Source organism: Aegilops tauschii, chromosome 7 (genome assembly GCF_002575655.3).
Source record: "Aegilops tauschii subsp. strangulata cultivar AL8/78 chromosome 7, Aet v6.0, whole genome shotgun sequence".
NCBI classification, from domain to species: domain Eukaryota; kingdom Viridiplantae; phylum Streptophyta; class Magnoliopsida; order Poales; family Poaceae; genus Aegilops; species Aegilops tauschii.
In genome coordinates this window covers 132,046,049-132,118,137 of record NC_053041.3, presented here as the reverse complement: position 1 = coordinate 132,118,137, position 72,089 = coordinate 132,046,049, and the positions used below count along the sequence as shown (strand labels likewise).

Genomic DNA, 72,089 nt, shown 5'->3' with positions numbered 1-72,089 from the left:
GGGTAGAACCCTCCGTAGGCCGGCGCGGGAGCAGCCCCGAAGGCCGGAGCAGCAGCGGCGCCGTAGGAGGGCGCGGACCCGTAGGCGGGCGCCAGCGGGGGCGCGGTACCATAGCCGCTGTAGGGAGCGGCGTTCGGCGCGGCGAAGAGGGCCTGGTGACCCGCCGGGCGGGGCCCAAGGATGCCCGGAGCCGGAGCCCGAGGGACCGGCATGGAGTAGGCGTGGACGATGCCGGTCCACGGGTTGGTGTCGTACATCCATGGGGGAGTCACCTGCTGCGGCTGACGCCCCCCCCCCCCCCCCCGGCGCCTGTTGCTGCTTGCGGCCGCCCCCGCGGCGGTTGCCGCGGCGCCCGCCACCCGGCTGCTGGGGGGCAGCGGGAAGGGCGGGAGGCGCTGGCGGGAGGGGGAAGTACCCCGGAGGCGCTGGTGGCGGCGGCTGCTGGCGCGGCGCGGGTGGGGCGGTCGGTGGAGGGGCGCCGCGGGAGGTGCCGGCAGCGAGGGCGTGGTGCTGCACACGCTTCTTGACCCCCTTCATCCGGCGCTCCTCCAGCCTCAAGTACGCCACAAACTTGGGGAAGGAGGGCTCCGGCATCAAGGTGAGGTTAGAGGCGGCGTTGCCGAAGTCCTCGTTGAGGCCGGCGGTGAGCGTGCTGAGGAGGAGGTCGTCGTCCACCTTGGCTCCAATGTCACGGAGCTCGTCCGCCAACGTCTTCAGGCGGCGGCAGTAGTCATCAATGGACTGTTCATCCTGGTGACAGTCAAAAAATTCCTGCTGAAAAAAACGCGGCGCTGAAGCTGGTTGTCGGTGAAGAGGCCATTCAGCTTGACCCACAGGGCGCGGGCGTCGTCGCCGGCACTCACGACCGTGTGGAACAAGTCCTTGGAGATGGTGTGAAGAACCACCGGATGATCGTGGCATCGATCGCGGTCCACTCGGCGTCGGCCACCATGGTGCAGGAGTCCACGGTGCCATCCACGTGATCTACGAGATTGTTCTCGCGGAAGAGCAGCGTGAAGTACGTCTTCCACGCGAAGTAGTGGTGTTGGAGGCGTCGAGGGTCACGGGGACGCGTGCATGGACGTTGATGTCGCGGATCTCGGCAGGGTCGACGGCGAAGGGGTTGGAGTAGGTGGAGGCGTTGGAAGACATGGTGATGAGATCGTGGGGAGGGAGGCGGCGGCGCGGCGGGAAAGGGCGGCGCGGCGTGGAGGCGCGCGGTGGGGAGGTGGCACGCGCGGGAAGGAGGGGTGGTGGCGGCGGCGGCGGCTAGGGTTAGCGGAAGCTGGAGGATCGACTTGCGATAGATACCATGTAGAGAATGATTTGGTGCATCGATAATTAATTGATCGTGCACTAGGCACATATATATAGGTACAAGGGTGCGACCGGTATCTTGTCTCCTAAGATGCACGTACATACAAAGGAAGACAGATACTACAGGTATTGCATACAAAACCCAGACCTACGTACATGTACACATGTTCAACAGTAATGATAAGGCGTGCATCACGGGGATGATTAGAGTAACTGGCGCCTCCCACAGGAAAGCAGTCAAGCTAATGACAGTCAGCAACTTAATTTGTTGCTTAGCGCATCACGGGAACCACACGCATTCTCTCTCCACGTCCGAGCGCAAAACAAAGAATAAACAAACGGGTTTGTCTAGGTCTCAGTCGACTTAGACTTTCGACTGACCTCATCTCCAACCTAGTCGCACTTAATTTCCGTTCGCTTGGCTGGAGTTCGCGTTCCCTGTTGGCCCACGTTGGCCTATGTTGCCTCACCACGTGCGCTGTTGTTGGGCTGTATTGTTTTTTCCTTTTTTTATTTTGTGCTTTTTACTGGATCGCTAGAACATTGTCCCATTAGGTGTATTGCTATACAACACGATGTAGTTCGTATTTTTTTTTATGCTAGCGTTGCTAATGCTCCGTTCCTTCTTTTCTTTTCATCATGTTATTTTTTTCCTTTATTTATCATTTTAAAAAATATTATTTTTATTTTTAAATGATAAAGAAATCTTTAATGTAACAAAGAAAATAAATAGGAAAACAAATAAAATGAAAAGAAGAAGACAATTTAGTTGCCTGTGGTCGACAGATAAGCAACTATATGCGTCCGACTAATGTGCACATGTGTATCATTTTGTTCTTTTTTTGCGTGTTGTCTAGCTTTCCGTTCTATGTCCTGGGTTTTCTGATTTAATTTTTCTTGTTGTTTGTTCAATGTTTTTTATTTAATTCATTTTTAGTTACATGTTCATCAAAAAAAGGAAGCACATTTTTGCATTCGTCGTTATACTTCAGAAAAAGTGTTTGTACATTTCAAAAATGTCCATCGTGTATTGATAAAATAGTTGTGTAATTATAAAAATATTTAAAAATATTCACCATATATTTTAAAATATAAAAAATGTATTTTTAAAATATTCAATGTGTATTTGAAAAGATATTGAAGATGTAGGGAGCGGCTAGTTGCTGGTACTTGTATCCCTTGTTGTGGGTCATGTTACACCATGTAGTTACAGTTGAGATATGGCGTGCAATAATTTTTTCATAAAAAATTGGATGAACGCCACTAAGTTGCAGTCGTGTTGAAAGAATGCAGTTGCAACCTGGATCCACACTTGAAGTTGCATTCCTAATGCCGGACATGCAATTGGCCTGCCCCCTCTCCCGCTGCCCCCTCCGACAAAACAAAGGTCCAGTTGCAACCAATGTTAGGGGACATGCAGTTGCGGTCCGGTGCGGCCTTTGTAGTTGCGGGGCTGTTGTCGGGCTTGCAGCTGGCCCGCCCCCTCGACAGAACAAAAAAGTCCAGTTGCGGTCGGGTTACAAGACATGTAGTTGCGCTCGGGTGTGACGCTTGCAGTTGCATGCCTAGTGTCAGACATGCAACTGGCCTGCCCCCTCTCCCGCCGCCCCCTCCGACAAAACAAAGGTCCAGTTGCAACCATGTTGGGGGACATGCAGTTGCGGTCGGTTGCAGCACTTGTAGTTGCGGGGATGTTGTCGGGCTTGCAACTGGCCCGCCCCCTCCAGCGGCGCCCCCTCCGACGGAATAAAAAAGTCCAATTGTGGTCGGGTTACAAGACATGCAGTTGCGGTCGGGTGCGACACTTGTAGTTGCATTCCTAGTGTCGGACATGCAACTGGCCCGCCCTCTCTCCCGCCGACACCTTCGACAAAACAAAGGTCCAGTTGCAACCATGTTGGGGGACATGCAGTTGCGGTCGGGTGTGGCGCTTGCAGTTGCGGGGATGTTGTCGGGCTTGCAACTGGCCCGCCCCCTCTACCGGCACCCCCTTCGACCGAACAAAAAATTTCAGTGGCGGTAGGGCTAGAAGACATGCAGTTGCGGTCGGTGCGACACTTGGAGTTGCATGCCTAGTGTCGGACATGCAACTGGCCCGCCCCCTCCCCCCCCCCCCCGCGACAAAATAAAGGCCCAGTTGCAACCATGTTGGGGACATTGCAGTTGCGGTCGGGTGCGGCACTTGCAGTTGCGTGGCTGTTGTCGGGCTTGCAACTGGCCCGCCCCCTCTAGCGGCGCCCCCTCCGACAAAACAAAAAAGTCCAGTTGTGGTCGGGTTACAAGACATGCAGTCGCGGTCGGGTGCGACACGTGCTGTGGCATTCCTAGTGTTGGACATGCAACTGGCCCGCCCCCTTCGACAAAACAAAGGTCCAGTTGCAACCATGTTGGGGGACATGCAATTGCAGTCAAACGCGACACTTGCAGTTGCATGCCTAGTCTCAGATATGCAACTGCCCCCTCTCCCGTCGCTAATCTAAAACAAATGTTAGTTGCAGTCATTTGAGTAGACATGCAATTGCACTCGGAGACGACACTTGCAGTTGCATGCCTAGTGTTAGACATGCAACTGCGTGTCTCTCTAGCCGTTCTCCGATAAAACAAAGTTAGTTGCAGTCGAGGGCAACACTTGTAGTTGCATGCCTAGTATCAGACAGACAACTTGAAAGAACATGCGGTGCCCCCATGTTTGGTTTTGGTAATTGATGACAATCTCTATGGACTAATGGTTGCCTTGAGTTATATTTGAAGGATTTGTCCATAGGCTTTTTTTGAAGTCCATGTGTTGGTTTCAAGGAGTTTATGTGGTGACCAAGGTGTTATTAAGGAATTATCCAAAGATTGGTCATGTGAGAGTAGAGCTTATTGCAAGCATGTCTTGAAGAAGAAGATTGTGTGATCATTCATGTTTACCTTCAAGACATCATCCAAATGAAGAGAGTTGGAAAGAGTCAAGGTTGATCAAGACTAAGTCAAGAGTGAATCAAGTTGATCAACACACAAAGCGCACAAAGATTGGTCATGTGAGAGTAGAGCTTATTGCAAGCATGTCTTGAAGAAGAAGATTGTGTGATCATTCATGTTTACCTTCAAGACATCATCCAAATGAAGAGAGTTGGAAAGAGTCAAGGTTGATCAAGACTAAGTCAAGAGTGAATCAAGTTGATCAACACACAAAGCGCACAAAGATTGGTCATGTGAGAGTAGAGCTTATTGCAAGCATGTCTTGAAGAAGAAGATTGTGTGATCATTCATGTTTACCTTCAAGACATCATCCAAATGAAGAGAGTTGGAAAGAGTCAAGGTTGATCAAGACTAAGTCAAGAGTGAATCAAGTTGATCAACACACAAAGCGCACAAAGATTGGTCATGTGAGAGTAGAGCTTATTGCAAGCATGTCTTGAAGAAGAAGATTGTGTGATCATTCATGTTTACCTTCAAGACACCATCCAAATGAAGAGAGTTGGAAAGAGTCAAGGTTGATCAAGACTAAGTCAAGAGTGAATCAAGTTGATCAACACACAAAGCGCACAAGATGTACCGAGAGGGATCAAGCGATCCCATGGTGTGGTAAGCATTGTCAATTACGCTTTGTGTACTAACTCATGATCTTCGTGAGAGTTCTTTGTGGGGTTAGGTTGCGGTGTGCAAGTTCAAGTGAAGCATCATGAAGAGATCAAATGCTTGAAGCTTGCCGTCCATTGTGGCGACAATGGACTTGTGAAGATGTTGTGGTGTGCAAGTTCAAGTGAAGCATCATGACGAGATCAAATGCTTGAAGCTTGCCGTCCATTGTGGTGACAATGGACTGGTGAAGATGTGCGGAAGAGTGGCTCACCCATAGTGGAGTATGGGGGAGCAATCAACTAGTCTTCATCGAGCCAACACAACCAAGAAAGGTGGTCCAACTTGAGGGAGTCAAGATCGTCATCATCTAGCTCAAGTGGACCATGTGCAAGGCAAAGGTTTGCTCTTGATAGGTTTTCTATTTTACCGGTCTCATGATGGTAGTTGGGAGACCGGGTTATAGGATCGATTGCCGTACTATCAAGGGGGGCTCTCGATGAGTAGCTTGATCGTATCGTTCATAGAGAGCTCAAACCATTGCATCCTTGCATCATCTTTGTTGGTTCTTGTTTGGTTCTTCTCTTTGTGAGTTTTGGAGCTTATGGTCATCTTGATGACAAGCTCGAGTTCATCGAAAACGGAGTTCACTCGCATCTTCTATGATGTTTTCGATGTTGGAGGTTATGTCGGTTCTTCTCGGTTGGAGGTTTCACTCCTCTATTTGTTGGCATACCTCCCCTGCCTCTTCTTACTATAACCAGCCGCCGTTTTGATGCTACTCATCGTCTTGTATCCAACAAGCTTGAGTTTGCTCAATTCGGAGCTCATATGAAGAAGTTATGGCAGTTCTGGTTTTCTCCCTGCGGTAGTACCGCGGCCAGAGCGGCAGTACCGCTTATCGCCCCAACCGGTAGTACCGCTGTCCAAAGCGGTAGTACCGCCTATGGCCATAAGCGGTAGTACGGCTACGGGTCCGCGCTGGTACCGCCTCGATTTTGGGTCTTGCATTTTTCGTGTCGAGTTTTGCAGTAGTTGCACGGCAGTAAGGCACGGCAGTTCCGCCTATAAGCGGTAGTACCGCCCCGATGGGCGGTAGTACCGCCTGTAAGCGGTAGTACCGCTCCGGTCGGGCGGTAGTACCGCTACTGCATTTTTGGTCCCGTGTTCTGCTCCTCCAGCGGTATTACCGCTGGGGTGCGCGGTAGTACCGCCAAGGTTCATGTTTGGTTGCTCCTTTTCCCTGCTTCTTCCGCCAGAGCGGTAGTACCGCTTGTGGAGCGGTAGTACCGCTCGTGTGCGGGCTGAGCACATAACGGTTGGATTTTTCCCCTTCTATAAAAAGGGGTCTTCTTCCCCAATGAACCTTATCCTTTGAGCTCGTGTTCTTCTCCCATTGTTGACCTTCTTCGAGCTTGCTAACTCTCAATCCCTCCATGGATTCTTGCTATTTTTGAGGGAAAAGAGAGAGGAGATCTAGATCCACATTTCCACCAATCACTTTCTCCTCTTTGCGAGGGGAACCCCTTGGATCTAAATCTTGGAGTTCTTGGTGTTCTCCTTCTTGTTCTTCTTCTCATTTTCCTCCCTAGCATTAGTTGCTTCGGTGGGATTTGAGAGAGAAGGACTTGGACACTCCGTGTGCCCTTGCCATTGCATTTGGTGCATCGGTTTGAGTTCTCCACGGTGATACGTGGAAGTTACAAGTTGAGAAGCTTATTACTCTTGGGTGCTTGGTGCCCTTGAGCTTGTTCCTCTTGGGTGCTTGGTGCCCTTGAGCTTGTTCCTCTTGGGTGCTTGGGCGCCCTAGACGGTTGGTGGTGTTCGGAGCTCAATCATTGTGGTGTAAAGCTCCGGGCAAGCGTCAGGGTCTCCAATTAGGTTGTGGAGATCGCCCCGAGCAATTTGACGGGTACCCGTCCCCAAGGGTTGCCAAAGTGTACGGGTTCGGTGACCGTCCCCAAGGGTTGCCATTTGTACGGGTTCGGTGACCGCCCTCAAGGGTCCCTTAGTGGAATCACGGCATCTCGCATTGTGCGAGGGCGTGAGGAGATTACGGTGGCCCTAGTGGCTTCTTGGGGAGCATTGTGCCTCCACACCGCTCCAAACGGAGATTAGCATCCGCAAGGGTGTGAACTTCGGGATACATCGTCGTCTCCGCGTGTCTCGGTTATCTCTTACCCGAACCCTTTACTTATGCACTTTACTTTGTGATAGCCATATTGTTTCTTGTCATATATCTTGCTATCACTTAGTTGTTTATCTTGCTTAGCATAAGTTGTTGGTGCACATAGGTGAGCCTAGTTGTTGTAGGTTTTGTGCTTGTCAAATTAACCGCTAGGTTTATTCCGCATTTGTTCAAGTCTAAACCGTAATTATTTTAAAGCGCCTATTCACCCCCCCCCCCTCTAGGCGACATCCACGATCTTTCACAACTTCACCATCTCTCACCGCCCACCACCGAAGAACACCAGGTGAACCTTCCACAGATTGTTGTCTGCAACAAAGCTTCTCCACCATCTTCCATGTGTTGCACTTTGTTGAGGACCCTCACTTTGCACTATATGATCATGAACTGGCCTCAAAATGTGAGATTCTCTGATGTTACCGTTGTTGGAACGACCACTTTCGTTACATTTTACAACCTATTTTGTTGAAGACACACAAAAAAGTAAAAAAAATATCATGACAAATAACTTAAAATAAAATAAAAAGATAAAACATGGAAATTAAAAAATAGATTGGCTGAGTTAGCACTGCATTTTTAAACTCCCATACATAGATGCCAAAACCGTTACACTTACTCTTACGGTTGCAACGGTTCAAGCATATTTCATACGCCATCTCTTGAGCGCATAAATTAACAAAAAAATAGGGATATTGACAGACATGCAACTACCCCATCCCCGACGAGACATTACATAGTTGCATGCCTGGTGGTAGACATGCAATTGCGTACCAACTACCCCCTCCCCTGATGAAACACCATATAGTTACAGTCGGATTGAAGACGTACAGTTGTAATCGATGCGGCTTGTCATTGCATGTTTAGTGATAGACATGAAACTATGCCCTCACCCCTGACAAAACACCACTGAGTTGCAGTCACATTGGAGACATGCAATTGCAGTAGGGTGCAATTGAGCAACCACAATTTCAAAATAAAAACTATTTTTAATAAAAATATATTTAAAACAAAATTACAAAAATGTTTAATTTTTTAATAAAATAAAAAAATAAAAATAAAATGAAAATACAGTTGAGAGAAATAATCAACGCGACAAGGAACAAGGGCAAAAAAATAAACAAATAATCAATGCAGTCACATGTGGATGGATGTACATGTAGCTGATAGCACGATTTTAAAAATGACAAAAAATAAATGTGAACAATTAAGAATTAGTGAAATATAAAAAAAATAAAAATGAAAAAAAACACAAACATACTTCAAAGAAAGAATTATGAGAGAAAAGAGAACAAGAAAAAATTAGAAGAATGGAAATAAGTAATAATTTCAAAAGAAGCAACAAAAATAAAATTCAAAAGAAAAACTATCCTTGAAATCCAAAATGAATTGGCTCAAGCCATTTTGAAAAAAATATAAACAATATTGCGACCAGAAAAAGGAAATGCAACACAAATTTGCACCAATCTTGGCGCATAGATTAAACAGTTTATCATATAACCAAATCTTATATGAGCAAACCTTGACATACATCATGGAGGAAAATAAAAAAAACATGAAGAAAAATTAAGAGTGTGCATTGATCATGACATGCTAAAAAATATAGGGAAAGACACTGAGCGTGGAGGACACACATACTAGTCTAGTAGAAAAAATGAGAAAAAACAAGACAACACGCTTCCTCTTTGCACTTTGCACGGTCTATTTTTAACCACAGCCCAACAAATAAACAAAAAGAAACAGGTTGGACGCATCATCCTAACAGGCCGATTTAAACCTGACAAGCAGCTAGCATAAAAAATATTCAATGGAGGCGTCGACTGAGACTTGGATAGAAATCAGTCGACTGACTTTTAGTCCCTCCGTAAACAAAACAACCCTGTCCGTCCAGCCTGGCGGAATGGTCTCCAACACTCGTCCGCCCGTTGACCTGTTCAAGGGTCCACGCACGGCACAGCGCCTGTTCGATCGGCACAATGCATGCATGCATGCATGCTCATCACCCCGCCCGGACACGAGTGCTGCCACGCGCACCGATCTCGGAGGACATGCTATCTGTACTCCGTATGAAAGATCCACGCAGATGAAGCCCCAGGAATGACCAGTCCCTCCGTCCGTCCGTCGTCCACAGATCGATCGTCCTACTATACTACGTATTACAGATAGAGATCGATTGTCCTACTGTTCAAGATGGATTCTTTCTTCACTTCTGCAGCACTTAATTCGTGCGTGCCTCTTTGCCCCGGCGGTCAACTTCCAAACACGAGTGCAGGAGTTCCAGTTCCACCTCGCCGGCCGGCCGGCCTCCCTGATCAACGCCCAGAAAACGGCGTCCATGTTGACGGAGGCCTCTCCGTCCGTCCGTCCGTCCGTCAATGAACCGGACGTTGCCCTTTTCCGGCCGGCACGACGAGCCGGCGCGAGCGAGTCGTACATCGCCGTCTTCCCCGCATCCGCCATGCATCCTTTTTTCTTCCTTCGTCATGGATTTCGGCGAGGCGAACCCATCGGCAGCCGAATGCTCGTCGCGCCTCACCTCTCTCCCCGGCAGTGGGCTTAATTCCGACGGCAGTTGGTTCCGTCGATCAAGACCGAAGCAGCGCGCGCTCGTGAATTTCTCCCATTCCGATCCAGCACCACCGCGGACCGACCCGAACCGCCCAAGCCGTCCATCCATTTGACGTTCGCCATCGTCCATGGACTGCCCCGGACAAGTCAAAAGATTGGATCTTTTTTCCCCTTAAAGAAAAAGATCGGATCTTGCTTCACGTACTCAACCAAACAAACAACACTCGCATGCATCAGCTACGTACGTGTATGTGCGTGCATGGTGTAGCAGCTTTGAGTCCATCGGCTCAGCTCTCATTGCTTGGTTTGGCTTCTCGCTGCTTCTTCAAATAGTACTCCCTTGGTTCCTAAATACTTGTCTTTCTAATATTTAATTACCACGGATGTATATAAACATATTTTAGAGCGTAGATTCACTCATTTTATTCCGTACCTAGCCACTTGTTGAAATTTGTAGAAAGACAAATATTTAGAAACGGAGGGAGTACATACTAAATGCATGAAAACCCCGGAGCACGTGTATACACGTATAAATATATGCATGTGTACATACCTATACTGATTTGGTACTCCCTCAAGTGATGCGGATTAGCTGCCGCCCCGCGCGACTGTTGTGTCCCCTTACCTAGCCACCGCGACGAGCCAAGCGACTAGGGAGGCGATCTTCTTCCACCGATCTCAACCGGCCAGGGCGCTGGCCCCCTCTCCCTCCGGCTGCTGCTTCGGCGGCAGGAGGGAGGGGAGACCCCGTTCCTCCACTCTGTAGTTAGTGTTTGGATTTGTAGATTGTGGTACGTCGTTGGGTGGTGGAAGCGACGCCCGGACGAATAAATCTGCCTCAGCTCCACTCCCACACCGGCGGTGTCTTTCGCCCTGTATGTCCCGACCGAAAGCTTCACACCCAATATCTTGGGTCATGTGTTCGCACGATATGTGCCGCCCAATGTTTCCTCGCCTGCTTTTCGCACCCAAAAGTTTCCTTCTCAGTTTCTCAGACCACTTGTTTCCTACCCAATATGAGCCACCTGGAAGAAGACTTTCTCGGTACGGGCATGGGGTTTCCCGCCCAACACGTGTCACCCAAAAGTTTCCCGCCCAATTTCTCAAGGGCCAACCCAGATGAGATGCACGGTCGAAAATTTGGTGGAGGGGAGGGCAACTGAGTGGGCTCACGTGGAAAAAGAAATTAGTGGTTGTAGTTAAACTAAAAGCAATTTCAACATCTTTTTGTGTCTTATTGCATCCGTCCGAAATTATTTGTGTTAGATTTTTCAACATCTTAATGTTAGATATATCCGTATCTTGGCAAATCCACGGCGACAAGTAAATCTGGACAGAGGGAGTATATTCTATGAAACTTGTTTCTTTAGTTTTAAATTCCCTCGGGTCCTTTTTACTCCGCGTATTAGATTTGTTTCAACTAAATATATATATTTTAAAAAGTCAACAACTACAATACCAAATATATTTTCCATGAAACTACATTTCGTAACAAATCTAACAATATTGATCTGGCATTGTGAATGTTGATACTTTTTGTTTATAAGTTTGGTCAAAGCAGAGACACGTTGACTTCGGACAAGATTTATATGCAAACTAAAAAGGACCGGAGGGAGTAATATAATCCATTAGGCCTCATTTGGTAGACGTGGGCCGGAGGGGTTTTCCGAGGATTAACCCCGCGAGGCCCAGAACCCTCGCAAAACCCCGTCGGCCCGTTTGGTAGGCGAGGTTACATGGGCCGAACCCCCTCTATTCCCCTTCCATCCACTTCCTCCCACGTGGTTCAGAACCCTCGAGCCCCCCCTCGAGGATTTGGCCGCCCGACTCGTCAAGACGCCGCCGCCCGAGACGCCGCCGCTGCCCGACGCCTCGACGCCGGCGATCTCGTCCGGCATACTGGACTTCTCCCCTGCGGTAAGTCCTCGCCTCGTCTCCCCTCTCCTCCCCTCGTCGTCTAGGGTTTTCTATCCGCCCGGCCATGGCTGCTACCTCGTCTCTCCCCGGCGACGCCGTCTCTGAGCTGCCGGTCCAAACTGCCCGTCACCAAGTTAGCCAAGTTCGCCCCCCTCCTGGTGACCACTGTTGATCACGCGGTTGATCAATTTCATGGTCTGATGTGGATGTTGGGAATCGTTGGATGGATGGATGATGATTAGTGCGTAGTCGTGGTTGGTTGTACGAGGATGTTTCTCTGGTGCTGCTTGATCTGTTAATGGAACAATATATGCTACTCTGAATTTGTGACGAATCATATTAAGCGTAGTTATATTTGATCTTTTGTATGTGTTGTGCTTGATGAATTTGGTCTGGTGGTGACAACTAAGTGAGCTGAATATATTTCTTTGTTTGCCACTGATCTTATAACAACTAAGTGAGCTGAACATATAATTGATCTTCTAATGTTGACAAACTGAATATAACAACTGAATTTCTTTCTTTGTCAGTATATCATTTCTGTTTAAAAGGCTTTGGTTATTTGACAAACTGAACTGCACGCCCCTGCTGTTTTATTAAATGTCATCTATGATCTTCCGGAGAGGCGAGGCGACTCATTTCATCGGAGGTCTAAGCAGCTAAGTAGTCAGGCCCCTGGCACACAACAATACCCTGTTCTGATCCTTTCATCCGTCCCTACGTATCCATTTCTTATGCTACTGATCGATTGCCCATTTCTATTGAGAAGAATGACACTGATTTGCTAGGTCCGTCATGTGCCACCGTTTGTCAAGGCTTGTACTGGGCAGGCTGTGGTATATATCATCTCATCTAGTCTCATTCCGAAAATACCTGCTGGGAGATGATAGGTGTGTAAGTCATGTGTCCTAATCCTTGTCATGTGCCTGCTGGTGGCACAAATTTATACCTTGTTTTGCTATGTCTACGATTGAGTATGGTGGCCTCATCCTTGTCATATGTCCAGCTTAAGCCCTGTATTCATCCTTGCTTGTTCTTGCAGTAGATGAAATTGGCTCTCGTAGCATTAATTACATGCCATTTCTGTGCTTGGGGAACTGCTGATGAATCTTTTGCTACCTATAATCATATTTCATTTATCACCTCTTTTGTCTTCAGGTTGAGACTGTTCCCTGTAACTTCAAGTCTTTTTTCCAAGCTTGAGCCTTCTCATTTTCGAATCTGTGCATACATATATATGGACCCTGGACTGGCGAAGCGTATGCATTCCTGATTCCATTGTTGGCAGAAAAGTTATATCTGACATCTAGTCTATATGGCTCTAGTTTAATTTATGGGAACATTGGTTCTCATTTATGGCAACATTGGTTCTCTACTCTAATTAAGCTGGTCATAGTGGGGAGTAACATATACTAGTGTCATGCATATGACACTGGTCTAAGTTACTACTTTCATAGTGCAAAGTAACATAGTAGTAGTGTCATAGATGGATTCATTTATTAGCTTGTAGACTCATCCTTTCTCGGGAAGCGCTATGTTACTCTAAACACCTGTTTCATCATTAACTACATGCCACATAAGCAAAGTTTTCTTGAAATGCGTTATGTTACTACCTAAGTTGCTCCCACTATGACCAGCCTTATATGTGTCGTCTAGTCTAGTCTGCTAGTACTATCTTCCATGCTCAGATTATATAATACAATATGAAAATTTGTTAAACATCTAAGCAATGTTTGTAGTTTCTCATTATTTAAGCAAGGAAATTACGGAGCTAGCTTCTTATGCATCCATTTGTTCATTGTTTTTCCGCATCTAACCCTTGGACCAATTCATCTGTTTTATTATAGGGACCTGATCTCGCGGAAGACGGGCGACCATGCTTTGCTGCCACAAGTCTCCTCCACTCTGTGCAGCCCGCAAACATGCTTGGAGCATTCGCCGATCAAACGTGTGTTTATGTTGTGATAAGCCGTTGACTTTCGTTGACCAAACATCTTGTATTTTTCATTTGGACCGTGGCATGTGGCATGTGTCATGTTTTTCATTTGGACCGTGGAATGTATGCATGTACCATTTTCATTAGAACCATCTTGTATTTACTTTTGCTTCCAGATCTGAAATAGGAGGTATACCCAACTGTTTTTGGGTATTCTATGAAGATGCATTTATCCGCTTTGGGTTCGAGCTTATCAGCCTGAAACTTTTTCACATAAGCATCGCAGCACCAAACTTTTAAGAAACGACAACTTAGGTTTCTCTAAACGGTGTCGTCTCAACGGAATTGCGTGGTGCCCCTTTTAAAGTGAATGCGGTTGTCTCTAATGCCTAACCCATAAACGATAGTGGTAATTCGATAAGAGACATCATGGTATGCACCATATCCAATAGGGTGCAGCTATGATGTCCGGACACACCATCACACTATGGTGTTTCCAGGCGGTATTAATTGTGAAACACTTTCCACAATGTCTTAATTGTGTGCCAAACTCGTAACTCAGATACTCATCTCTATGATCATATCACAGACATTTTATCCTCTTGTCACGACGATCTTCAACTTCACTCTGAAATCACTTGAACCTTTCAATAATTCAGACTTATGTTTCATTAAGTAAATACACTCAGCATCTACTCAAATCATCTGTGAAGTAAGAACATAACGATATCCACTGCATGCCTCAGCACTCATTGGACTGCATACATCAAAATGTATTACTTCCAATAAGTTGCTCTCTTGTTCCATTTTACTGAAAACGAGGCTTTTCAGTCATCTTGCCCACGTGGTATGATTTGCATGTCTCAAGTGATTCAAAATCAAGTGAGTCCAAACGATCCATCTGCATGGAGTTTCTTCATGCATATATACCAATAGACATGGTTCGCATGTCTCAATCTTTTCAAAAAACGATTGAGTCCAAAGATCCATCTACATGGAGCTTCTTCATGCGTTCTATACCAATATGACTCAAATTGCAGTGCCACAAGTATGTGGTACTATCATTACTATCTTATATCTTTTGGCACGAACATGTGTATCATGGCGATCGAGATTCATTTCAGGTGCAAGACCATTGAAGGTATTATTCAAATAAACAGAGTAACCATTATTCTCCTTAAATGAATAACCGTATTGCGATAAACATGATCCAATCATGCTCAATGCAAACACCAAATCTCGATGGTAGAGGGAGCATGCGATGCTTGATCATATCAACCTTGGAAACACTTCCAACACACATCGTCATCTCACTTTTAGCCAGTCTCCATTTATTCCGCAGCTTTTATTTCGAGTTACTAACACTTAGCAACCGAACCGGTATCTAATACCCTGGTGCTGCTAGGAGTACTAGTAAAGTACACATTCATATAATGTATATCCAATATACTTCTGTCGACCTTGCCTGCCTTCTCATCTACCAAGTATCTAGGGTAGTACTGCTTCAGTGACCGTTCCTCTCATTACAGGAGCACTTAGTCTCGGGTTTGGGTTCAACCTTGGGATTCTTCACTAGAGCAGCAAATGACTTGCTGTTTCATGAAGTATCCCTTTTACCCTTGCCCTTCTAGAAACTAGTGGTTTTACTAACCATCAACAATTGATGCTCCTTCTTGATTTCTACTCTCGTGGTGTCAAACATCGCGAATAGCTCAAGGATCATCATAACTATCCCTGATATGTTATAGTTCATCACGAAGCTCTACTAGCTTGGTGGCAGTGACTATGGAGAACTATCACTATCTCATCCGGGAGATTAACTCCCACTCGATTCAAGCGATTGTGGCACTCAGACAATCTGAGCACATGCTCAACGATCGAGCCTTTCTCCCTTAGTTTGCAGGTTTAAGAAACTTGTCAGAGGTCTCATACCTCTTGACGTGGGCACTAGTCTGAAATCCCAATTTCAGTCTTCGGAACATCTCACATGTTCTGCGACGTTTCAAAAACGTCTTTGGTGCCACAATTCTAAACCGCACTGAACTATCACGTAGTCATCAAAACGTGTATGTCAGATGTTTCGTAACATCTACAGACGGCGCTGAGGTTCAGCACACCGAGCGGTGCATTAAGGACATAAGCCTTTTGTGCAGCAATGAGGACAATCCTCAGTTTACGGACCCGGTCCGCATAATTGCTACTACCAACTTTCAACTAAATTTTCTCTAGGAACATATCTTAACCAGTAGAACTAAAGCGCAAACTATGACATAATTTGCAAATACCTTTTTGACTATGTTCATGATAATGAAGTTCATCTGATTATGAACTCCCACTCAGATAGACATCCCTCTAGTCATCTAAGTGATACATGATCCGAGTCAAACTAGGCCGTGTCCGATCATCACGTGAGACGGACTAGTCATCATCGGTGAACATCTCCATGTTGATCGTATCTACTATACGACTCATGTTCGACCTTTCGGTCTCTTGTGTTCCGAGGCCATGTCTGTACATGCTAGGCTCGTCAAGTCAACCTAAGTGTTTCGCTTGTGTTCCGAGGCCATGTCTGTACATGCTAGGCTCGTCAACACCCGTTGTATTCGAACGTTAGAATCTATCACACCCGATCATCACGTGGTGCTTCGAAACAACGAACCTTCGCAACGGTGCACAGTTAGGGTGAACACTTTCTTGAAATTATTATAAGGGATCATCTTACTTACTACTGTCGTTCTAAGCAAATAAGATGCAAAAACATGATAAACATCACATGCAATCAAATAGTGACATGATATGGCCAATATCATCATGCTCCTTTGATCTCCATCTTCGGGGCACCATGATCATCTTCGTCACCGGCATGACACCATGATCTCCATCATTGTGTCTTCATGAAGTCGTCACGCCAACGATTACTTCTACTTTTATGGCTAACGCGTTTATCAACAAAGTAAAGTAATTTACATGGCGTTATTCAATGACACGCAGGTCATACAAAATAATAAAGACAACTTCTATGGCTCCTGCCGGTTGTCATACTCATCGACATGCAAGTCGTGATTCCTATTACAAGAATATGATCAATCTCATACATCACATATATCATTCATCACATCTTCTGGCCATATCACATCACATAGCACTTGCTGCAAAAACAAGTTAGACGTCCTCTAATTGTTGTTGCAAGTTTTTACGTGGTTTGTAGGTTTCTAGCAAGAACGTTTTCTTACCTACGTATGACCACAACGTGATTTGCCAATTTCTATTTACCCTTCATAAGGACCCTTTTCATCGAATCCGTTCCGACTAAAGTAGGAGAGACAGACACCCGCTAGCCACCTTATGCATCTAGTGCATGTCAGTCGGTGGAACCTGTCTCACGTAAGCGTATGTGTAAGGTCGGTCCGGGCCGCTTCATCCTACAATGCCGCCGAAACAAGAAAAGACTAGTAGCGGCAAGAAGAATTGGCAAACTCAACGCCCACAACTGCTTTGTGTTCTACTTGTGCATAGTAACTACACATAGGCCTGGCTCATGATGCCACTGTTGGTAATCGTAGCATAATTTTAAAATTTTCCTACGCTCACCAAGATGCATCTATGGAGTATACTAGCAACGAGGGGAAGGGAGTGCATCTACATACCCTTGTAGATCGCGAGCGGAAGCGTTCCAATGAACGTGGATGACGGAGTCGTACTCGCCGTGATCCAAATCACCGATGACCGAGTGCCGAACGGACGGCACCTCCGCGTTCAACACACGTACGGTGCAGCGACGTCTCCTCCTTCTTGATCCAGCAAGGGGGAAGGAGAGGTTGATGGAGATCCAGCAGCACGACGGCGTGGTGGTGGATGTAGCGGGTCTCCGGCAGGGCTTCGCCAAGCTTCTGCGAGAGAGAGAGAGGTGTTGCAGGGGAGGAGGGAGGCGCCCAAGGCTGTAGGTTGCTGCCCTCCCCCCCTTTATATAGGACACTTGGGAGGGGGGGTGGCCAAAACCCATCTAGGGTTGGGGGGCGGCGGCCAAGGGGTGGAAGGGGTTGCCTTGCCCCCCAAGGCAAGGGGGAAGTCCCCCCACCCTAGGGTTCCCAACCCTAGGCGCATGGGGGGAGGCCCATGGGGGGGCGCCCAGCCCACTAGGGGCTGGTTCCCTTCCACTTTCAGCCCATGGGGCCCTCCGGGATAGGTGGCCCCACTCGGTGGACCCCCGGGACCCTTCCGGTGGTCCCGGTACAATACCGGTAACCCCCGAAACTTTCCCGGTGGCCGAAACTGGACTTCCTATATATAATTCTTCACCTCCGGACCATTCCGGAACCTCTCGTGACGTCCGAGATCTCATCCGGGACTCCGAACAACTTTCGGGTTTCCGCATACATATATCTCTACAACCCTAGCGTCACCGAACCTTAAGTGTGTAGACCCTACGGGTTCGGGAGACATGCAGACATGACCGAGACGCCTCTCCGGTCAATAACCAACAGCGGGATCTGGATACCCATGTTGGCTCCCACATGCTCCACGATGATCTCATTGGATGAACCACGGTGTCGAGGATTCAATCAATCCCGTATGCAATTCCCTTTGTCAATCGGTATGTTACTTGCCCGAGATTCGATCGTCGGTATCCCAATACCTTGTTCAATCTCGTTACCGGCAAGTCTCTTTACTCGTACCACAATGCATGATCCCGTGACTAACGCCTTAGTCACATTGAGCTCATTATGATGATGCATTACTGAGTGGGCCCAGAGATACCTCTCCGTCACACGGAGTGACAAATCCCAGTCTCGATCCGTGCCAACCCAACAGACACTTTCGGAGATACCCGTAGTGCACCTTTATAGTCACCCAGTTACGTTGTGACGTTTGGCACACCCAAAGCACTCCTATGGTATCCGGGAGTTGCACGATCTCATGGTCTAAGGAAAAGATACTTGACATTGGAAAAGCTCTAGCAAACGAAACTACACGATCTTTTATGCTATGCTTAGGATTGGGTCTTGTCCATCACATCATTCTCCTAATGATGTGATCCCGTTATCAATGACATCCAATGTCCATAGTCAGGAAACCATGACTATCTGTTGATCAACGAGCTAGTCAACTAGAGGCTTACTAGGGACACGTTGTGGTCTATGTATTCACACATGTATTACGATTTCCGGACAATACAATTATAGCATGAACAATAGACGATTATCATGAACAAAGAAATATAATAATAACCATTTATTATTGCCTCTAGGGCATATTTCCAACAGGCTGTAGTTGTGGTGAGAAATCTAAAAAAAGGTTTCTTGTCATCTCGCAAAATTAGGTGTCATGTGCTTCGGATCACTGCGAGGGTTAAACAGCGACAACTGAGTTGGGCTAGTCATTGGGGGCACATGCACGAACAGTGACTACTCGGCTGCCATCTAGGTCAAGCCGGCTATGTTAATTAGGATATCTATCGACGGACCCCTTTTCTACGAGTTTATCTTTAATTTGAGCTTTGTTCCTCGTCTAGTTTGTCCGTCGGGATTCATGTTGTCTCCTTTGGGCAGTGAGGTTATGATTTCTTGTCATGTGGCATTTTTTCGTGTTATATGTTATAATCCCGTGCTTCAGATCAAAATGACGACAACTGCGCCTCCGGGCCACGTGCATGAAGACTTCTCGACACTCATTGACGAGGTCAAGCCGGCTCCGGTAGACAAAAGAAAACTAGTACTACTCCACTATATAGGCAGGAGCCTCTGCGCTTGCTTGCTAGTGTTGCTCTCTTGACACTGTCTCGGCCTCTCCAGATCTAAACACGACAACGGTGGCTACACTCTCTCTCTCTCTCTCTCTGCTCACCGCTGGTCACAGATCCAGCCGGATCCTCTCCGCCGGGGAAGGTGAGAAGGTGCAACGTTCACGCGGTCGTCCTTCGCGACGGCTCTTACCCACTGCTCGGAGCGTCCCGATCAGCCTTGCCGTTCTCTCCCAAGCACCGCTGGCGAGGGAGGGCCTCCGACCCCTTCTTCCTCGCTGCCGTAGTGTGGGCAGATCCGGCCTCCCGCCGCCCACCTAGCGACATCCCGGCGACCATCAGGTATAACTTCTTTTGAAACCGGCCTTGCTCTACTTCCCGAGCTCCTGACGTCGCTGCATTTGTATCTTTTACTATTTCTCAGGCCCCCTCGTAGATAGGATCGATCGGCTATTCGAAAACCACCTAATTTTTTTACGTTTAAGAGGTAAAACTAGTTCATGCACTCGAATCTAGTACTACTTGGTTCAAACAAGGAAGAAAGGGGGTGGGGGTGGGGGAGGATTTGTTACCTGAATCTAGGACTTGGTCGAAAGAGGAAATAATGGGGGCGAAAAGTAGCAGAGACTGGCTATCCAACTGGTCTCTAGGTCTAATAGGGAAATAAAGGGAAACACAGTACAAACTCAATATAAACCCGATCTATTGGTTGAAAAAGGAAAGAAAGTGGGGACTGGGGGACAAGTCAACAGAGTAAGTCCAGCACTAGATTTGCTAGCCTCACACAGTATAAGGTGGCTATACAGAACAAAAATGGGACCAACCCAGATATCCTGTTCTGATGTTTGTTGCCCCGAGCCACTCTTATGTAATGCCACTGGTAAAATGTAGCAGTCGCACTGTTAAAAGTAAGGACACGTTAAACCAATGTTGTTTTCAATGTAATGCCTCCAGTAATATGAATCAATGGCACTTCTTTACATGTCCTGCTAAAATTTCCCATTAAGATAAGTTGGTTCTTTTCGTTAGAAATGCAACTGTCCTGGTCTGCCTACTCTCCCGTGCCCAAAGTAATGTCGTATTTAACGGTTGTCATAGTTAATCCTAATGCCCACACTAATATCTAGCAATGCCAGTGCTTTAGAAATTGCTACTATCCTTGTAGGATTGCCATTCAGATAAGGAACATGCTTCTTTTCATTTGATGCATGTTTCATCACTTGTTAGTCACCCTCCTTTCCACCTTTTTTGTGCAAACAGAGATATACATTTCACGCTCGATCTTAGTTGAACTGCACAAATGATATCCAAATTATATTTGAGCATTCCAGGAGCTTCACAACCAACCTTGATGTTGCTCAATTTTATTGCAACTAATGAAGAAGAAGCTCTGTGGGTTTCGTTTTTTGATGGAAATGGAACCGGGGCTGGAGCCCTTTTCTTAAAAAATTTGAAGAAGAAGCTGCTAGCTCACGGGACATTGCTTCATTTTAGGTGAACTGCACCAAAAGGTCCCATGAATTGAATCATCCATGTTCGTGACTGAAAGAGCCAGCTTCAGCATCCCAGTCTAAGCACCCCCGGCCTCCATCCTTGCGACGCACGGTACACCTCGTTTGCCACTTGCTCGACCCTAGTGTCACTGATAAAATGAAGTAATAATACCGTTAAAATAGAGCGAGTGTCATCTCTATCATTTCATTTCCAATGTAGATAAAGAAAGTGCTTCTCTTTGTTAATGTATGTTTCATCAACTAGTCCCATTATGTTTAAGCGTTTCTGCAAACTGGGGTGCTTAATTTTAGTTGATATGTACAAAAATAGAGATTTGAATGTCTCAAGGCGCCTCCTTGTACTACCGCTGTACACTGATGTTCATCACTGGCAGAAGGTGTATCTGGGAGACTTGGGACGATGTCCAGTATGAGGCGTACCGTATGAGGCGTCGCAGGGCCCATCTCGCCCTCGCAGCATGGCATACTATGATACTACCGCAATATTTTCTTCTATTTATTTTGTGTGTTTCATCAACTAGTGCCACTATAATGTAATCACGCTTTTTCATTATCTGTGCAAACAGGGTTATTCAACTGCATTTTGGTGGAACTGCACAAATGTACATATGGAACCGACATATATGCAGAGTGCGAGGTGTGCCAAGTAAAAATTACCGATACCAACCATGCTGCATGCACGCATTGGCATCCACCACCACCAGTGGGATGTGTGCCGCTCTCTGTGGACGGATCTTTCTCGGCAGCAAATCATCTAACCAAATACTAGTAGCTTATATTGGCAGTTTTCTAGGGAGTACTCTTTTCTGAAAGAAGCACCAATCTATTTTTCTTTATTTGTACACTGTGTCACAACTTTGACCCAAAGGTCCAGAGCTATTTTAGGGTGATTGGCGTAGTACTTGAAGACTGATTGTAAGCATGATTTTCATTAGCTGTCACACTGATTGTAAGCATGAGCAGGTGGAAGATTAGGTTAGTGCGAAGCTTACCTTAAACCCTACCGCCGCTGTTGAAACGAGGCGAGCGTCAAGGGAACCGTGGAGAACGGCGGGGAAGCGACGTCGCGCCATCCGGTCTCCTCTTGCGGTGGGAGAACAAATACTCCTGTGGCTCCGGCTGGCTCTGCACCCTCACGAACGGCACACCATACTCGATCGATTCGTTATCCTATGTGTCGTGGAATTGTCACGGCAGATGTCCTTGAGCTCGGACTTAGTCGTGCAGCCATCGCAGCTAGGAAGCTTGAAGGGGTTAAGCGGGACAAGGAACACGAGGGTTTATACTGGTTCGGCCCCTTACGGTGAAGGTAAAAGCCTACGTCCAGTTGAGGTGGTATTGATTAGGGTTTCGATGACCAGGGAGCTAAACTGCTATGCCTGGCTCTCGATGAGATCTTGCTTGTCCCTAAACCGCTGCCGGGTCGTCCCTTTATATAGGGAGGCTGACGCCCAGCAGCTCTCAGAGTCCCGGCCGGCTCATAAAAGTATTCGGCTCGGACTCTCAACTATTCTTGCCTTGCACTACAAGTTCTACCATAATGATGATTGTGACTACGGGCCTTAAGCCATATCCGGGTCTTAAGCCCATCTTTGGCCCACCATCTTCTTGCTTGGCGCCGGGTTTCTGGCAGTGACCATATGAGTAACCCGGCCCCTCCTGGCGGGTGACTCTAAGGTCTATATCCTCAGCATTAGGCCCCAGATTGATTTGAGCCGGCTCATGTCAATCTTCAATTCTTTCGACAGAAAAAATCTCCGGCTTACCATTTGTGTGAAGGCCATAACCCGGCGTGACGTCATTCTCTGGACTCCGGGTAATCCGCCGTGACGTCATCTTCCATTAAGCCCGTTTTTTACTCCACCAGATCCGCAACGGATCTTATCTTTACTGCCATCCCGAAAATCAAGGCGTTTCATGGGGAGATAACCACACCGTGGTCTCCTTGATTCTTGCGCCCACTTATGAGCTCGCCCTTATAAATAGGCCGGCTCGACGGGCCTTCAGCCACTCCTCTCTTCTCTGTCGTCTCCTTCCTCTCACTGTTCCCATGCTGCTCGAGCTCCGCCGCCGTCGCCGCCGCGGGTCTTCTCGTCGTCACCAGCTCAGGCCGCTGCATCACCCTGATTTGACCAGAGAAACGCGACGACCTCCGCGACTCTCCAGCACCGGTGAGTACTTGCCACTCCACAGGGCAAATCCGTACTAGGGCTCCGTAGTTCTTCCTCTGTTCTTCGTAGTTCATCGCGGCCTTCAGTAGATTTGATTTTTACTGCCTCCTTTTGATCTTAGTACAATATAGAACTAGTGCAGCGGCTGTTTAGTATTCATTCCAAATGCAAGTAGGTCTCTTTTCACTGCATAAAGGCCTCGTTCGAGCTCAAGAACTCCCCTGCGTCTGTTTTTAGGTCTAGAAACCTTTCTTTTGCCCGACCATTTTGATCCAAAATATTTACCGCAATGTGTGAAATCTGTTTTCACCACACTTACTAAAAAACTGCACTAATGGAGTCATGACGGGTTACATTTCCGGTTTAAAGAAACCACGCGTCGTAGAATCTTCCGACTCAAAGGAGACCATGCGCCATAGAATTTTTCCGGCTCATCTGTGATAAGGCCGTAGATAATCGAGTTACTCTCAATACCTCGGGCGGCTTAATAACTTGGTGCACTTAGATATATGTCATTAGTCCCCTCCGTAAGCCGCCACTTAACACTGAATTACAACTTTCCTCTGGCTTATACTTAAACCGGACGTTTCCTTTTATCATAGGCTGCCGACTTTCACCATGCCTCCCAAAGCTCCTAAAGCCTCTATCACTTGCAATTGGATGAGGTCCAATGTCACCAACGAGACGCTAGCAGAGTTTGTCAAGTCAGGCCACCTGCCAAAGAAGGATGTCATGTCCTACCGTGCCCCTGACCCGTCAGAAGAGAGACCACAACCAAAGGACGGGGAGGTGATCATTTTTGCGGATCACATGAGCCGGGGCTTCGCACCGCCCGGCTCAAAGTTTTTTAGAGACGTTCTGAATTTCTTCGATCCGCGGCCTCAGAACATAGGACCCAACTCAGTGTCCAATATCTGCAACTTCCAAGTGTTCTGCGAGGTTTACCTTGGAGAGGAACCTAGTTTGCTGCTCTTCAGAGAACTTTTTTACTTGAATCGCCAGAACGAGTGCGCCAACGGGCCAAGTCTGGAGCTAGGTGGCATCTCCATTCAGAGACGGAGAGACTGTCTTTTCCCTTATGCCGAGCCGCCGAGTCACCCAAAGGACTGGAATATGACTTGGTTCTATTGCCAAGACACGTCACCGACTGATGAAAGTCCGCTACCCGGCTTTCGCCCATCGCGTCTGGAGTCAACACACCCACTGTCAGACAAGCTGACTCAAGCGGAGCGCCAGCCTCTGCTCCCCACCATAAACAAGATCAAGGCTCTCCTGGGCAATGGTCTCAACAGAATAGATCTGGTCCGGGTCTGGATCTCCTAGCGGGTGATCCCATTGAGCCGCCGTCCCGGCTTAATGTGCGAGTACACGGGCCGAAAGGATGACCCTCAGAGACACAGCCGCAACGATCTTCCTGAAGATGTTGCAGAGGAGATGACCAAGGCTCTTTTAAACGAGAGCCTGGCAGACTGCGGAAGGACCGGGTTAGCCCCCTTCCGCAAGACCAACCCAGCCCCAGCGGTAAGCCGCCAATCTGAACATCTTATCTTCTTCTGTATATAACTTTCATCTGAATCCTTTTAAGAAAATCATCATTGTATTTTTTAGGCTGACGACAAGTTCTGGCGGGTCAAATATGACCATGAGGCGGCCAAGAAGGCCAGAAAGGCGAAGAAAGCCGCCAAGAAAGCCGCTCCCCGTAAGAAGGGAAGTAGGCCAACTGCTTCGGAGCTGATGCAACTAAGCGACAGCTCCGAGTCAGAGGTAACCCCTGGACCTGTAAGCTTTTTGTTATGTTTTATTGTTTATTTCTGTCCGCCTTACCAACACTTGTTCATCAACAGGATGACACCGGAGCTAGTAACCCGGTGGTTGAAGAGGTAATGTCACTTTCCTCCGACTCGGAGCCCTTGCCAAGGCTGAAAGTCCGAAGGGTAACCCGGAAAGTAAGCTTTTCACATCCTTTAGCTTATCAAGATCCTCAATTTATTTTGAAGCGACAGGTTCATGAGAGCCGACGTCACACCCGGACCAACAAGGACACCGACCTCTCCTCCGGGTTACCTGACGCATCGAGGAAGCGCCGAACTAAGGTTATTTCCCACTTGTACCCTTTTCATCCGTTGGCGGGTGTTATACGTCAGCCACTCAATTCTTCTGACTCAAATTATCAGGAGACCTCCCCCTCTTCGGGCGACTCTATGCAGTCGAGTCTTCCGGCTTTCAAGACCGCGCCCGGGTAATGATAACCATCTCATGTTATACTTGTCTTTACTTACCCTTTTGTGCTTAACGTTTCTGTCCTTTCAGTGCCCAAGCCAAGCTCACCAAGAGGGCGAAGAAGGCCAAGCCAGTCGAAGAGCCGGAGTTGCCTGAGCCGGAGGCAGCAGATCAAGAATCGCCAGCTGCCTCCGCTCCCGAAGCCGCCGCTCCAACCAACAAGGCAGCTGTAGAAGCTTCTGCTAACCCGGAGGCCTCCGGCTCGGCTCAACCAGCAAATGATCCAGACGTGGTAATCACCCGGACGGAATTTGTTGAGCCGGGGAGACCTACTGTACTGGCCAAGTGCTCGGCCAAGGGGGAGTTGCTACAGCCCCGTCGGGTGAACCTGGACCTCTCCGACTACGCCAACCTGAGCATTGGAGAGCTCGTCTCTGGCTACATCAGCCAAGTGCACAAGAGCCGGGACGCAGAGGTTGCCATGGTGAACCAGATCCAGCAGAAATCTGAGGTATCATTCTGCTGTCCTCTTACTTACTGCATAGTTACCTTTACCATGCTAGCCCCCAAGTCGACGACTTATGATTGAATATGTTGTAGACTTAGGTTCCGGCTTACTCAATTGAACCGGCAGTTTGTAGATAGAAACGTTCAATATGCATTAGCCCCCAAGTGCCAAGTGTCTTTGCTTGGAAAACGCCTGTGACTTTTTAAATTTACATAGTAACCGTTCATGCCATAACCCGGAAATTTATGCAGGCTACCGGCAAGAAGTTTGAGGCTGACATCGCTGATCTCAAGAACCGGCTTAAGATGCAAGAAATGGAGACCCGGAAGGCAAATGCCAAATTTGTGTCCAGCATCGCCGCTCAAGAAAAGCTGAAGACCGAATTTGATGCTGAACGGAAAGTCTGGGCCGAAGAGAAGGCCGCGCTGGTGAACCGGGCCGAACAGGCGGAGAAGGCCCTATCAGAGAAGACGGCCGAACTCTCCGCTTAAAGCGCCAAGTGTCTCAGATGGTTGCTGCCATCTTCGGTAAGTCATCCGCCGACTTTCATCCAGTTTAAAATTTTGATGCCTCATAACTCACCCTTGTCGGCGGCTTATCCTGTTCTGTGAAACAGGTCCCAGAAGTGCCAACCTCAACCAGAGTGTGGCAACCAAGCTAAAGGCCGTGTACACCCTGGTGGAGCAACTCTACACCGGGTCACAGCATGCCTTGGCTGTGGTGGCCCTATCCAACGAGGTGCCGACTCACCTGGCGGAGGTTCTTCGCCGGCGCGCCGTTCTGCCTCAACGTATCCAAGAGCTGCGACGGGCCTCTGCAAGAGCCGGAGCGATCGCCGCGCTGAGCCGGGCCAAGGCTTTCCTCCCCGAGTTAGACCCGGCGGACATCGCCCTCGGCTACCCAAGTCTGAAGGAAGACGGCAGGGCCTTCGACCAAAGAGACTTTGCCGCCTGCGTGAAGGTCGTGCGCCCGGTGGCCACCCTTATCGGGAACGACACAGATCTGACCAAGTACCAGCCGGGTTACAATGCGGAGAATCAGAGGATCCCGACCCCTCGCTATGAAGCCTTGAGTTAAATTCCGCCGGCTCGTCAGCACACCTTCGCCCCGGAGATTGACCCGGCCGGGTTAATTGACGAAGAAGCCCAATTCGAAGCTCTGAGCGGCATCGACTGGAAGTCGTCGACTTTCCAGACCCTGGGAACAGCCGGAGGAGAAGAAAGAGATGAGCCGGAGACTTCAACCCAACAAGCGTCGTAATTCTGCTGGCGATTTACCAAACAATGCCTCACCCTTTTGGACTCAACGAGTCTTGTAATAGAGTAGGACCAACACTTTATCTTCGCCGTGCCATCGTGCACGCCTTGAATGCTTGAAGTTTTATTGAAGTTATCTCCTTTATATTTCTCCAGGTCATTCATTCCCCTTAGTCTCAAATAATTGCCTTTAACTATCCTGCATAGAAAGACGAATCACAAGTCTCCAGGCGGCTTACCACCCTGAGAATCATATGTTTCAGATATATAACCCGGAATATGAATCAAAAAAGACTGGTTCTCAGGTATGTCCTTAATACAGCCGTAATAACATAATTAGCGGTCTGCAAGCATACTTTCGGTTTAGATAACCCGGATAATAAGGTTGGTACCTTAATTCCGATTTACTTTTCTTAATGACACCCATTGTGTTCAACTAACACTGTAAATCAAAGTTAAGCCGGCAAAGTGAGACTCGGCCATACACACTTTGAAATAATCAGAGGAAACTTGCTATAAAACAGAAGAACTTAGGGGCTTCCGGTTCGAATACGACCAGAGACCCGGCCCAAAAGGGGTTATGCTAGGATTCGAATGCGATCATATAGCCCCCAGTGGGTGCGGCGATGCCAATCAAGAGGGTATTGACAGCTATGTTCTCTTTGGTTCGAATACGACCTATGTTTGAACAGGAAGCCCCCAAATGACCTTAAAAATTGTTTAACGACGCTGATTCGAATACGATCCACGTCGGTTCCCAAAGGGGTTAAACTAAGATTCAAATATGATCAAAGAAAACTCCCAATGAGCTCGGCACTTTGCCAATCAAATGGGTATCGACAGCTATGTTCTCTTTGGTTCGAATACGACCTATGTTTGAACAGGAAGCCCCCAAGTGACCTTATTGCTTACGGCTAGATTCAAAGATGATCATAAGCCGGATCCTCCTTCAAGCTATCATGTAATCTTGCAATGAAAACAACACGTGCACATTTGGAGGAGGAAAAAGGACAGAGGTCCTGCTTTATTGCTTATCATAATATATAAATGGCTTAGAGAAATATGTACATCATGAGAGCCGGTGGCTCAAGTGTAGTAAGGCCGAAGCTGAGCTATGTTCCACGGTCGACGGGTCTCTTCCTCCGACTTACATGAATCTTTGTGCTCCCGAATGTCAATGAGGTAATATGACCCGTTGTGCAAATTCTTGCTGACCACAAAGGGTCCTTCCCAAGGCGGGGATAACTTGTGCGCATCTGTTTGATCTTGGATGAGCCGGAGCACCAGATCGCCTTCCTGGAAGACCCAGGACTTAACCCGACGACTGTGATAACGACGCAGGTCTTGTTGGTAAATCGCTGATCGAGCTGCTGCCACATCACGCTGTTCGTCCAACAAGTCAAGAGCATCTTGGCGCACCTGTTCATTATCCGCTTCGATATAAGCCGCCACTCGAGGCGAGTCATGACGAATGTCACTGGGGAGGACTGCTTCTGCTCTATAAACCATGAAGAAAGGGGTGAATCCCGTAGACCTGTTAGGAGTAGTATTGATGCTCCATAACACGGAGGGTAACTCCTCCACCCAACAACCCGGCGTCCGTTGCAAAGGGACCAAAAGCCGGGGCTTGATGCCCTTCAGAATCTCCTGATTAGCTCTCTCAGCTTGACCATTGGATTGAGGATGAGCCACCGACGAAACATCAAGTCGGATATGCTCTCGTTGACAAAACTCCTCCATGGCGCCTTTGGATAAATTGGTGCCATTGTCAGTTATAATGCTGTGTGGAAAACCAAAGCGAAAGATCACCTTTTTCATAAACTGAACTGCCGTGGCTGCATCACACTTGCTAACTGGCTCTGCTTCAACCCACTTGGTAAATTTGTCAACTGCCACCAAAAGGTGGGTCTTCTTATCCTTGGACCTTTTAAAAGGCCCAACCATATCGAGCCCCCAGACCGCAAAGGGCCAAGTAATTGGGATCATCCTCAGCTCTTGAGCCGGCACATGAGCCCGTCGTGAGAACCTTTAGCAACCATCACATTTACTGACCAAGTCCTCCACATCAGCATGAACCGTCAGCCAATAAAAACCATGACGAAAAGCCTTGGCCACAAGAGACTTTGAGCCGGCGTGATGGCCACAATCCCCTTCATGAATCTCACGCAAGATCTCTTGACGAGCCTCAGGGGAAACACAACGCTGAAATGCTCCCGAAACACTGCGGTGATGCAACTCGCCATTGATAACAATCATTGACTTAACTCGCCGGGTTATTTGTCTGGCCAAAGTTTCATCCTTAGGTAATTCTCCCCGGGTCATGTAAGCCAGATAGGGCATTGTCCAGTCCGGTATGATATGGAGAGCCGCCACCAGTCATGCCTCCGGGTCAGGGACAGCCAAGTCTTCCTCTGTAGGCAACTTAACAGAAGGGTTATACAGGACATCCAGGAAAGTATTAGGCGGCACCGGCTTTCGCTGAGAGCCCAGCCGGCTTAGGGCATCAGCTGCCTCGTTCTTCCTGCGATCAATGTGCTCTACTTGGTAGCCTTGAAAGTGCCCAGCAATGGCATCAACTTCGCGGCGATAAGCCGCCATAAGAGGGTCCTTAGAGTCCCACTTGCCTGATACTTGTTGAGCCACTAAGTCTGAGTCACCGAAACACCTTACCCGGCTCAAGCTCATCTCCTTAGCCATCCGAAGACCATGGAGCAAGGCCTCGTACTCAGCTGCGTTGTTGGTACAAGGAAACATCAATTGTAGCACATAACGGAACTTATCACCCTTAGGGGAAGCTAACACGACTCCAGCCCCCGAGCCCTCCAACTGCCTGGACCCATCAAAGTGAATAGTCCAATATGTGTTATCCGGCTTTTGCTCGGGCACTTGTGACTCTGTCCAATCATTGATGAAATCCACCAAGGCCTGAGACTTAACGGCAGTGCGTGGTACGTATTTCAGACCATGGGGTCCGAGTTCTATAGCCCACTTAGCCACTCTTCCTGTGGCCTCTCTGTTTTGAATGATATCACCAAGAGGGGCAGAACTGACCACAGTGATGGGATGACCCTGGAAATAATGCTTCCTTGTACACACCGTAAACAAGCTTCTGCCAATGCGGATACCGCTGCTTGGACTCAATGAGCACTTCGCTGACATAATAAACCGGCCGCTGAACCGGATGCTCCTTACCCTCTTCCTTGCGCTCCACCACCACGGCCACACTGACGGCTCGTGTGTTAGAAGCCACATACAGCAATAAGGGCTCCTTATCAACCGGAGCAGCAAGGACTGGGGGCTCTGCCAGCTGCTTCTTCAAATCCTCAAAGGCAGTATTAGCTGCATCATTCCAGACAAAGTTATCTGTTTTCTTCATCAACTGATATAATGGCATGGCCTTCTCACCCAAACGGCTTATAAACCGGCTTAAAGCAGCGATGCGACCCGCCAAGCGCTGAACATCATTTATACACGCCGGCTTAGCTAGGGAGGTGATGGCTTTGATCTTCTCCGGGTTATCTTCAATGCCTCTGTCAGAAACCAAGAAACCCAAGAGTTTGCCTGCAGGAACACCAAAAACACACTTGGCCGGGTTAAGCATCATCTTGTAGACCCGGAGATTATCAAAGGTTTCCCTTAAATCATCTATCAGGGTTTCCTCTTTTATGGACTTAACCACAATATCGTCCACATAAGCGTGAACATTGCGCCCAATCTGTTTATGAAAACAGTTCTATACACAACGCTGGTAAGTCGCCTGTGCACACTTGAGTTCAAAGGGCATAGACACATAGCAGAAGGCTCCAAAGGGAGTGATGAACGCCGTCTTCTCTTGGTCCTTAACTGCCATTTTAATCTGATGATATCCGGAATAAGCATCCAAGAAACTTAAGCGCGCACAACCTGCCGTAGCATCAATAATTTGATCAATACGGGGGAGGGCAAAAGGATCAGCCGGACACGCCTTGTTTAAGTTCGTATAATCCACACACATCCGCCAAGTGCCGTTCTTCTTGAGCACGAGCACCGGGTTAGCTAACCACTCTGGGTGAAAGACTTCAACAATAAACCCGGCCGCCAAGAGCCGGGCCACCTCTTCACCAATAGCTTTCCGCCGCTCCTCATTGAACCGCCGAAGGAACTGCCCGACCGGCTTAAATTTCGGATCAACATTGAGAGTGTGCTCAGCGAGTTCTCTAGGTACACCTGGCATGTCAGAAGGTTTCCATGCGAAGATGTCCCTATTCTCACGGATGAACTCGATGAGCGCGCTTTCCTATTTTGGATCCAAGTTGGCACTGATGCTAAACTGCTGAGATGAATCTCCTGGAAAGAAATCAACAAGTTTAGTCTCATCAGCCGACTTAAATTTCATTGCCGGCTCATGCTCCGTAGTCGGCTTTTTCAGAGAGGTCATATCTGTTGGGTCAATGTTGTCTTTGTAAAACTTCAACTCCTCTGTTGCACAAACAGATTCTGCATAAGCTGCATCGCCTTCCTCACATTCCAAGGCCACCTTCCGGCTGCCGTGAACCGTAATGGTCCCATTATGACCCGGCATCTTGAGCTGTAAATATACGTAACACGGCCGTGCCATGAACTTGGCGTAAGCCGGCCGCCCAAATATGGCATGGTACGGGCTTCTTACCTTGACCACCTCAAAGGTCAAATTTTCCACCCTGTAGTTGTTCTCTCTCCGAAGGCCACCTCCAGCTCGATCTTGCCGACTGGGTAAGCTGACTTACCAGGTACCACACCGTGGAAAATAGTGTTTGATTGGCTGAGATTCTTATCAATCAACCCCATACGGCGAAATGTCTCATAATAGAGGATGTTGATGCTGCTGCCTCCATCCATGAGTACCTTAGTGAACTTATATCCTCCCACCTGAGGAGCCACCACCAGGGCCAAGTGACCCGGATTATCCACCCGAGGAGGGTGATCCTCCCTACTCCACACTATAGGCTGCTCAGACCACCGCAAGTAGCGTGGAACCGCCGGCTCAACAGCGTTCACAGCCCTCTTATGAAGCTTCTGATCTCGCTTGCACAGACTGGTGGTAAACACATGATACTGCCCACCGCTAAGCTGCTTTGGATTGGTCTGATAACCTCCCTGTTGCTGTTGATGACCCTGGCCAGACTGCTGATTAAAGCCCCCTTGACCGTTCTGAGGGTTAGAATTTGAGCCGCCGCCCGGGCCATGTAAGCCGCCGGCGCCTGAGCCGCCGCCCGGGCCATTGTAATTCTTAAAGGCCTTCATGATTGCACAATCCTTCCATAGATGAGTTGCTGGCTTCGGGCCTGACCCGCCGCCTCGGGGAGGGGGCCTCCCCTTGCGTCGCTGGTTATTACCTTGTGAGCTGGCGTTGGCTACAAACTCTAGGCTGCCATCGGCCTTGCGCTTGCCTCCTCCTTGGTTTCCCGGGTTATGCTGAGGACCCTTGCCATTGCCGTTCTTCTTTCCCTTCCCTGTCCTTTCATCATCTGAAGCGGGGTCCTTGGTACCATCAGAATCGGCGTACTTGACAAGAGCCGCCATCAGTGTACCCATATCATTGCAGTCGCGCTTAAGCCGCCCGAGTTTCATCTTCAGGGGCACAAAACGACAATTCTGCTCCAACATTAAGACTGCAGAGCCGGCATCCATTTTATCCGAGGAATGTATTATCTCCTTAACCCGGCGAACCCAATGTGTCGTAGACTCACCCTCCTGCTGCTTGCAGTTAGTCAAATCCACAATTGACATAGACTGCCTACAGGTATCCTTGAAGTTTTGGATGAACCGGGCCTTCAGCTCAGCCCAAGACCCAATGGAATTCGGTGGTAGCCCTTTCAACCAAGTGCGGGCAGTCCCATCTAACATCATGGTGAAGTACTTAGCCATGGCCGCCTCACTGACCTCCAGCAGTTCCATAGCCATCTCATAACTCTCGATCCAGGCTGCGGGTTGTAAGTCTACTGTGTAATTAGGCACCTTCCTAGGGCCTTTGAAGTCCTTGGGTAGACGTTCGTTGCGGATAGCTGGCACTAAACAAGGGACAACCCCAGTCCTGGTAGGGATACCCACGTCGACGGAAGCCGTCGGATAAGCTGGGGGAGTCTGGTAAGCCGTTAGCTGGGGCACCTGCTCCGCCTCTTGCCGTGCTCTGTCTTGGTCTGCTGCGTGAAAGGCTCCGTTATGAGCCGGGCCATGGCCAGGGGGCGGGTCATGGCGTCGGACGTTACTTGAGCCGGTCGCTGAGACCATGTGCCTGCTGTAACTCGGGCTCCGGCCTGGACGAGGGGTCGAGTGGATCCTGTCCCGGCTGTAGGAGTACGCCTCTTGTTGCGCCAGTGCTGTCTAAAGGAGTTCCCTGACCCGGCGGGTTTCAATAGCCGTCGGAGAGTCGCCGTCAACTGGGAGAGCCGCCAGCCGTGCGGCCGCGGCGACCATGTTCTCCAGCGGGTTATTATAATGACCCGGGGGTATTGGCACGTACTGAGGCGGGGCAGGGGGCACCTGGGGAGGCCCCATCACTTGTGGCTGAATAGGGGTCCCAGACTCGGGCACTATGACCCCTGGCGGGTTACTAGACCCTGCACCTGGCGTGTTGAAGAGGTTTCGTGGATCGTAAACCGGAGGGAGTCGAGATTGGGCCTTTTGATGCCTCCTTCTCAGGACCTCATTGGACGCGTTTTGATCCATCGTGAGCCGGAAGGACTGCGCTTGAATCAACTGGGTTTGGGCGTCGAGAGCCGCCCTTTCTGCAGCCATCCTGATCCCTTCTGCTGCCAGATCCTCCTTAGCTTTCACCAGATCCAATTTTAACTGCGCCACCTCCGCATCATGCTGAGCTTGATCTGCCGGGTCAACCATAGCGGTTAACAGAGCCGTCATCTTGTCCGTGAGATCCATTAGTACCTGAGCCGGCGAGGGCACCGGGTTTCCCGCTCCAGCAGCGGGGTTCTAAACAGGCTGTGCACCGGCCATAAAGACTCCAACCTGACTTGGCGGCTCAAACGGGTCCGGAATACTGTCACCATCGGAACAACCCATGAGCCTGCCATCTTGAAGTTGATACAACGAGTTTGACTCATCGGTGGACGACTCGCCGTCAGAGCCGGCGGCCGCCTCATCACCAGATCCAGATTGATCAGAGGGCCCTCCATGGATACATCCCACAAAAGCGTGCCGTAAGGCAGGCCGGGCCTGGGCGGGTCGTGCACGCTGAGCCGTCTCAATGAGATCGGCGCAGAGATCCGGCTCAGGGCCCGGCTCACCAATCTTGCCAATGAAAACATGAATTCCGCCGAAGGGGACCCGGTACCCGTACTCAATTGAGCCGGCGTCGGGGCCCCAGTTTGCATCGTCGATGTAGAGCTTGCCGCGATGACTCTTGGTCATCCGGCCCACAACGTATCCCTTGAGCCCTTCGAAGCTGCCCTTCAAGAACTCAAATCCACCGTGCGCTGGCCCCACGGTGGGCGCCAACTGTCGTGGAATTGTCACGGCAGATGTCCTTGAGCTCGGACTTAGTCGTGGAGCCATCTCAGCTAGGAAGCTTGAAGGGGTTAAGCGGGACAAGGAACACGAGGGTTTATACTGGTTCGGCCCCTTACGGTGAAGGTAAAAGCCTACGTCCAGTTGAGGTGGTATTGATTAGGGTTTCGATGACCAGGGAGCTAAACTGCTATGCCTGGCTCTCGATGAGATCTTGCTTGTCCCTAAACCGCTGCCGGGTCGTCCCTTTATATAGGGAGGCTGACGCCTAGCAGCTCTCAGAGTCCCGGCCGGCTCATAAAAGTGTCCGGCTCGGACTCTCAACTATTCTTGCCTTGCACTACAAGTTCTACCATAATGATGATTGTGACTACGGGCCTTAAGCCATATTCGGGTCTTAAGCCCATCTTTGGCCCACCGTCTTCTTGCTTGGCGCCGGGTTTCTGGCAGTGACCATATGAGTAACCCGGCCCCTCCTGGCGGGTGACTCTAAGGTCTATATCCTCAACACTCTGGGTGCTCGACCTTCGACCTGTACGCCCACCACCTCCGCCTGACTGTCGCCTCGGGCGAATCTGTCTGCTCCATCGCCTAGAGGAGATACTCGATGAACTCGGAGGACTACGGCGTGACTGCCGCCGAGGAGTACATGTACATCGCCGCCCTCATCGCCGCCGTCTCGCTCTTTCGCATACATTGCCACATGGCCCACACCGTCCTCAAAATCTCCCACCAAGACCAGCTCCGCTCTTCCGCTCTTCTCCTCTTAAACCACCGCCCCTCCTCTCCTGTTCCAATCCAAATGCAGCGCCGCTCCTCTCCTCTTCCATTTCAAAACCACCGCCCCTCCTCTCCTGTTCCAGTCCAAAACCAGCGTCGCTCCTCTCCCGTTCTAATCCAAAACCAGCGCTGCTCCTCTCCTCTTCCATTCAAAAACCACCGCCGGCGAGTGAAGGTGCTGTGGAGAAGTAGATCAATGGAGGAGTACAACCGATACGTGAGGATCGCAGACGGCGACCCTGTGATGCTAGCTAGGATGTTGGAGATACAGTCTTGGTTTGACAATAAGGACCAACTAGCGGCGACGGTGACATCCATGGCCAAATATCTGCAATAGAGCGAAAAGGTGGCGATACTCCTGGAGGGAGTCGCGCCGGAGTACATAGAGCTGCTCCTCTGGGCCATGGAGCAAACAGATTCACCGAATCCGATCATGAGGGAGCGGTGGTGGGAGTATCGATCCCAGATGGAGCATCCACCAGAGATTGAAGGATCGAGCATCTATAGGGTGTCGTTTGTGAGGGTGTCCTGCCAGAGCGAGACGGTGGAGTCTTCGTCGACCGAACCCAACTGCAAGAGGAGAAAAGCGGTTGGCCCGACGATGCTTCCCCGTCATAGTCGTTCACATCGTCTCACGGGGCGGCTGTCTGCCGCCGAGGAATAGGAGGGGGCTGCCCCCCAGCCCAATAGTCGGGCAGGTTGTGAATTGTCAGGAGGAGCTTAGGGTTGTCAGTATTTGCAGGTTGTGAATTCTGTTTTGTGTTGTGTATTTTGAGAGTACTTTCAGATGTGAATGTCTTTTGAATTTCAGATTTGCAGTATTTTATGAATTCTAAAGATCTATTTTTAGCACTTAAAAAATGTAGTTTCATAGGAGTATAAAAGTGCAGACAATGTGATTCTCAGAGAAGAAACTGCAAGTTTCAGTTTCAGATAAGAAACTGCAACTTTCAGAGGCAGAGCATTTATATTAACACGGTCTTTTCAAACAGGGTTAACATCATGTTGGAAGTTTTATTCATGGTCGAAAATGGAACTACCAGCCAGTTAACATCATGCTGATCAACATTCATGCATAGCACATCTTCATATGATGCACAGTCAAAATGCCCACACAATGTCGAGTGTGCAAAACACAAAGAAAACGAGGGACGAAGTTTTGGCAAGTGTTGGACGTGGTTTTGGGCTGCCCCGTCTAGGCTTTCATTTTTAACATGCGCAACCCACGACCTAGGATGTATCGACCGGCCTATGGACCTCCCATCCAAGGTTTTATTTTTGGCAGCCCAATTTATGTATTTTTTTGAAGAAAACGCAGAGGTCTGTTCTATTTTCTATATAAGAATAGGAACGCCAGGTCCAACTTATGCTTTCCTTCTAACTATATTATATATATATTTAAATTATTTTATATGTTATTATATATTATTTTTATTGTCATCATATATTTAACAGATACTTACATATGTAAGAAAACAATATCCCACATCTTATTAACTTATAAAAATAATTTCTTAACAAATAAAATCCTGGATTGTTTTGGCACGAAAATCCTAGTGATTGTGTACAAAAGCTTGGTAAGATTTAAGGACGAATGTAATAATATCACTTATTATTTAAATATATTTATAACAAAATGCTCAGCCCCTTTTTATTTTTTGATAACATTGCTGGCCCAACCCAACATTATAATTAGAATCAGCCCAGCAAAATCGTGTATTTCGAGAAAGTGCAAATGGCCTGTAATTTTTTAGGAAATAAAATAAATGGGCCGCATGGACGCTACATTATTTATTCACCCAGCCCAGCTAATGGCTGTAATTCAAAAAAAAAGATCGAATTGATTGTAAATTCTACCGCGCAAAAAAAGACTGTAAATTCTGAAAAAATGGGTTGAATACGTGCCACATTTTTGGAGGCTGAAATGTGGGCCAATAGGTCGAAGCCAACGCAAGTCGTTGTCAATTTAGTCAACAAATGATTCTGACATGTTAGCCGTTGGATTTACATCCAACAACCGGCATCCATCTTCAATCTCTCGTCTTCTTCCTCCAGCGCCGCCGGGACCACCTCCCGCCTCCTGCTGCTAGCAGCTCTGCTTAGCACGCTTCGCTATGAAGCGCTACTCCACCGTTGGCCAGGCCATCCCTCCACCCCTCCACACCTCCTGTTCTTCTCCACCGACTGCCGAACCACACCGCTCTAGAACCAGTTAACCCTCGTACACCTCTCCGTCTGCGACTCTACTCCCGCGTCTTCCCATCTCTGACTCGTTGCTGTCCGGGGCCTGACCGTCGTCCACCACCTTGGATGCGCTCGGCGCGGCGTGGTCAACGTGGTCAACGAACGACACCATCGGAAGTAGACTGTGCGTGGAGAGGCTGACAGCCGGGTCCATGGCCGCACACAAGGAAATGCCTCCTTATTACGCGCAAAATAATGATTCCTCCACCTGACATCCGGGACCCACCGAAAGGGCCTCTGTATTTCACGAAAATAACGTGCCCCCCGCTTATATGTCGGACCCACCAGCTATATTCGCACGCAAGGAAGTGCCTCCTTATTACGCACAAAAAAATGAATACTCCCCTGCCAGCTGGAACCCAGCATAGTGGGAGGCTGACTTGTGGGCCTACCAAGTTGACGGGGACGAAGGGCTTTGTCAACTTAGTCAATATGAATGATTCTAGCTCCTGTTACCGTACGATGTTCATCCAACGGCCGTAGTGCTTCTTCAACCTCTGGTCTTCTTGCTTCAGCCGCCCAAACCAGCGCCGGTCGTGCCGCGTGCTCCTGCCTCCCATGGCCGGCTGTGATGCCGCGGAGGCCTCACCGCCCCCTACTACTCCCACCACTGGCCAGGCCATCCCTCTACTCACCCACACCCCCTGTTATTTTGCGGCGACAGCAGCCTCACACTGCAGCCGAACCAGTGAACCCTCGTACTCCTCTTCGCGTGGGCATCCACTGATGCGTCCTCCCCGGCTCCGAGTCGTCCCCTTCCTAGTCCTCGCCGTCGTCCACCGCCGTGGTGCTCTCGGCACGGCGTGGTCAACGTGGTCAAGGAACGACTTCCATCGGACGTGGACTGTACGTGGAGAGGCTGACAGCTGGGTCCACGGCCGCAGCAAGGAAGTGCCTCCTTATTACGCGCAAAATAATGATTCCTCCACCTGACAGCGGGGACCCACCGGACGGGCCACCGTATTTCGCGAAAAAAACGTTTCCCCCTGACTGCTGGGACCCACCAGCTACATCTTCGCACCCAAAGAAGTGCGTCCGGGCAAAAAAAAACGATTCGCCCCCTGACTGCTGGGACCCACCAGCTACATCTTCGCACCCAAAGAAGTGCGTCCGGGCAAAAAAAACGATTCGCCCCTGACTGCTGGGACCCACCAGCTACATCTTCGCACGCAAGGAAGTGCGTCCGGGCAAAAAAAAAGATTCGCCCCCTGACTGCTGGGACCCACCAGCTACATCTTCGCATGCAAGGAAGTGCCTGACAGTCGGGACCCACCTGGTCGAAACGTACGTAGCGTTGTCATTCTGGTCGCGAACGTGTACGTACATATATACTGGTGGATGTAGAGGCGCGCACGTGTCGTAGTAGAGGCGTGTACGTGTCGTAGTAGAGGCGCGCACGTAGCATGTACACGTACGTACAGCGGCCAGGGTGCAAGAAAGAAAATACGGCCACGTATGTGTACATACGGGCGGGGTCTCGAACGCCTACTTGCGCATACGTACGGCCAGGGCTCGTGTACATGGCTGGGTCAGAACGGAGAAACAGCGTCGTCGTCGTGTTCATAGGGAGGCAATGGAATGCGTCGTGTTCATGGGGAGGCAACGAAATGCGTCGTGTTCATGGGGAGGCAACGAAATGCGTCGTGTTCATCAGGAGGCAACGGAACGCGTGGGAGCCAACCGGCTGGGTCGGAACGAAATGCGTGGTCGTGTTCATCGGGAGGGCTTGGACGGAACAGGCAATGGAAACGAGGCCTGGCGTACCGCAAAACGGAGGAAACGGACCTCCTACGTTCGGAACGGGGTCCTGTTGATAGGGAGGGGTGTGGCGTACCGCAAAACGGAGGAAACAGACCTCCTACGGTCGAAACGGGGGTCCTGTTGATCGGGAGGGGTGTGGCGTACCGCAAAACGGAGGAAACGGACCTCCTACGGTCGAAACGGGGTCCTGTTGGTCGGGAGGGGTGTGGCGTACCGCAAAACAGACGAAATGGACCTCCTACGGTCGAAACGGGGGTCCTGTTGATCGGGAGGGGTGTGGCGTACCGCAAAACGGATGAAACGGACCTCCTACGGTCGAAACGGGGGTCCTGTTCATCGGGAGGGGTGTGGCGTACCGCAAAACGGGACTCCACGGGATACTGTTCATCTCCACCGTCGACCTCCTCTAGCCTCCACGGGCTACCGTCGACCTCCTCCAGCCTCCACGGGCTCCTGTTCATCCAGACTCCACCGCGCGCTACTCCACCGGCTACTGTTCAACCACCCCTCCACCGTCTACTGTTCATCCAGCCCTCCACACCACGGGGTCCTGTTCAACCACCCCTCCACCACCGTCTACTGTTCATCCAGCCCTCCACACCACGGGGTCCTGTTCATCCAGAGGCAACGCCACCGCTCACTGTTCATCTAACCCCACCGCAACGCTCACTGTTCATCCAATCGATCGGCTTCAGTTAGCAGCAGTAGCGAAGGAATCGCTCGATCGGGTTTAGTTAACAGACATCGATCGATCGCTCGGGTTCAGTAACGCGTAGCCTGCAGTGCAATCGCTCGGGTTCAGTTAGAGCCCAACGCCTCGCTCGGGTTCAGTTAGAGCCAACGCCTCGCACACACGCGCGTACGTGTACGAGAGAAACGCGCATCGCTCGGCCCCCGACCTCCCACCGTAACCGGGAACTCCCCGAAATTTTCCTCCCCCTCACTTTTACCACGGTTTTTTCCGTCATGGACGGCCCAAAGAATGTCATGCAGCTGCGTCTCCGGCCCGTCCAGGACGAAAAACCCATTTTCTGTCATGATTTTTTGTCATAGAAGTAGGAGCCCACCACATCTATGATGATACCGGGTTTTGTCACAATTATCGTCATAGAAGTGTCATATGTATGACAGAATTTTTTTTCGTTCAGCCCAAAATGTCACGGATGTGTCTTTGTTTTGTTGTGATATGTACAGAGCGGGTTAGCTGGATGTAATGATAAACGACTTCTCTTTTTTGCTGTTACAGGGTGGTCACCGAACGGGCACCACCGTACCCTACGGCTTTACGGAACCACCATGTTTGGGCAATGTTGTTACCAGGCGTGTCTTTGGCAACCAATGCGTGGAGACGCCATCGTCCAGCACGAGTTGAATTATTTTCTGGGATGCAGCTCTGCCTGTGTCGTCGCTCTCTCCCATGTGCCGCCTTCGGCGGCCGCTTCTTCTTCCACTATGACTAGGTAAGCCACTTTGGTTGTGCTCCCCTGTATTTTCTTATGCTCTCTGTGCCCACGGCCATTGAGCCGTGGTAACAGTTTATCATTGGTTGAGTTCTGTGACCATTAAATTTCACACTGCATGTTGATTAGTGTAACACTTGGAATCGAGTTAATGCTCAGTATTTTACACTTGACACCTGAATCAAGTTAATGCTCAGTATTTTACACTTGACACCTGAATCAAGTTAATGCTCAGTATTTTACACTTGACACCTGAATCAAGTTAATGCTCAGTATTTTACACTTGACACCTGGAGTTTAGCTGTCTTGCCCAGTTTTCGCACCATACTGGCTCACGTTCTTTCCTTTTGTTGCTTATTTAACTGTCTTGCTCAATTTCATGCACTATACTTGAGGCCTAGAAGAGGACTTTTTGTTTTAGCATCAAAGGATTCTTTATGGTATGCGTCAGATATATTGATTGTAAGCAGGAAAAATATTATGCTCATGTTTACTGCATATCATGTGAATACTAGGCTGCTCGATGATGCTTAGTTGTCTTTGGGTTGCTCCCAGAGTCACTATTATGCTAATTTACTTGGATATCATGGGAATTGCTATTGCTTAGGCTTAGATGCTATCTATGTGTGTAAAATATTTTCTTAAAAGGAGGATAATCCCACTCTGCTGATGTTGTTAACTGTGGTGTGGTCCATTTAAGGATTTGGTCACGAGGTATCTTATTGCTCTCATTTTCAAGTGAAAATGGGGGCTTACTCGAGGAAATAAGACTGTGCAAGGCAGGTTTTCAAGGGATTAGTTGCTAGTTTTCTTAGTAGCTTTGTTCCATGCGGGGTATGTACATAAATTTGTACATGTAGATTTTAAGCATGCTTTTTATATACCTGATAAGCGCACACCTTTGTACGTATGCTGCTAAGGCCATTAGACTGGATGGTTGAAAAGATGAGTCGCTTCAGTACGTATGCTGCTAAGTCTACTGTAGTTTCAGAAATACATGCATTTATCTGTCATGTTCTGTTATTCCTGAAGATAAAGACTCCTTTGTATTGTTTAAAACTCTCCCATAGTTTCAGAAACATGTTGCATCATCAGCCTGCATGTATCTTTTGTATTCTTCTTTTAGTCCTGAGTATAAGGACCTTTCTTTTGACCGGTGGGCTTAAAGAATTTGAGTTTGTGAGGGAGGCCCATAGTGTATGTGAGTAGCAGTCTGATGATACTTGGCGAATGTTTTTTTATGACGAGGGAAGAGCTATTATCATGTGCAATGACAATTTTCAAGTGACTAGTTGCTAGTTTGGCTAGTACTTATGTAGTATGGGAAATATGCACATGTATGTCCATGTGATATTTAAGCATGCTTCCTGAGTACCTGATACAGAGCTTTGTAGCTGGTATTCTTTGTCCGATAATCTATGGCCTGCTGGGTAGTTGAAAAATTGAATATTTACAGTACGTGTATTGGTAAGTTTCTTGTAGTTTCAGATACATATGAATCCATCTGTCATTTATCAGTTCATTCTGAAGATAAAACTCATATGTATATGTTGCTTCACTTTCCTGTGCTCATGTACATAACAGGCTAGCTGGATGTAATGAGAAACAACTTATCTCTTTTTTGCTGTTACAGGGTGGTCACCGAACGGGCACCACCGTACTCTACGGCTTTACAGAACCATCATGGTTTGGCGGTGTTGTTTTACCGGGCATGCCTTTGGCGAGCAACGCGTGGAGACGCCACCGTCCATCACGAGTTGAGTTTTGGCAGCGAAGCAGCTCTGCTTGTGCCGTCATTCACTCCCATGTGGGGCCTCCGGCGGCCGCTTCTTCTTCCACTACGACATAGGTTAGCCATTTCGATTGCTCTCCCTTGTATTTTTCTTATGCTCTGTGTGCCCATTGCCATCGAGCCGTGGTAGCAGTTTGTCATTGGTTGAGTTCTGCGACCATTGAAATTTCACATTGCATGTTGATTAGTGCAACACTTGGAATCGAGTTAATGCTCAGTATTTGACACTTGACACCTGAACCACTAATCATATTTAGGTAGTTATTATTGATGCCTACAGGCATGCATCCAGGGTTCTGCATTATTAACTCAACATGGTTTAGGTTCAGATCCTAACTGTCAAGAGCATGATACTACTGCACTTGTGTTTATCTCTTGGTTTCTAGTTGCTACTGTCTGCTAAACTAGATGATATTTGATCTTTTTACCAAGTCATGTGTAGTGCAATGTGTATTCCATTCTTGGATGGTGGAGGGATGGTGCCATTTCTTGAATGGGTTCCAGTCCAGCACATGGCTTTTGTTTTTAGTTCTTGTTTTGTCAAAATATTATGATTGCTTAAACTGTTGTGGACTAGCTCTCTCCATTGTCCAGCTATTGGGTCGTGGCCGATTGTGGCTCCGACCATCGAGCCAAGCCAATGATGTATCGTTCATTTCTGTGGTGGTCTTCTTGCCACCACATTCTTCTGATTGTGAAGATCTTGCCGTTGAAATTGGTCCATGTGCTGGTTAGGCCCTTGTGCTACAGCATGTGCTATTTGTTGGGGTTTGGTAGTTATTGGCGTGCGCTTGGCATGGTTGCTGCCTGTTAGTGCCGCCAAGGCTGGTGTTGCATCCTTGATGAGAATGTTGTTCTAGAGGCGATGAGTAGTATATCCCCATTTTGTTGCTTAGTATTTTACTGTCTTGCTCAGTTTCACACACCATATTTGAGGTCTAGTAGAGGCTGATTTTTCTGGAGATTAACTGTCTTGCTAAGTTTTCGCACCATACTTGCTCACATCCTTTCCTTTTGTCACTTATTTAACCGTCTTGCTCGGTTTCATGGACTATACTCGAGGCCTAGAAGAGGACTTTCTGTTTTAGTATAAAAGGATGCTTTATGTTTGCGTCAGATATATTGATTGCAAGCAGGACAGAATTATGCTCATGTTTACTGGATATCATTTGAATTCTAGGCTCCTGGATGATGCCTAGTTGTCTTCGGGTTGCTCCTAGGGGTCACTGTTATGCTCATTTACTAGATATCATGGGAATTGATACTGCTTAGGCTTAGAGATTGAGTCTGTGAAGTTTCTCTATGTTTTCTATTGTTTAACAGTGTCTGTTAGTAGAATGTTTTGCTTTTTGCCATTTCACTTGTATGGCCTATATGTAGAGAGATCGTGTTGTCTTGTGTATGTTTGCTCAATACAATATGCTCATGTGTTCCTTATGTTGGTGATCTTGCAGGAAGTATGACAGGCTACGGAAAGAGGAGGAGGAAAAGAAAGCTGAATGTTCAACTTGTTTAGAGGACTAGCCTTTCTTCCTTGAAAGAAAGGCTGAAAGTATACAAGCTTTTTATTGCCCAGGGATCATGTCAACATATATTGATTGACTAGGCAAACATTATTATACTTTCCCTAACAAAAAAAAGTCTACATGCATGCGCAACAACATATAAATTTGCTCATCCTACTTCAGAATCGTGTATGCATTGGAAATAGAAGAAAGGACCATGCATATGCATCTATTTTCAGCACATGTTCTCCTCCCGGAAGAAATAAAGCACCACCCCATTTAGTAAACGGAAAATATTTTAGTGTGGGTGGACCAGAGAAAGAAAAAAACATCTCCAGTGCCTATCTACGCTTGCCCTGCCATGTCTGCTGCCATGTTCTGCTTTGCCTTTGGTATGGCAAGTGTATGTGTGCGCTACCAACCTCAACAGATGAAAAATGTATACGTTTGCATGTATATGTACTTACCTAGTGAAAGCAAACATTTTTCTCTCTCCCGGTCTCAGTGTGCCCTAGATTTTGAGTGCATGAATAAATAAACGGATTTATGATATGAATCATACTTGATCTTCTCTATTTCTGAAATAAGTGGGCCTATAGAAACCCCCCTTGTTGATATACAGAGGAGGAGAGGATGAATTCACTCAATCACACAAAAATTAGTTAGACTTCCAAGCACAAAGAAAAATGAATGAATTGCTCTCACGTATTTACATTTTGCATGTTTCTTATTCTTCCCTTGCGATATCTCAGTTGTGCTAGTGAAATTTGGCCGGGACTTTGCTAACAAAACATGAAGTGTAGTACTGACAATAGTTGGCTGTTGGGAGCCCGACCTTGTTTTCTAGTTCATGTTGTCTTATGTATGTTTGCACAATACAATATGCTCATGTGTTCCTTATGTTGGTGATTTTGCAGGAAGTATGACATGCTGCGGAAAGAGGAGGAAAAGAAAGCAGAGTGTTCATTGTTTAGAGGACTAGCCTTTCTTCTTCCTTGAAAGAAAGGCTGGAAGGTAAGCCATGACAGGGGACGTTTTTTGTCTTTCTCTAGTCAACCCACACTCAAATATTTTCCGTTTATTGAATGGGGTCGTGCTTTATTTCTTCTGGGAGGAGAACATGTGCTGAATCTGGATGCAGATGCATGGTCCTTCTATTTCCAATGCGTATGCGATTCTGAAGTAGGATGAGCAACTTTAGATGGTGCTGAGCATGCATGTATGTCCACTCTTTTTTGTAGGGCAAGTATAATGTTTGTAGGGCAATAAATAGCTTGTATGCATGCTGCCATGTTATGCTTTGCCTTTGATAGTGTTGCTTGGTTTGGCATGTATGTCCACAACAAATTTTGCATGTATATGTAAGCATTTCTCTCTCTCTTCCGGTCTCAGTATGCCCTAGATTTCGTGTGCATTGAATAAATGAACGAATATCTGAAATAAATCATACTTGATCTGCTCTATTTCTGAAAGAAGCCTGCCTTTAGAAATCCCCATTGCTGGGTATATAGAGGAGAGGATGAACTCACTCAAACAAAGCAAAAATTGGTTAGAAAATCATTGGAGTACAAAGAAAAATTAATGCACTGCTCTCACCTATTTACATTTTGCATGTTTCTTATTCTTCCCTCGTGATATCTCAGTTATAGCATTGTTACGCTAGTGAAATATGGCCGAGACTTTGCTATCAAAACATGAAGTGTCGTACTGAATACTAGGCTGTTGGGAGCCTCACCTTGTTTTTCTAGTTCCTGTGTGAGCTTATATCCTTGACATGCTCTAACATTATTTGCCATTCTACTTATATGGTCTCTAAGTAAAAGAGTTGTTCTGGTTCCTCCAAGGTTGGACTAGTTATAGTTTGGTGGATATTTAAAATCTGGTGAGCCTCTGATGCTAATGGCATAGTGTGGATTTTTGTGGTGCATGATAAATCAAAGCTCTTCATATGTTCTTTTTTTTCTTGGCCTTGAGGACTTTGTTCATTCAGACTGTAGTTTGCTGGAATCAGGATTTTTTTAGGCAAAACCTCTGGGCTAGTTTGGTCCTTTAGAAATTTGTCCTGCCAGCTACATTGTTATATTTACTTTGCAGCTGGTGTAGCAAAATTATCAATGCGTAGACAAAGTGTGTTCTATCTTGTTCTTTTCCTATAATTCCTTGTTCTCTTTCTGTCCAGGGAGGTGCCTGACTTGATGGTGAGGACGACGAATAAATCTATGCCCTGTGTCCACAAGGAAGTTTGATCTTGAGGAGGGCGATAAGACGATGGATGCAGCTAGTAGCTCCACTTGGTCGAAATTGGGCGGCCGCTGGATGTGTGATGGTTTTATGGTGGTTTGGATCAGTTCTGGTGAGCCCCTACTGGTCTTGGCCTGTCTTGTATGCATCACAAGTGTTGTCTACTCCTCCGTAGGAGTGGCGCGTTGATAAATGCAGACTCAAGAAGATGTTCCTTGCTGGAGAAGAGATGGGGTGTGTTATGATGGATGGCATCGTCGGCCGGTCGATGTAGGCGTTAGATTCATGAGCTTAGTTGGATCTTGGTGGTGGTGTTGCTTTTGGAATTGTGATGAAAAGCCAGCTTGTTTGCTGCAAGTGTTTGACTGTTGTTAGTCATCCCTCATGGATTTGGAATCTTGATCTAGTGTACTTGTTTGGTTTGGAATTTTTATACAAGCGTGCATCTCTTTCCACATGTTATGCTGCCAAAATTTCCAGTGAATAATTTTCCGACTTGTCTAAATTTTGTCCTTGTTTGTAAGAAAATGAAAATGTTTGGGTTCTCACTGCAAAATGTTAGGGTGCTGACTGCAATTTCAAAGATAATATTGTCTGGAGTCAATTGTTACACAGAGGGTACGATTAGATGAGGGCACGGTTCATCGATGCTAGGCATTGGCTCCGCTCGAAGTTCCTCTTTGTTTGCTCTACTGGTTTAAGTTACTCGAAAGACTCAGTCGACTACAAGCTAGTGTTTATTGTGATTACTTCTATAGGGCGTGTAGTTTTTGGTGTTTGTAAGCTGCTTCACCTCGCCTGCGCGGCACACCATTGCAAACAAACGGCGCAAAGGCCCTCTTCGCCCTCGAAGACCCCTAGGGGAAGGGTACTCCATCATCATTCATAGGAGTAATATGGTATGACTTTGATGTACTCTCTCTCAAAAAAGAAGAGTAGCATTTGAGAGTTGGTTTTTAGGAGTTAATTTTAGTTCTTTTAAGGTGAACTTTTAGGTTTATTTGGAGATGCAAGAAAAAGAATAAAGAAGTCATCTGCGTTGTAGTACATATAGTACAAAAACAAACTTTTGTACGATCACAATTATACTCGTTTTTCTTTTTATAAAGCAAGAGTAAAAAAAGATAAGAAAAGGTTTGGTTGTCGTTAATGGCCGAGGCAGCAGTCTAAATCTTTTTATATAGTATGAAAATAAAAAGATTTAAGCTGTGGCGGCCACTAACAGCTTAAATCTTTTTATTTTCATACTATTTGCATACTGGTGTGAGGAAAACTATACGCTTGGTGTCATTGTATGCATGGCTGCCTACGTTCGGCTTACCTTAATAAAACATATGCCTCCGCCACTGTTTGTTGAAATGTTATTCAAGCAGTTGGAAAGTGTTAAAGGTGTATAGAAAATATGTTGACCATGTATTAAAAAAATGATTGATCATGTATATAAAAATGTCAATCAAACATTTGAAAAAAATGTTGAACAAGTAACTGAAAACTGTTAATCAAGCATTTCAAAAATGTCAAATGTGTATAGACAAAATGTTTATCATGTATACGGAAAATGAATAAAATATACAATGTGAACGAAGATCAAGTATTTTATAAAAATGTTAATCGAGCATTTGAAAATTGTTGAAAAGCAGTTTAAAAATGCTAATCAAGTATTTGGAAAATTTTAAATATCTATTAAAAAAATGTTGACCATGCTTAAACAATGATCAAACAATTTGATCATGTATATAAAAATATTAATCAAGCATTTGAAAAAACATGAACAACTATTTTAAAAATGTTACTCAAGCATTTGGAAAATGTTAAAGATATGAAAAATATTAATCAACCATGTACTAAAAATATGAACTTTTTATATCATGTATATAAAAATGTCAATCAAACATTTGAAAAAATGTTGAACAAGTAACTGAAAAATGTTAATCAAGCATTTGAAAAATGTTGCATGTGTATAGAAAAAATGTTGACCATGTATTAAAAAATGATAAATTTGTATTTGATAAAATATTAAATGTGTATAGAAAAAATGTGACCCTGTGTTTAAAAGTATGTTAAATGTGTGTAGAAAAAAAGTTGACCATGTGTTTAGAAAATGTTAATCAGATATTTGATAAATGTTAATCAAGAATTTAAAAAATATTAAATGTGTGTTCAAGTAATGTATTAAATATATACCATACATGTGTATAGTAAACCAGTGAAACCCAAGAGAAAAGAAGAAAAGTGAAAAAAAAACAATTAGAACCGGGAAAAGTAATAAAGGAAAACTGAAGAAAAAGAAAAAACTACGAAAATGGAGAAAGAAATAAACAAGAACCAATGAAAAATAATGGAAAACAAAAAGCAGAAAACCTAAAAAAATGGAAAACCGGCTCTTTTCCCTATAAGTACACCGCACCCTAGTATTCAACACTAGCCCGACGCTTACCCAATTGCTGGCTTCGCTAAACCTAATCCAGGAGACCTGGGATCTCCCTTTTTCTTCTCGAGCTCTGCTTTCAACTGGGTCAGCACATTTCCAGTTTTACTCCCACCGGTTTTTCTTCTTCTTTTTCTGTTTTCTTTTTTTCTTAAATCTGTGATTTTTTTTTCATACCGGTTGCATGGATGTGGTTAAGATGATCATGAGCATGGATGAGGCTAGATCGACGCATACGATGATGGTGAAAGAAAGAAAAATCATTCCTTCAAGAGGGTAGAGAATTCTTAGTCAAGCAATCAGTTAGTCATTATTAGCAAACTTTGACAGAACATAGAAGCGCACTGCGGTGTGGCTCCGTTCAAGACCCGATGAGATTTCTGGTTTTTGTATGGCAGACTTGGCCGCCACTTGATTAATAAATTGTGTTTCTCCTTGAAAAAATACCGCCCTTAATTATGATACACTTGGCCGGGCGCGATTGAATCATGATTGAGTTCCTTTTTTTGGTTGAAAAAAAAAATCCACTGGCCTATAAAATCAGCTACTGTCTCTGTTCACTTTTATAAGGCTTTGTAGATGTTTCAGACACTATGTAAAACAGCTCAATTTCATTTGTCTGAAACGACTTATAAAAATGAACGGAGGGAATAACACTTATGGTGGGAGTGGCATGAAGAATGCAAGAATCATGGAAATGCTCGAACGCAGATTTCATCGAACATCAACAATGGTTGACATGTAACCAATTTCCATGGATCTCTCGCACTACGGCTAAACAACCAAAGTTGGATTGTATGGCCTATACGTAGTAACCAATTAATGGTCACGGAGAAGCAGGTCGAGCGACGCGGCCCCGAGTCTGGTGGCGTTCACGTAGTCCTGCGGCGCGTGGGCCGGCAGGCCGGGGATGATCAGCCCGACCGCCCGGGCGACCCTCATCGTCCACCCCTCCACGTACTCCGCCCCGTCCACGTGTCCGATAACGAGCCCCCGGGCGAGCTCCCACGCCGCGTTCACGTACTTGGACACCACGAACGCAAGCGAGAAGTAGTTCTTGTTGGGCTCCTCCTCCATGGCCCGCGCCCTATAGTAGCCGTCGAAGTAGATGCACCGGCCGAAGTGCTTGAAGAGGCCGTCGAACGGCACCCTCGGCACGATGTCGTTGCAGTAGACGAACCGGAAGTACCTCCCCCTCGCCGCCGGCGTGTCGAGGTGCTGCTCCACGAACTCCCCCAGCCGCGCGTCACCGACGCGCGGCTGCCCGTACGTGTACACGCCGTGGAGCCTGGCGAGCAGGTCGTGCTTGCCGTGTAGGGCGAGGATGGCCGGGAACAGCACGGCGAGCGCGCCGCCCAGGCTGTGGCCGGTCACCGCGAACCGGGCACGCGGATTGGCCTCTAGGGACTTCTTCAGCGCGTCTCGGACGGCGTAGTAGGCGAACGGCCGGTCCTTGGTCGCCTTGATCTCCGCCGGCCAGCCGGTGGCGTTCTTTTGCAGCCCGAGTGCCTTCATGAAGCCGCCGTGGACCTTGCCCACCTCAGGGATCTCGTACCACGAGATGTCCACGTCCGTGCACCAATCCTCCGCGTCGAACGGCTGCGTGCCGCGAAACGCCACCACGACGAGGTCGGCGTCGGCCGGCTTGTCGGCGAACATGAAGGCCTGCGTCGTGTAATCGCCTTGATCCCCTCGGAATTCTGCCAGGAGGCAAAGAACACATGTTTGTTGCACGTTAGCCAAACGTGTGTTGCCAAACTACTATATGCATGCTTCATGTTTCGCGTGCCCTGAAATCTTACCGTTCCAGCAGTTGAAGAACTCGAGGAATTTCATGTGCCAGTGTTTTTCGACGACGTTCTTGATGACCAGCTCGTTCTCGTAGGCTAGTTTGGAGGCCATAATACCCAGAGCAGCGAGGTAACTGCCATCCTCTGGCTTGATCTTCTTGTCCAGTTCGACTCTCATGTCGATGAGTCCAATGAGCGATCGATAGTTGGGGGACTCTCTGTCCGGAATTCGTAATTTGCCTGCAAACGTATGTAAAGTTAGCTAGCAATTATCGCCATTGTTGTAGTACTTCGAAGAAGCAAAACAGCGTCATGCGTGCATGTACAGAACTGTCAAATCCTGAGAACTCTTCAGACTTTCTATGGATGCTGTTTGACTTTCAAAACCTAGGGGTGTTTTCCACGTCACTCCAATTAAAAGGAAGGGGAACATTGAAGATTTTGGAGCAACCGTGCCGAGTCATTTCAGAGGAGAAAAATGAAACGAGAATGCTAAAAACGTGTATGACCATTTCGGCAACCTTGCTCGTTTTCATTTGATGAACTTGTGGTTGTTGGCTTGTGTTTTTAGCCGGGAACTTTTGTTTATAAACTAAAACAAAGCTGCTACTCCATCCGTCTCAAAATAAGTGTCTCAACTTTGTACTATACTAACTTTAGTATAAAGTTCTGTTAAAAGAACTTTAGTGTAATAGTATAAAGTTGAGTCATTTATTTTAGGACGGAGGGAATACTAAAGTTTAGATACTTATTTTAGGACGTAGGGAGTATTTGATAGTGATAAGGCGTGCATCACGGGAGTGATTAGAACAAGTGGCGCCTCCGACAGGAAAGCAGTCGGGCCAATGACAGTATGCAACTTATTTAGTTGCTTAGCGCATCACGACAACAACCACCTTATTAACAAGTTAACATGTTATTTAGCATATGAAACTGACATTGCCCTTATCTTGGGAGTTGTTATGGATTATAAGTTCTGACCAGAGTACAAGTGGATATATACATTGGCTAGTCTCATGTATAATAAACTACGATTAAACCACAAAGGCTGCTATCCAAAGCATATTTTATGACCTCTGCAATAATGTGGCACGAATAATTAATCATTTACGCATTTACTTAATTAGTAAACCCCTGTTTCCTAGCAAGAACAACCAAACGCTTGCTGATTCCCGTTTCTATTTGATATTGCGAGTGCTTACTGATTGGACACCCACCCCGTGTACGTTTGCAGTTCCCATTCATATGTTTTTTAAGGTATAGTTTTTTTAATGGATTTTTGAAGGTATAGTTACATATAATTTGCACGAGTTTTTCTAAATTTTCTATTTTATTTCAACCTTCTCCCCCCTTTTCATATGTTTTCTGCCATTTTCTTCGCAACTACTCCAGGAGGACTGTATGTTTCGCCATGGAAGACTAATGTCCAGCTTTGATATGCAAGGCATATTTAAAGAAAACTACTTCTCGAAGAAAGATAAGATGGAAACCTCATGTGAAACTGCACGAACGTACTTTTTTTTTTGTTAACAACACATTTTAAAAGATTAGTTTTAGCAAGGTTTAGCAAGTTAACAGAAATAGATGATAGTACAACCTAAAGCTAAATCTCGTTGGTTTACCTTGCATGGCGTTTCTAATAAGCTTGAGCACGCCGCCGCCATTGTCCGTGATGAGGTTCATCCAGTACTCGACGGCGCTCCCGAGCTTGGCCAAGGGTGTCTTCACCCACAGCAGCAGCATCTGCGCCACGACGGAGAGGAAGATGATCCACCGGCGCCACCGGTCTAGGACCACCTCCTCGCCAGGGGCGCAGTCGACGGCGTCGCTGGCGCCGACGTCGCTGCAGCGCAGCAGGTGGAGGAGGCTGCGGACGCCGCCCTTGTCCGGCCGCAGCACCATGAAGTCGCCGGAGAATCCATCCCGGCAGCCGTCCATTGCCGGTCTGTCGGTCGATTGATGCCAACAGGAGCACGCCAATCAGCTTGACGATGAACAGCAAAACAAGAGCTATAGCTAGCACAAGGTGTAGGAGTATTGTATCAGCACGGCCGCAGGAGGTGCATATATATAGGCCGGGGGCTGAGTATAGAGGATAGAACCGCGTGCGAATGGCAGTGCTGAGGGTTCTAATTAGTGAATTAAACTAGGGATTAGATAGGGGGTGGGTGGAAGACTAGCTCACTAGGCGGTCAAGGTACCAACTGCGTGCATACTGGACTGCTGTGTTACTAATTAAGGACCAGATCAAAGGCGGAACCTTTCATCACGCGCGGTCGAACCCGTCTTCTTCGCACGTAAAGAAGGAGCGGTTACATTGGTCGGTAAGAAAAACCTTCAGTTACTCGCTAGTTTTGCGTACGGTTTTCCTGATTCTGCACAGATTTTCTGTATGCATGACATACGGCATACATTTGGAGGGAAAGGGAGAGGAAGAAAGAGAGAGAGTTGCTGATGCAAGTCACCTATCTGAATTGTTCCCCCGGGTTTATAGTGTTTAATATACTAAAATCTTATAGATCTGATGGTTTTTTCTCTCGAGAAAAACATCTGATTTATTCATCAATAGTCATAAAAACACTAGAGATAAAAACATTACATCCAGGTCCATAGACCACCTGACAACAACTACAAGCACCGGAGTCAGCCGAAGGTGTGCCGCCGTCATCGCTCCTCCCTTACCGGAGCCAGGCAAACCTTATTGTTTAGACAACCGAGAAATCATTGTGCTAAGGCGGCACCATAGGAATCAGCGCACCAAAATAACAAGCGTCCCTGATGAAGAGAAGCATAGATTGAAAGGATCCAACCTGTAGACACACGGACACAGATGAACAAAGACCAGAAGCAAGAAGATCCACAGAAGACAAAATCCGACAGAATCTTGCGAGATCCGTCGGAAACAAACCTCCACACGCCCTCCGACGACTCTACAAGCACCATCGCGATAGGAGATAGATGAGGAGAACTTTATCCCATCTTCAGTGAGTTTCCGTTCTCTCACCTTCTTGAAGATACAAACCCTAAAGAGACACAAAAATACACCTAAAATAGGAGGAGGAGCCCTCCCTCTAGTAAGGGCTAGGGTCAACCCGACCTCCATGGCCTAAGGCCATAGGAAAGGAGGCAGACCTGCGGCGGCGCCAGCAGGAGGCGAGCAATCCCTAGTCGCCTTAGTTGCGAGAGGCACATGTGAAGGGGTAAGAGACGTACGCTTTCTGAAGATGACGTTTCCTGAGAGTAGTTTCGCTAAAGAAAGCTCCCTAGCGCGCCTGATTCCACACGCAAATCTTAAAATGGTTACACGTGGCAATCCCTTTGGGGCACACATGCTATTTGTTCCCATGCACCCTCTCTGGAAACAACCCAGTAGTTTGCTCGCATACACCCTCCTTAGGGAACGACCACATGTGTATTATGACTCTACTATGCTCAAACCGAAGTGGTGTTTGATTAAGACCTTCACATGGGAAAAGATAACTCTTTGAAGCATAATAAGTCAATGTCAAAAGATTGACATGGTTGGGGGCTATTGCAGGGAGTGTTGACATGAGTAAAACTTGGGCATATTCTGAAAACTCCTAGGTTACTACCTTCAATTCTACCTACCACTAGCTAGTTGCGAACATGAAACCCGTGTTACTCCCACGAGAGGCTCGGGGACAACCCTAGGCGGCGCTGCCATCAGCCCCCACCTCGACACTCACCTCCCTCTCTGTCACCAAAGAGGGAAAAATCCTGCGTATGCGACGGCGGCGGCGGGGCTATTCTCCCCTTCCTCCATGGGGCGCTCGGGCGGCGCAGGATGGCTTGGTCACGTTGGGGCGTGACTACGTATTGCGTGCGTGATAGATCTGGTCCCCGGAGGGCACACGGCGGCGTGCGTGGTGCGCGTCGATGTGCCTGATGTATGGTTGTGGCCCAGAAGAATGGTGATTCCTGGCATCAGGGCAACGCTCCTTTGTTCCATGCCAACATGGTGCTCGATGGGGCATGGAGGCTCGGGCAGCGCCTGGTTGGCCGTTGATGGATCTAGCGCCTCGTGTTGGAGTTTGGCCGCCCGTGGTCTCCGCGAGGTGCGATCTGCTGTAGTTGTTTTTGATGCTTCTTCATCGACGAGTAGGTTCGATCATCACCTAGACAATCGGCACCACATTCGCCTATCCGTCGCCATTGCAATCCACCATCTCCTCCTCGTCCACATAGATAGGAATATTGTTGGTTCCTGGCACAGGAATTGCCATCACCATCTGCACCTTGTCAGCTGACGGATATACCAGGACCTTGGAGGCTCGAGAGCGATACTTAGAGCATCGAGCTCGTTATCTAGGATCCTCCGAATCTACCTCACCCATCGCTCGTAGTAGGATCTTGATTAGAAGAGTCGATCTCCCGGAGATAATCTACACCGGCTCCTTCTTCATCGCTACAGACGTCACATCGTCCGCTCCCTTGGTTAGCTCATCGACATTGGGGAACAACAAGAAAATCTTCATCATCTTTGCAAACTTTAGAATGTCACCTGGCGTGTACCACATCAGCATCGTTGTACATCCCGACCCATTCATCCTCACGAGGTCGATGGTGATAGAGCTCGGTGGTGACTGAGATCAGTGGTGAATCCGAGCGTTTGTGAATGTGAGTAGTGGTGGGTTGGGTGAGAGCGGCAGTAGTGGTAAATTTGGTGGGTCAAAATGTGGAATGATTGCAGTGGGGGTGAAACGTGCTGCTCAATATGGAGATCAACGTGTTGCTTATGTGTTAAATTTTGCGAAATTTGTGACAATAAACCCTATATCATTTTTTGCTAAACGTGCTAGTCAATGTGCTAACTGAAATTTTGCTAAATTTTCTAACTGAAAATTTCAATCAAAAGTGTTAAAAAACTTATGTCTGACTGCTGTTTTAGTTCAGAAAAAATAAGTGTCAAAAATGGGTCTAACTGTAGTTTTAGTTCAGAACAATTCATGTCAAAATATTAGTCTCATTAAAGTTTGATTTCAGACCAATTCAGTGTAGAAAAAAAATTCAGTTTGAGATTCTAGAGATTCAGTTTGACTCAAATTCAGTGTAGGTGTCAGAAAATTCAATCCTAGAGTCTGATACGTCTCCAACGTATCTATAATTTTTTATTGTTTCATGCTATTATATTATCTATCTTGAATGTTTTATATGCGTTTATATGCTATTTTATATGATTTTTGGGACTAACCTATTAACCTAGAGCCCAGTGCTAGTTTCTGTTTTTTAATTTCCTTGTTTTTGCGTTTTACGGAAAAGGAATATCAAACGGAGTCCAAATGACCTGAAAATTTACGGTGATTTTTTATGAACCAAAAGAAGCCCCGAAGCAAAAGAGTTGGGCCAGAAGAGTCCCGAGCCAACCACAAGGGTGGAGGGCACGCCCTACCCCCCCTCCCCCGGAGGGTGCTCCACCCTTGTCGTTGACTCGTGGACCCCCCCCCCCCCCCCCCCCCCCCCCGCCCCTCCCACGTGAAGCCGACGCCAAAATTCCTATAAATATAGAAACCCCCATAAATAAACCTAGATCGGGAGTTCCGCCGCCGCAAGCCTCTGTAGCCACGAAAAACCAATCGGGAGCCCGTTTCGGCACCCTGCCGGAGGGGGAATCCATCACCGGTGGCCATCTTCATCATCCCGGCGGTCTCCATGACGAGGAGGGAGTAGTTCACCTTCGGGGATAAGGGTATGTACCAGTAGCTATGTGTTTGATCTCTCTCTCTCGTGTTCTTAATTTGGCACGATCTTGATGTACCGCGAACTTTGGTATTATATTTGGATCTTATGATGCTTCTCCCCCTCTACCTTCTTGTAATGGATTGAGTTTTTCCTTTGAAGTTATCTTATTGGATTGAGTCTTTAAGAATTTGAGAACACTAGATGTATGTCTTGCATGTGCTTATCTCTGGTGACACTGGGATATTCACGTGATCCACTTGATGTATGTTTTGGTGATCCACTTGCGGGTTCTGTGACCTTGTGAACTTATGCATAGGGGTTGGAACACATTTTTGTCTTGACTCTCCGGTAGAAACTTTGGGGCACTCTTTAAAGTTCTTTGTGTTGGTTTGAATAGATGAATCTGAGATTGTGTGATGCATATCGTATAATCAAACCCGCAGATACTTGTGGTGACATTGGAGTATCTAGGTGATATTAGGGTTTTGGTTGATGTGTATCTTAAGGTGTTATTTTAGTACGAACTCTAGGGCTGTTTGTGGCACTTATAGGAATAGCCCAATAGATCGATCAGAAAGAATAACTTTGAGGTGGTTTCGTACCCTACAATAATCTCTTCGTTTGTTCTCCGCTATTAGTGACTTTGGAGTGACTCTTTGTTGCATGTTGAGGGATTGTTATATGATCTAATTATGTTATCATTGTTGAGAGAACTTGCATTAGTGAAAGTATGAACCCTAGGTCTTGTTTCTAAGCATTCCAATACCGTTTTCGCTCACTTTTGTTACTAGTTACTGTGCTATTTTTATATTTTCAGATTACAAAAACCTATATCTACTATCCATATTGCACTTTTATCACCATCTCTTCGTCGAACTAGTGCACCTAAACAATTTACCATTGTATTGGGTGTGTTGGGGACACAAGAGACTCTTTGTTATTTGGTTGCAGGGTTGTTTGAGACAGACCATCTTCATCCTACGCCTCCCACTGATTGATAAAACTTAGGTCATCCACTTGAGGGAAATTTGCTACTGTCCTACAAAACTCCGCGCTTGGAGGCCCAACACGAGTCTACAAGAAGAAGGTTGCGTAGTAGACATCAGAGTCCAAAAAATCTATTTCATTCAAATATAGTACCGGGTGTCAAAAATTCAATATCAGGTTATATTTCACTCAAACCCATAATTCACACTCCATATGAAACCTAATTTACATTCCACAATAACATCTTCACTGCCCATCATAACAACGACATCACTTCCATCGTCCGGTTCACAAATTGGCTGACTACACCTACATTGCAATTACATTACTTCATCAGCAGGATAGGGCAACTACATATACATTGCCCTACACCTGCAATGCACTTTATGCGCAAAATGCAACTTACTGCCATCACTACTAGAACTGTTGCACTACCGCAACACTTTACTAAGTAGAACATGACAAATATTTCATCACTACTAGTAGCCCGAGATGCTTGCAACTATCATAACAACAAAAAACAGCATGAACATGATGAAAAATCTCCTTACGCACCTTGGTCAGCTCCATCTTCATTTTTTCTAGATCCTCCTCCTTGTTGTCATCTTCATTATCCCACAGCGGCATTACAACAGCAGAATTGAATGCCCTGGAGGCGTTGTATGCAACATTGGAGGGGAACCTCGTCACCCTGAGTTGGCCAATGGAGACACTCGACAAGCCATACACACTTGCCACAAAATCAAAACTTGCTCGCCAGGAACCCTAACGCAAGCGAGTGAGTGAGCAGGGGCACCATGATTAAACATGGACCAAGCAAAAGTGTGGTCATCCCAGGGAAACTTACAATCTATAGCTGGTCATCATCGGGATGCTTGCCCCCCCTTAGCTTTGCCTTCATGGCTGACTTTACCCTTCCCATCCTCTTCGCTCTTTGTTGCACGATGCTGATACGTCTCCAACGTATCTATAATTTTTTATTGTTTCATGCTATTATATTATTTTTGGGACTAACTTATTAACCTAGTGCATTATTATGCTATTTTATATTATTTTTGGGACTAACTTATTAACATAGTGCCCAGTGCCGGTTTTTTTCCTTATTTTTTGTCTTTATAGAAAATCAATACCAAACGGAGCCTAATGGAAGGAAACTTTTTGACGATTTTTCTTGGACCACAAGACACCCTGGAAGCTTCGGGAGGAGGCCAGAAGAGCCACGAGATGGCCACAAGCTCGGAGGGCGCGTCCTAGGGGGGTGCCACCAAGCTTGTGGGCCCCCCTATGGCACTTCCAACCCTAATCTTTCTTCTATAAATACCCAAATATTCCCCATAAACCAGAGGGCACACCAAAAATACTTTTCCACTGTCGCAAGCTTCTGTCCTCGTGAGATCCCATCTTGGGGCCTTTTCTGGTACTCTGCCAGAGGGGGATTCGATCACGGAGGTATTCTACATCAACCTTGCTACCCTTCCGATGATGTGTGAGTAGTTTACCACAGACCTATGGGTCCATAGCTACTAGCTAGATGGCTTCTTCTCTCTCTTTGATCTTCAATACAATGCTCTCCTCGATGTTCGTGGAGATCTATTCGATGTAATCTTCTTTTGCGGTGCATTTGTTGAGATCCGATGAATTGTGGGTTTATGATCAGATTATCTATGAATATTATTTGAGCATTCTCTGAACTCTTTTATGCATGATTTATATAGCTTTGTATTTCTCTCCGATCTATTGATTTGGTTTGGCCAACTAGATTGATTTTTCTTGCAATGGGAGAGGTGCTTTGTAATGGGTTCAATCTTGCAGTGCTCAATCCCAGTGACAGAAAGGGACATGACATCTATTTGTATTGTTGCCATTACGGATAAAAAGATGGAGTTTGTTCATATTGATTGGATCTATCCCTCTACATCATGGCATCTTTCTTAAGGCGTTACTCTGCTCTTGTTAACTTAATACATTAGATGCATTCTGGATAGCGGTCGATGTGTGGAGTAATAGTAGTAGATGCAGGCAGGAGTCGGTATACTTGTCTCGGACGTGATTCCTATATACATGATCATTGCCTTGGAAATTGTCATAACTATGCGCTTTTCTACCATTTGCTCAATAGTAATTTGTTTACCCGCCGTATGCTTTCTTTCAAGAGAGAAGCCTCTAGTGAAAACTATGCCCCCCGGGTCTATCCTTTATCATATTATTTTCGGATCTACAAAATCAAAAACACAAAAATACCTTGCTGCAATTTATTTACTTTTATTTTATTTTGCACTTTTACTTATCTTTTATATCCATCACTATCAGATCTCATCCTTGCAAGTAACCGTGAAGGGATGGACACCCGTTTATCACGTTTGGTGCAAGTATTTGTTTGTTTGTGTAGGTGCAATTATTGGAGACTTGTGTGTTCCTCCTACTAGATTGATACCTTGGTTCTCAACTGAGGGAAATACTTATCTCTACTTTGCTGCATCACCCTTTCCTCTTCAAGGAAAAAACCAACGCAATCTCAAGAAGTAGCAGATGCATGCGAAGTAACACCCAAAAGTATTAGAGATCAATCATAGTCCTTTCGATAAATAAGAGTATCGAACACAACAAGGAGCAGAAGAAATTGATAGGCAATTTTCAGTAAGGATTTCACTGCAAGTGTTGTAAGATAGTTTTGATAGATAATATGATAGCAATATAATTTGTAGCAAGTAACAAGTAACAAAAGTAACAAACTGCAGTAAATAGCCCAATCCTCAATTATGCTAAGGAGAAGCCGGTGATAGTCCTTATAGTGATTAAAACGATCTTCAGGACACGTGGGAGTATCGCCAAGCTAATTCCACCACGGTTCATTGACTTGCGTTCATTGCCTTGATAAGTGTCATGTGGGTGGACCGGAGATAAAGTATTGTTCTTACGTGAACAAATACCTACTTATGATTATACCCTCTATGCAAGCATCCACAAATACGAGAGAAATAAATAATCTAAATCTAATCATAGCATTAAACATGTGGATCCAAAACAGCCCATCACGGAACAATTCATAAACTGGGGTTTAGATTTCCATCAATCCCACAACCCATCATCTACAAACTAATTTCACGATGCCTTCCCCTAGGCCCATATATAGATGGTGAAGTGTCATGTAGTTGACGTTCACATAACACCACTAGAGGAAGAACAACATAACATAATATCAAAACATTAAGTAGTGATCAACTTCACATGATTATTAATAACAACACTTCTCTCATTTCCTCAAGAACAAACGAAACTACTCACAACTCATCATATTGCTCATGATCACTGGGTAGAAATATATGATTGACAATCTGAATATAATAATATTCCACCAATTAAACCACAAGCATCAACTACAAGATGTAATCAACACTATAACATCCTCCAGGTACCAATATGAGGTTTGATATAAAGATTGAACATAAGAGGTGAACTAGGGTTTGGAGATGAGATGGTGCTGATGAAGATGATGATTCCCACGATGAGCGAAGTGTTGGTGATGATTGAGGCTTCGATTTTCCTCTCCCGGAGGGAAGTATCCCGGCGGAATCGTTCTGTCGGATAAAAAAGAGTTCCTGCCTCGGTCCCGCCTCGAGACGGTGGTGGAATGTCCCGAAACTCCTCTCTTGATTATTTTGTCTAGGGCAAATGGCAATATATTGTAGAAGGATGTCGGGAGGGGACCCACCAAGGCCCCACAGGCCCAGGTGGCGCGGCTAGGGGTGTGGCCACGCCACCTGCCCTTGTGGGCGGCTGGTGGTCCCCCTCTTGTATAATTTTGCGCCAGTATTTATTATATATTCCAAATTAATTGTCTAAAAAAATTCTTGCTTCATTTTGAGCTCAGGAGAATTGCTATCTCTGTTGTAACTTTTTCAGCTCGGAATTCCAGCTGCCCGTAATCCCCCTCTCTTGATATAACTTGCATTTTATAAGAAAAAAGACATTATACTTGCATCAAAATATGAAATATAACATTAAAATAAAATAAATAACAATATAAAATAATGATGCAAAATAGACGTATCAGTGAGCGGCGCAGTGCGACTCGACGCGGCGACCATCCAGTGCGGCTCGACCAGACCAGGTCGGGTCTGATTGGTGAGTAGCGTGGAGTAGGTCCGGTGCGACCGATTCGGTTTGCTAGGTTACGAAAAAACCGTAGGAAAAAACCCGCAGTCGTGGCAGGTACAATCAGTAGCAAAATTGGGAAAATAAACTAAAATGGGTAAAATGTGCTACATGTTTAGCTAAATTAAGTAAAAGTTGAGAATTTTCGCTAATTGGGTAAAATCTGTCATAAATGTGAAATTTGGGGGTAAAATATGGAATTCGCCTTTTTATGGAAATACAATAGAAATCGTAGAGAGGGTCTCATTACTTTGATATTTTTTCAAAATTGTCCATGAAAACTAGTGGATAGAGCCATAGAGTTACTGTTGGAGTTGAAATTAGTTGGAGAGCATTTTGGTCGATGTAGTCGATGCATGCACCACGAACTTGACATGATATGAACTAATATTGGAAGACCAAAGTGTGATAAACGTTGTTGAACATGCCCGTTTTGCCAGCATGTGGAACATATATTGCCCCTGCTGGGTTCGACTCGAGCTTTAGGGTGGGATATTTGCAGGTGAGATCGATTCATCGATATGGTGTCTCTGTGCAACATTTGTAGTAGCGTGTAGCTTGTAGGCAGAAAAGGTGCGCGCGTGTATGTTTTGGACCAGCGAGTGTGTGTAGAGTTTGCTTGAAAACCAACGCTGCTATGCACACGACACTTCATGCACGATTTTTGCACGATGGTTCTCATCCATCCATCAAGTCATTGAACCAAGTTCAGCACATCCATCAGATGGTCAATCGTGCAAGCATCGTGCATGAAGGATCCTCATCCATGTGTTTGTTTCATTATGCATGATGATGCTTAACTTTTCACGTATAAATTACCCAAGAAAATGAAACACATGCGCGTCCGGTGGACCGTCTCTATCAGCAAAGAGTTGCGAGACTCGCTCCAAAATTTTCTATGTAAAGCGTGGTCATTATCTATGTATGCTCGTGCTACTTTCGCGACCAAATTGTTGTAGAATAGAACGGCCTTTGGCAAAAGTAGAACTGGACACATTCGTGCGTCCGCGTGGAACCTCTTTCCCCCACGCCACAACTCATCTCTTTTAAGTTTTTTTATTACATGAACGTGCACATCTTTTCCTATTGGCGTCAATCATTTTAGTTCTCATCCGTCCATTTTTTTTTTCAAAAGTCCGTACGACGATCTTGGTTACGACCAGCCGCGTGTATGGGCCGTTCCAAGCAGTTTCCGCAGTTTGAATGATCACTAAAATCGCGAAAGATGTACAATTTGGAGTGCTAGAACAAAGTGTAATAGGGAGATGAGTTGGTTGGGCCTGAGGAAGTCCAGTCCTTCCCCCTCCCGGCCCTCGCGTCGCCCCCCTGGGCGACTCGGGGGCGACTAGGGTTCCGCGGCCGCCGCCACCCCCCTCCACTCCCTTCATCCCCTCGCCGCTACCGGAGACGCCCGCCGGGAAGCCTGCGCGGGCGCCGGTGAAGGTGGCGGCGGGGATCTCGGCGCTCCATCCCCTCTCGGAGGCCTGCGGTTCCTGGGGCGGCGGCCCCAACCGGAGAGGCGGCGCCGTCAGGCGGTGGGCGGCGTTCGCAGGGGTGCTGGCCAGCGTGCCTGGCCGCGCGGGCGGCGAGTAGTTGGTGGAATCCGGCCGCGGCGCGAAGTTTCTTCGTCAGATCTGGAGGGTCGGCGGGCTCGCGATGGGCTTCGCGGGCCGGCGCGGTGGAGGCGGCGGCGCTGGACACGTGGCGGCTTCGTACTGGTGCGGGCGCGGCGGCGGGTTCGTCCGGCGGCGGCGGACGCGTCCGGCCGCGGAGAGGGCGATTTTTAGGGTTTTATCTGCGAAAATGCTTCGGGAGGGGAGGTGTATAAATAGGTAGAGGGAACTAGGAGGCTCCAAATGAGGTGCGGTTTTCGCCCACATGATCGTGATCGAACGATCTAGAGCATGGAGATGACTTAGAGGAGCTTTGGGCTGTTTAGAGAGGGGTTTTTGCTGCACACACAAACGGACATTGCGGTTACCCGGTTAACCGTTGGAGTACCAAACGACCTCCAAATGGAACGAAACTTGACCGGTGGTCTCCCGGTGGTATACTAAGGCCACTTGACAAGCCTCGGTCCATTCTGAGAACGTTTGACACCCGCTCACGAAAGAAAACCAGAGGGGTGCGCCGGAGGAGGTGGGAGTGCCGGATTGCAAAACGGACAACGGGAAAAATGCTCGGATGCAAAAGACGAACACGTATGCAAATGCAATGCACATGATGACATGATATGAGATGCATAACATGAACAAAATGCAACACGGAAAACAAAACCCGACCACGAAGTGAATATCATAACACATAGCCGAAAATGGTAAGAGTTGGAGTTACAAATATGGAAAATTACATCCGAGGTGTTACACCGACCCACCCTGCCCAGGTGAAAACCTTATATCCTCTCGGATTTGGCGTCGGCGGCGCCTTGCGCGTCGTGACCTTGCTGGAGGCGCCGTTAGGGAGGCGGGATGCGGTGGGGAGGCGCTGCAGGTGAGGGATTGAGCTGCCTCCTCTTCATCGTCCGATTCCACGAAGCTTATCTCCGCCTAGTTGGACATGGACCGTGGCGGAGCGGCCGGCTAGGGATATCCCAAACCGAAGTGGCCGCACTATGTCCACCTTCCGATGTGAGGGTGGCATTCTTCTAGCTCTAGGTGAGCTTCTCGAAATCCCGACGGTGCGGCGCCTAGGAGCCATGGCGAGGGGGTAGGGTCCCTCTTCGGTGATAGAGATGGAAGATGTTGTTCCCCTTCTTCTCTAGGTGTTCCTGGAGCATGGCCATCTTCGAAGGTCGGCTATATCCTGCTCTGCTGCTCTGCTCTACTACATATGATCCTAGTGTGGAGTGCTCGGCCTTTGCAAGCTGTAATCTTAATTTTCTTTTCATTAGCTGCTTGTGGAGGTTGTAGTCAGCGTTTGAGTCCAGTGTTCTCCATTGTATCGTTCTGACCGCTGTAATTTGGTTGTTTGTTGTAACTCCTGGCCAGTTGATGGCTTTGTTAATTCAAAGCCGGGCTCTTCGCGAGCCTTCGTTCTAAAAAAAAACAGGGCCCGTCGGATACTGCAGCCAAGTGCAATGGTTGGACGTCCCTCTGGAAGGTTAGAGTGTCATCGAAGCTGAAGATTTTTTCAATGGAGATTGTGTCAACATTCTCTTCCAACGGCTGAACTCCACTACCACGGCAACATGTCCACGACGTGCGTTTGCACTCTGTGTGGAACGGAGGATTCATGGCGACATGCATTGCTAAATTGTTCATTGCCAGAAGCGTTTGGTCGCTCTCATCCAAGGAGATGGCCGAGCACATGTGTGCTAATCAGAAGATGAATGCAAAGAACTGGATTTTTACCATGCACGAATCTTTGTTGTGTGATGAGTTGACTTAGATAGTGGTGAAATTTTATGTTGATGCAGTAGTAGCGAGGAACGGCGAGTATTGAGCTGTTGGCGTTGTGTGCCGTGATCATGGTGAGAACTGCCATGAAGCTTCAGCGATTACTTTCAGAGGAATTTCTGACATAGTGACACTCACAAGCTCTTGCAGTTAGAGAAGCACTGGCTATTCCTGATGATCTTTATGTTCAGAAAATTCACGTTCCTTGGGACTACAAAATCGTGGTGGATGATATCAAGCAGGGATCTTCAGTGGATTACGCAGCAATTATTCATGAAATCATAGAACACACAAAGGTTTTTACTACTCTGTAGTACCGTCCATGAGTTTTAGGAGCTCAAATTTCAAAGCTCACAATTTCGTAAAGCATGCTATACTTAGGAGTTGTCTGTCATTCTTGGTTAGGCCAGCCCAATTGTCATTTATTCGTACATGTAAACATTGTAAGGGGCTAAATAAAAGCTTCACGAGTTTGTCTAAGTGCCCTAGACCCGGTATGTGGCTCGACTGGGGCTTCCGAATGAGTTTCGGCTTCCGGCTTTTGATGTTAGACTTAGGTGAGTGGTTTGGGTAGTGGCCCAGCTAGCACCCCCTCATCATATTGGATAGGAGTAGCGGCATATGTTGTCAAGATGGTGGATTCAGACACATTGTTGTAATACTTTGTACGGTCCTCGAGAATAATCAATAAAGTGGCCGTATGCATCTCCCAGATGCAGAGGCCGGGGGTCATCCTCCTTTTCTAAAAAAAAAACGAGTTTGTCAAAGAAATTAAAATCAGGAAACACGCGACCGAATTATTTCTGGCCCATCGTGGATCACTGATATTTTCTTTCAATAGATCACCATCACCAAAGCTATGTATTGCATACTTCATGGTATAATTCTAGCTCGCCTATGGCGCGGGGCTACTTGGTCGGACTAGTACTGTAGCATCAGATATGTTCTCTTTCTCTGTGGTTTCTTTATCAGGTTTTTAACTATTTACCGAGTTTTTTTAGTTTTTATTTTAGTTTTATTTTATCTTCGCTTTTCTTTCATTTTCCCTTGTTTTTTTTGGGTCTTTGTTTGGTTTCATTTGGTTTCCTTTTTTCTTTCTTTTCTTTAAAACATGTCTACATTTTCTTGTACACACCATACATTTTTTGGATATAGCAAGAACAGTTCTTATGCACATTAATATTTTTGAGATACACGATTAATAATTGTCAACTACTCCCTACGTTCCTAAATATAAGTCCTTTTAGAGATTTCAATATGGACTATATACGGAGCAAAATTAGTGAATCTATACTCTAAACTATGTCTACATACATCCGTATGTAGTTCATATTGAAATCTCTAAAAAGACTTACATTTAGGAAGGGAGGGAGTATATGTTTTAATGTCTACTTTTTTCATACAAAGTGTAAAAAAACACTATACATCTTATATATGTTTAACATTTTTCAAATACAAGATTAACATTTTTTTCAAATACATGTTTCTGAACTTGTTTTAGAATCCAGGTTAATTTTTTTTCAAATACACATTGAATTTTTTCTGAATGATATGAAACATTTTTAAAACTATGTAACATTTTTCTACATTTTCTAAATATATTTTTACAATGTTACAAGACTTTTTCAAATGTGTGAAAATTTCGTAATTGTAATATACATTTTTTTTGAATGGTACGAAACATATATTTTTTAAATTGCATGAACATTTTTTATATTTTTAAACAATGGCATGTACGTTTTAAGAAATGCATGAATATTTTTGAAATGTCACATACTTTTTGTATGGTACAAATATATTTTTAAAAAGTTGAGTGAACATCTTTTTTACACTCCATGAACAATTTTTAAATGTGTGGTGAACACTTCTAAAAAATAAATAAATTATATATATATATATAGGAAAAATGCGTCCTACTATCGGGTGTAGTTACACTCATTTCTCATAGACTACCATGTGATAGTATATACTCTACTTTATTAGCTGGGCAACTGAGGTTAATGCCAGCCCATCCGAGTTCGAGTCCCGGCTCGGACGCATGGTGCTCGCGGAGTTTCTCCTATCAAAAAATGCCAACAAGAGTTAGCCCTTGGGTTGGTCTCATTTTTTTAAGTATGTTCATATGCTATATCTAAGATACTTTAAAGTGATTTATATGAAAAATTTATAAGTGAGCTCATAGTTTTATTGTATTTGTGAAATACGTACATATTTGTACGCGAGATGGAGTATGCACAAAATATGATACATACTACTAAAAAGTAGTACGTATACTATCTAAACATTTTTATATACTATATACTACGCGTACATATGTACTATTTTTCAAACTATAAAGAAAAAAATGTGCCTGATGCCATCGTGGCGTCAGCCTGACGGGTGGCTACTAGGATGGCCCACTAACCGGTTACTTATAGGCGAGCCGAGCAATTGTCACGCACAAAGCGAGGCATAGCGACGCTCGATTATCATCAGTCTACCGATTTCTGATGGATATTCAGGTGCTTTGTTGTTCCTTTTTCCTTTCTCTAATCCTTTATTTCCGGTTGTGACTGAAGGAGGTTGTGGCTAAATTTATGACAACCCTGAATCTCTGTTATTATTAAACAAGTAAACATATTCTTTGTTAAACACACCCCAACACGTGTACACAAAACAATGAAAACGAATTACCACCGCACGATTAGATCCAGTTAATTAGATCTAACCTTCAACAAAAGTACCCGTAGCAATTACCACAGGCGGACGAAACTCTGCTAACGAACGAAAAGTTCCACGCGGCCGCGCCCGGAGAATTCACGAGGAGGATTTTCTTTCTCTGAGGATTTAGTACTGGTAAAAAGGAAGAAAATGTACTGATCCTTGATTTTGGGACGTGGGATCTGGATGTTGTGGATTGCGGAACTGCAAACGCGATTTCTCCGGACGAATCCCATCACCGCGTCCCGCATGTCGTCCCTCTCTTCCATCATCTCCCAACTACCCTCATCGTCGTCCTTGCACACGCCACCCCGTCTGCGCCGCCCAGCAAGCACCCTTGGCGCCGTGCACACATGCCCGCCGATGACCAGGCGCCATGCCTCCTCGCTCGCGGCACTGCGGGTCAGGCCTGGGCCGCCTGGCCACGCACCTACCCACCCGCCGCTGCCCATGAACAGCCACGCCTGTGCCCGCGGCATGGCGGCGCGGAGCCCTCTGCCGTTTCACGATCTGCACTGCCTCCCTCGACCACCGCAACAGTACCGAATCCCCGTGTGGGACCTGCCCCCGCAGATCGCGCCGGCTGCTTCACCACAGGTCGCTGCCACTTCATTGTTGCCACCGGTCGACGCCCCATAAGGGAAGGAGCCGACGTTGGAGGTGAGGGAGTCCTGGACTAAGGGGTCCTCGGGCGTCCGGCCTGTTGGACATGGGCCGGACTAATGGGCTGTGAAGATACAAAGACCGAAGACTTTCTCCCGTGTCCGGATGGGACTCTCCTTGGCGTGGAAGGCAAACTTGGCGACCAAATATGAAGATTCCTTTCTCTGTAACCGACTTTGTGTAACCCTAGTCCCCTCCGGTGTCTATATAAACCGGAAGGCTTGGTCCGTAGAGCATATATATAATCATAGTCATACAGGCTAGACTTCTAGGGTTTTAGCCATTACGATCTCGTGGTAGATCAACTCTTGTAATACTCATATTCATCAAGATCAATCAAGAAGGAAGTAGGGTATTACCTCCATTCAGAGGGCCCGAACCTGGGTAAACATTGTGTCCCTTGTCTCCTGTTACCATCGACCTTAGACGCACAGTTCAGGACCCCCTACCCGAGATCCGCCGGTTTTGACACCAACATTGGTACTTTCATTGAGAGTTCCACTGTGTCGCCCTCAAAAAGTTTGATGGCTCCTTCAATCATCTACAACAATGCTGTCCAAGGGGACGTCTTCCTCCCCGGACAGATCTTCGTGTTCGACGGCTTTTGTACTGCGGGCCAACTCGCTTGGCCATCTGGAGCCGATCGACAGCTATGCCCCTGGCCGCCAGGTCAGATTCGGGAGCTTGAAATACGCCGCAGACATCCGCGGGGACTTGATCTTCGACGGGTTCGAGACCGCGGCAGTCGCTCCCCGTCACCACGATGAACATGACTTAAATTTGTCATCGGACTATACCCAGGAGATAGCACCTGTGGCTGCTCCAGCCTTAGATCCGGAGCAGATCGCGCCATCCGAAGACAGGAAGCTCAACCCCACCACGGATGCCGCAGTCCCAGCGACGTCCGAGCCGCACACAGACCCAACCTCGAGTGGAATCTATTTTACTGGAGCCTCGGACTCATTTCCGGCTACAGGTTCTGAACCATGTGCGTCCACAAGCGTCGAGCTCGATCAGCCACTGATCGTTGAATTCAGCTCCGCGAACATTTTTCGGCACTCGCCTTTGGGCGACGTGTTAAACTCGTTAAGAGCACTATCCTTAGCGGGGGGCTCAGAGCCGAACACTATCCGGTTTGAACTGGAGGCTGATGACGGGGAATTTCGCTTCCCACCCACCACCCACTTCATAGCCACTGTCGAAGACCTAACTGACATGCTCGATTACGGCTCCGAAGACATCGACGGTATGGACGACGATGCCGGAGAAGAGGAGGCCCAAAACCCGCCGTTTACCGGACGTTGGACGGCCACCTCCTCATATGACGTATACATGGTGGACACACCTGAAGAGAACAAGGGCGATAACAAGAAGGATCCAGTCGAGGATAAACCTCCTGAGATACCACCAAAGCGCCGTCGTCAACGACGCCGCTCAAAATCATGCCGCAGCAAAGATAGTAACACCGGCATAGGAGAAGATAATACTCCGGACGGTGCCGAAGATAATGAAGACCCCGTTGAAGCAACTTTCGAACAGGAGGAACGGGAAAATGGGCAAGTTAGCCCTGACGAGCAGGCCATAAACGAGGACTCGGAGGATAGTAATTACCTTCCACTCTCCGAGGATGAGGTGAGCCTCGGCAACGAGGATTTTATCGTGCCTGAGGAACCTCTCGAGCAGGAGCGCTTTAAGCACCGGCTAATAGCCACTGCAAGGAGCCTGAAAGAGAACCAGCAGCAGCTTCAAGCTGACCAAGATCTGCTCAACGATAGATGGACTGATGTCTTGGCAGCCAAAGAATACGGCCTTAAGCGCCCAACCAAAAGTTACCCGAAGCGCAAATTGCTACCCCAGTTCGATGATGAGGCACCAGAGCCCGTACCATCATCGCGCAATGCGGTTGACCGACCACCACGTGACCTTCGGCATGAGCTGGACAGTAGAGCAGGACATACCAGATCGATCTACGGATCACGAGGACGTGCCCCGACACGTGACAACGGCTATCTATCTGGACGTGACAAGCTTAGTCACGCCCGGGCCGAAAACCACAGACGGACTCCATCGGAGCTACGTCGCAATATGGCCCGATATAGAGGCGCCGCACACCCTCTTTGCTTCACTGACGAGGTAATGGAGCACGAATTCCCAGAAGGGTTTAAACCCATGAATATCGAATCATATGATGGAACAACTGATCCCGCGGTATGGATCGAGGATTTTCTTCTCCATATCCATATGGCTCGCGGAGACAACCTTCGCGCCATCAAATACCTCCCACTAAAACTCAAAGGGCCAGCTCAGCACTGGTTAAACAGTCTGCCTGAAAACTCTATTGGCAGCTGGGAGGATTTGGAAGACGCCTTCCGCGACAACTTCCAAGGTACATATGTCCAGCCACCGGATGCCGATGACTTAAGTCACATTGTCCAGTAGCCCGGAGAGTTAGCCAGGAAGCTCTGGACTAGGTTCTTAGTTAAAAAGAACCAAATCATCGACTGTCCGGACGCGGAAGCCCTAGCGGCCTTCAAACACAGCGTCCGGGACGAGTGGCTCGCCCGCCACCTTGGTCAAGAAAAACCAAAATCCATGTCAACCCTTACCGCTCTGATGACCCGCTTTTGCGCGGGAGAAGACACCTCGCTTGCTCGTACAAGCAACAACGCCAGCGATCCAGGCACTTCAGAAGTCCGAGACGGCAATGGGAAGCCACGACGCAGTAAACACAAACGTTGCAATGATAATGAAAGAACGCACGACACAACGGTCAACGCCGGATTCAGCGGCCCCAAACCCGGTGAACGGAAAAAGGCATTCAAGGCAAGCAGAGACGGACCATCCAATTTAGATAAGATATTGGATCGGCCCTGCCAGATTCATGGCCACCCCGATAAACTAGCTAATCATACCAACAGAAGTTGTTGGGTCTTCAAGAAGGCCGGCAAGCTCAACGCCGAACACAAGGGGAGGAGGCCGCCAGGTGATAGCGACGACGAAGAGACTCACCAACCAAATACCGGGGGTCAGAAGCAATTTCCCCCCAAGTAAAAACAGTGAACATGGTATACGCGACACACAACTCTACAGGGGAGCAGGAGAAGCACTCCCTCCGGACTGAGGATCATACTACGGCAACCTCAGCCAAAGTACAAAGCGGTCTTATTAAACCGCATACCTTGTCGGCCATTAAGCCACCGGTCTCCATTCAACAAGATAGACCAATTTCGGAGCTGGACTACCAGTTCGGCTTCCTGATACATCTCCAACGTATCTATAATTTTTGATTGCTCCATGCTATATTATCTTCTGTTTTGGACATGGGCTTTATTATACACTTTTATATTATTTTTGGGACTAACCTATTAACCGGAGGCCCAGCCCAGAATTGCTGTTCTTTTGCCTATTTCAGAGTTTCGCAGAAAAAGAATATCAAACGGAGTCCAAACGGAATGAAACCTTCAGGAACGTGATTTTCAGAACGAACGTGATCCAGAGGACTTGGACCCTACGTCAAGACTTCAACCGGGAAGCCACGAGGTAGGGGGCGCCCCTACCCCCCCAGGCGCGCCCTCCACCCTCGTGGGCCCCACGTTGCTCCACCGACGTACTTCTTCCTCCTATATATACCTACGTACCCCCAAACTACCAGATACGGAGCCAAAAACCTAATTCCACCGCCGCAACCTTCTGTACCCGTGAGATCCCATCTTGGGGCCTGTTCCGGAGCTCCGCCGGAGGGGGCATCGATCACGGAGGGCTTCTACATCAACACCATAGCCTCTCCGATAAAGTGTGAGTAGTTTACCTCAGACCTTCGAGTCCATAGTTATTAGCTAGATGGCTTCTTCTCTCTTTTTGGATCTCAATACAATGTTCTCCCCCTCTCTCGTGGAGATCTATTCGATGTAATATTCTTTTGCGGTGTGTTTGTTGAGACCGATGAATTGTGGGTTTATGATCAAGTTTATCTATCAAGATTATTTGAATCTTCTGAATTCTTTTATGTATGATTGGTTATCTTTGCAAGTCTCTTCGAATTATCAGTTTGGTTTGGCCTACTAGATTGATCTTTCTTGCAATGGGAGAAGTGCTTAGCTTTGGGTTCAA

The 72,089-nt window shown here is 47.0% G+C and overlaps 1 protein-coding gene and 2 long non-coding RNA genes across 3 annotated transcripts; 2 read left to right on the top strand and 1 right to left on the bottom strand.

Annotated features, from left to right (window-relative positions):
- The first annotated feature begins 11,414 nt into the window (after nucleotides 1-11,414).
- On the top strand, nucleotides 11,415-13,709 carry LOC120968036 (uncharacterized). The gene is made up of 2 exons (XR_005762034.2): nucleotides 11,415-11,551; nucleotides 13,399-13,709. It is a non-coding gene; the product is annotated as an uncharacterized lncRNA (long non-coding RNA).
- A 28,003-nt stretch (nucleotides 13,710-41,712) lies between these two features.
- LOC120968539 (uncharacterized) lies at nucleotides 41,713-46,788 on the top strand. The gene is made up of 3 exons (XR_005763082.1): nucleotides 41,713-42,472; nucleotides 43,870-44,934; nucleotides 46,100-46,788. It is a non-coding gene; the product is annotated as an uncharacterized lncRNA (long non-coding RNA).
- Nucleotides 46,789-48,103: 1,315 nt separating this feature from the next.
- Nucleotides 48,104-52,450, bottom strand: LOC109769225 (triacylglycerol lipase OBL1-like). Its single transcript, XM_045231065.2, has 3 exons — nucleotides 52,002-52,450; nucleotides 50,392-50,619; nucleotides 48,104-50,289 (listed from the first exon to the last, which is right to left on the bottom strand). Exons 1-3 carry the CDS (start codon nucleotides 52,315-52,317, stop codon nucleotides 49,409-49,411), a joined length of 1,425 nt encoding a protein of 474 aa, XP_045087000.1. The 5' UTR covers nucleotides 52,318-52,450; the 3' UTR covers nucleotides 48,104-49,408.
- Nucleotides 52,451-72,089: the final 19,639 nt, after the last annotated feature.

Coding starts and splice junctions, on each gene's coding strand:
- LOC109769225 (XM_045231065.2), bottom strand. CDS start 52,317: ATGGACGGCTGCCGGGATGGATTCTCCGGCGACTTCATGGTGCTGCGG. Junction 50,620..52,001: donor TATTAGAAACGCCATGCAAG/GTAAACCAACGA, acceptor ATACGTTTGCAG/GCAAATTACGAATTCCGGAC. Junction 50,290..50,391: donor GTTCTTCAACTGCTGGAACG/GTAAGATTTCAG, acceptor GCCTCCTGGCAG/AATTCCGAGGGGATCAAGGC.